The sequence below is a fragment of the Homo sapiens genome, chromosome 1 (genome assembly GCF_000001405.40).
Source record: "Homo sapiens chromosome 1, GRCh38.p14 Primary Assembly".
Lineage (NCBI taxonomy): Eukaryota > Metazoa > Chordata > Mammalia > Primates > Hominidae > Homo > Homo sapiens.
Genome location: NC_000001.11, coordinates 99,410,067 through 99,482,155, shown reverse-complemented (window position 1 = coordinate 99,482,155; position 72,089 = coordinate 99,410,067). Strand labels below are relative to the sequence as shown.

Here is a 72,089-nt window from a genome sequence, read left to right as displayed (position 1 = left end):
ATATATATAAGAGAACCATATTCTCTTCCTTCACACATTACCTTGAGATTGTAATTTTTTATTGTGATTATCTGTAGCTTGTCTTCTTTTCCTCATAAAGCATAGAATCCATGAGGTCAAGGACTGTACTGACTTTTTTTTCCCTGAGATCTAATCAAGTGCCCATCATATAGAAGGTCTTCAATACACATTCATCATTGTGGTTGAATAACATATGTCATATAATCCTACACAGTTTCTGGGTAAAACATATCTCTATATAATTACCACTACAACACTTTGAAGATCTAAAATAAAAATTAACCATAATTTTGCTGTTTGTTTCTGTCTCAGGCTAATTTAGCATTTCACATTTATAACTATTCTGGTCCAGTAGCTCCTAAAATTTAACCACAGATATTTTATTAAGTATACACATACTGATGGAAGTAAAATTATTCTGTTCTGTGTTAAATGTAATAATTTACTTCTATTTTTACTCTTTCTTATGTCTGTTTTCAAACCTGAAGTGTTTGATTTCCTTCTGCAAAAATTTGCTTATCTTACCTGAGAGGCACATACCACCACAAGGGGGCAGAGATAGACAAATATTCAGTTCTTTGGACTGCATTCTCTATCCTGAGACTATTCTTTGACAGAATACATTTGAGCCATTATTTTTTCCATGAGTCTCTTTTTTCATTTGCCTTTCAATTTGAAATCTATAAGTACTATTATCCTCTTCATACAGTGTATACCTTTTAAAAGATGAAGAGACCTCCACTATATAAATTGTAGGCATTATATAACTTAACTCTTTAGTACATTAAGTAATTTTAGTTATAAGAATGCTATGTTAGATGTTGCAGTAAATTGTTCACTGGTAATTTCATAGCTAGTTTCTACTGTCTTATCTTTAGCCTACACACACATACACACATGTACACACACATATACATAGATACGTTGGTGGGGGAAAAAAGAGATTTTATTTTATTTTTGCATAATCATTCAGGGAATATTTAGGCATTTATGTCATAGAAACTAGAAATTAAACATTTGGAAAGAACAGGATTTTTTAGTATAGTTTTATTATTCTATCCTTTGTGCACTAAATATATATTCATCTTTACTTTGAGTAAGAAAAACACATGCTGAGCTATATGTATCTATCTTAACATAGTTCTCATAAACAGCTTGGGTAGGACTTTATGTCAGCAATCTAATTACATAACTCACCTTGTTTTATTGGTTATTCTGAAATTTAGTTCTCTGTAAATATAGAGCCCATCCAATTTAGAGTTGAATTTTAAGAATGTTAACTTTAACGATAATGAGATAATTTATGTGTGAACAGATGCCTTGGTTAGAAGGAAGTTTAGAGGAGAAAGAGAGCTTTTTATTATAGAAAAACCAATAGCAGAAAGAATGTGACTTTGATTCAGATTGGGAATCACCAAAGATTGGTAACCACATGAGAATTTCACAGACAAATCATCTAAACTTGATGCCGGGCATTCAAGGTCATCCATAGTCTGGGCCCACACATCCTCGCTGGCCCTTTTCTCATATCTCTACCCATCCTGCATTCCATTCACCTGGACCACTTGCCTTTTGGGGAACAAGTCATACTTTTCCATGTTTCTATGTCTTGGCCCTTGCCTGCTTTCCTAATCTGGAATTACACCTCTCCACGTCACCTCCGAGTTTTCCCCCAGGTAATGCAAATAACTGAGCATATTTGTCATACTCTAATTTATTGAGCTCATGGAAAGATATTGCTAATAGACCACAATATTTTCTCCAGTCTCACTAAATGTAGCCTCAGTGTCCTTCTCAGTACAGCTTCTCAGAATAATTCAGATACCTATACCAATTAATTACTGATAGTTTATGAGATATTTGCCATCTTGCTGACTTAGCCCAAATTTGTGTCTAGATAAGTAAGACCAGGATTGGGTGGCTTTGGAGAATGTAATTTCAGCTTGAATATGAAGATGCTTGTAGAACAGTGTTCCTTCCTCTGAACATGGCTACAGAAGAACAAATCAGTTAGTCTGAAGGTAAGAAAATAAAACAACTTAAAATGTCATATAATTTTATTCATCTAAGTCCAACTGAGCTATTATATTAATCCCTAAGCACCATAGAAGAAGGGTCATGTTTATTTTGTTTATCGCCATATCCCCAGTATTTAGCCAAGGGTCTGGTATATATCAGGTACTCAATAATATTTGCTGATTGAATGAACTAATAGTGAATAATGGCAAATATTATATTTCATGCCACACCATCTTCTCCATTAAATGGGGTAGATTTGCACTCTAAGCTGGCGACTGCTCTGGAGAAAGGGTTCCCAGATAAGTAAAAGGGAAAGATTTTTTGAAGGTCAGTACATGACCTTTTGGAGGTACAACAGAAAGATACCAGCAGTAAAAGTTGGGAAACCTGTGAGTGCTTTGTCTACTCTGCTGCACTTCAAAGTATCAAAGAATCATATAATTTAAATAGTTTGGAACAAAGAGAGATTTATTCTGAGTCAATATGGATTCTATTAAATTGGACCTAAAGTATCAGACATTGGCACTATTCTGAGACCCAATCTTTGGGAAGATTTAGTTCACTCTTAAATTTTTGACGGGAAATATTTGAAAATCTTCCAAGGATATTGAATGTGATTTACATTTCTAAAGGTCGGTTAAGTCCCAGGTTAATTCCTCTTATACACTGGTTTCCTAAACTGAGAATAGAAGACTGAAAACTGAAAATTTTATTATTCATATGACCACAGGAAGTATGAACAATTTTTAGTTTAAAAACGTGAGTTGTAGAAGCAGATGGCCTCTGGACCATCTGTCTCATTTTAAAAAATTCAACTTTTATTTTAGATACAGGGGGTACATGTGCAGGTTTGTTATGTTGGTTTATTGCACTCAAGTAGTGAGCATAGTACCCAATAGGTAGTTTTTCAACCCATGCCTCCCTCTGTCTCTCCCCTCTTTAGTAGTCTATAGTGTTTGTTATTCCCATGTTTATGTTCATGTGTGCTCAATGTTTAGCTCCCACTTGTACGTGAGAACATGTAGTATTTGGTTTTCCGTTCCTGCATTAGTTCGCTTAGGATTATGGCCTTTAGCTCCATCCATGGTGCTGCAGAGGAAATGATTTCATTCCTTTTTATGGCTGCATAATATTCCATGGTGTACATGTACCACATTTTCTTTATCCAATCCACCATTGTTGGACACCTAGGTTGATTCTATGTCTTTGCTATTATAAATAGTGCATTGATGAACATAAGAGTGCATGTGTCTTTTTGGCATAATGATCTATTTTCCTTTGGGTATATCTCAGTAATGAGATTGCTGGGTCGAATGGTAGCTCTGTTTTAAGTTCTTTGAGAAATCTCTAAACTGCTTTCCACAATGGCTGAACTAATTTACAATCCCACCAATGGTATAAACATTCCCTTTTCTCTACAAGCTCACTAGCATCTGTTGTTTTTTGACTTCTTGATAATAGACATTTCGACTGGTATGAGATGGTAGCTCATTGTGGTTTTGATTTACACTTCTCTGGCGATTAGTGAGAATGAGCATTTTTTCATACGTTTGTTGGCCACTTGTATATCTTCTTTTGAGTAGTGTCTGTTCATGTCCTTCACTCATTTTTGAAAAATGGGGTTATTTGTTTTTTGTTTAAGTTCCTATAGATTCTGGATCTTAGACTGTTGTTAGATGCATAGTTTGCAAATATTTTCTCCCATTCTGTAGGTTGTCTGTTTACTCTATTGATAGTTTATTTTGCTGTTCAGAATCTCTTAAGTTTAATTGGATTCCACTTGTCAATTTTTGTTTTTATTGCTATTGCTTTTGGTAACTTAGCCAAAAATTATTTGCCAAGACTGATGTTCAGAAGGGTATTTCCTAGGTTTTCTTCTAGGATTTTTATAGTTTGGTGTCTTACACTTAAAACTTTAACCATCTGTAGTTAATTTTTGTATATAGTAAAAGTTAAATGTCCAGTTTCATTCTTCTACATATGACTAGCCAGTTATTTCATCACTATTGAATAATGAGGACTTTTCCCATTGCTTGTTTTTGTTTGCCTTATTAAAGATCAGATGGTTGTAAGTGTATGGCTTTATTTCTAAGTTTTCTATTGTGTTCCACTGGTTTATGTGTCTGTTTTTGTACCAATACCATGCTATTCTGGTTATTATATCATTATAGTGTAGTTTGAAGTCAAGTAGTGTGATGTCTCTGGCTTTGTACATTTTGCTTAGGATTGCTTTGGCTATTGGGGCTTTTTTTTTTGGTTCCATATAGATTTTAGAATAGTTTTTTCTAATTCTATCAGGAATGACATTGGTAATTTGATAAGAATAGTGTTAAATCACTAAATCTCTCTCCAGTGTTGTTTTGTGCAGTATTACCATTTTAATGACATTGATGAGCATGGAATGCTTTTCCATTTATTTGTATCATCTCTGATTTCTTTCAGCAGTGTTTTGTAGTTCTCCTTATAGAGATCTTTCACTTCCTTGGTTAGCTGTATTCCTAGGTATTTCATTTTCTTTGTGGTTATTGTAAATGTGATCATGTTTTTGATTTGACTTTGAACCTGGACATTATTGGTGTATAGATATGTTACATAGATTTTGTACTCTGAAATTGTACTAAAATAATTTACCAGTTCATGTAGCCTTTTGGCAGAATCTTTGGGGTTTTCTAGATATAGAATAATACCATCAATGAAGAGAGATAGTTGACTTTTTCTTTTCCTATTGAATGCCTTTTATTTCTTTCTCTTGCCGATTGCTCTGGCTAGAACTTCCTGTCTCATTTGTTGATACATTAAGGAAAATGTAACTAAATGTTCAGAGAAAAGTAATAGCGTATATTAGCAAATTCCTTAGATTTTGTCTCTTCCAGAGCTGTCAAACAGAACTTTTGCCATGATGACAATATTCTGTATTTGTTTTATCCAATATAATAGCCACTGGCCACACATGGCCACAGGGCACTTGAAATGTGGCTAGTACAATGGAGGAACTGAATTTTTAAATATTACTTAAAATAAATAATTAAAATTTATATTTAAATAGCCACATGTGTCTAGTGGCTACTGTATTAGAGTGCACATCTAGAAGAATATATACTTAATTAAAACTAAAATAATTTTAGAAGTAAAATTAAAAAAAATTAGAATTATAATTTTTGAGATGAGCCATTGATAATGTCAACAAGTAAGACATCAGACTGAAAACAGAAAAAGAAACTGAAGAATTGTAGTATGGGAATTTTAAAAAGCAGCAAGCTTAGCACTTACCATGTGTTAGACCCTATGCTAGACCCATTCACATTTATCATCTCAGTGAATGCTCATAACAACTCTGCAAGTAAATATTTTATCTCCACTTTATAGGCAAGAAGTCAGATATTACAATTTCCTCAGTGAAAAAACTTAAACCCATCTGGTTTCAAAATCCAGACTGTAAAATTTGAGTGAGCAGAAGAAAAATATCCAGATACAATTATGAATGTGCATCTTATGAAGTGAGGTCAGGCCTGGAATGAGTGTCACATCCAAATATTGCTCACGAATTTCTTAAAGTCCTCATTGCTGAGTCTAGGCTTGGTTTCTGATGATGTAACAGTCCTGAAGCTAAAGGTGGGGTCAGGTGGTCCAAATTGGGTAGAAGAAGGTGAGGCTGGGGACCAGCCAACTGAAAGAGAGCACTGATGTTCTGGGTGACCATCGCTCTTGTAGAACATTGCCTCTCAGGTACCTGAGCAACAATTGCTAGCCTTGCTGTTTCCATTAGAGGTGCTGACTTATGACAGCATTCTCAGCTATAATTTTATGGTTGAGTACTTTGACGTTATTTTTCTCTCCAATAATGCTCTGTGACCTGATTTTCTCCTCATTTGTCAGATAGCTTATGTGATGTGGCTTTCACTTGGTAACTGCAATTCAGGGGCATTTCCCTGCAATAATGTGTCAAGAAACAGCTTCTATAACACCAGAAATCATGCTTCCTTATGTTGAGGAGAGTGGAGATGTGCCTCCGTGTGTTGACTGTGTCATTCAATCTAATGCTTCTGGATGCATATGTCTCGCTGAGCACCTAAATAACTTGTATTCTATATCCTTAGAATAAAAGGATATCAGCATTTTTTCCTGCTGGTCTTTGGAGTTTGTGCCGCAAAAGAATGATACTTCGCTACCTCAACTATTAAATGAAGGAGTCTGCTTAAAGAAGGCTGAATATCTTGGTTTAAGAACTTAGCTTTCCCAATGATTGAAATGAATTAGATAGGAATGATGGCCTGGGTATCTATCTTGGGCAAGTCTTGTGTCTTGCTATCCTGGGATTCTTTTACAACTAGAAATACAACACCAGAATTCTTTGATAAAGATTCAAATTCTGAGATGAAGCAACCTGATCCAGGCAGTTTAGGAATGGGGCTAAGGCTCATTTAAAATGGGGCCATGAGCGGTCAGAAGTATCTGTGAAAGCCAAATATGAGTCTGTTGCAAGATGGAGAATACTTTAACAGATTAACGGTCCATGGAATTAGTGGTCTAGGAGGCAGCATCCTAGCCAGGAATAGGATATGAAAAGGATTTCTGAAGTGCAGATAAAATGGTCCCTCAATCTTCAGGGCCAAAGCAGGAGGGGAGCTGGAGAAGGAACACAGAATCAGAAACAAGATTGTTACAAGGTGGTTAGGGAGCAAATTGCTTCAATTGCAGCCCGCTTACATTTGAGCAAATGTGCTTCCTGGAGCCAGGGGCTTGTTCTTAAAAGAGCCAGTTCCATAGGACAGGTAACTTGCTGAAGTCCAGATCGACTTCAGCGCCGGGAGGTATAAATACATTTTGCAAAATCCAAATATTCAAGTTGAAAGAGAGCCCAGTTCCTAGGAAGCGGTGTTTTTTATTTGATATTCTTAAGTATCAACCATATATTAGACAATATGTAGCCTTAGAGAGTCGCATGAAATTTCTGTAAGCACAGCACAATTGCTGGATGTCTCCTGCAAAAATAAGAAGAAATCCAGCCGAAAACCTTTTTCTCTTCCTCTTTCCCCTTTATAAAGAAGGCTAATAGATCTCTCATTTTTCAAAATGTACCTCAGCTTTGGAATGGAGAAGTGGAAATGTTTTTTCTATTCGAAAGGAAGGTTATCTAAACACTGTAGTGTGTGATTCTATTAGAGCTTGCTTGATTTAAACTCTGAGTGTACCTAAAACTCTCAATTCTACTTCACATGTGGTAAAAGGTCAAATACAGTCTTGTTCTACCTTGCAATCAATCATTTACACTCCCTGTCCACCTTATAGGGGAAGACAGACTATTATTAGCCTGTGGAAAAGGCATACTGGGATTCATGTCATATGGAGAGAATATTTATTTTTCTCTTATTTTGCCAAGCCGATGGTGGTGGTGTCTGCAGTACACAGCTGACATGGAGCTAAAGCTAGATGTGGTCATATGATAGGCAGGACAAAAAGCAGAAAGGCTGCTCTTCTGCTGGCCATAAATATCAGGTCAGATTTCTCTTTCTCCTTCTCTATAAAATTCTCTATTCATTTATGCAGGCCTGTCAACACATGCAAAGACATGTAAAACACATTAATAGGATTGTGAGTTAATTCAAATCCAGTCATTCTTTCAATATACATATATGTTGGGCACATTATATGAGCTAGTTCTGCCCACATGAATTGTCTCTAGACATTCATTTGTTTTTTTTTTCCTGCTGTATTTTTCTGTTCCTTCTTAGTTTAAGCAGATAACTTTTGTTTTTTGCTTCAAAGACGTTTGCAGAATGGAAAGTAGAAACTTTTTGAAAGCAACCTTTCTGCTTTTCCAAAAGACTGTACTCACTGCAAATGGAGAAGCAAGAATAGGAGTGTCATCTTCAGGGTCACCAAGGAAGGTTGGAGAGGCTTCAGACTGGGGTGGGGGCAGAGGCTGCTGGGCCCACAAGTAGAATAGCCCTGCCCTGTTTCCTTGGCAGCATCTTTGGGCAATGGCAAACTAGAAGTACATCCAGAGAGGCTGCTCTCAAGCCATGGAATTCCCACTCCCAGTGAACATTCCCAGACCCCAAGCATAGTACAGAGCTGATAGGTGCTAGAAAAGACCATATGAGAATGGAAAATGGGCTTCTCTGAAGTAACCAGTGAGAACCACGAACAGGATGGACCTCTGTAGTGCAGTGCTTTAGGACAGAATAAGACATACCACTCAGATTTTTCATGGCACTAAGCAAATGGGAGAGGTAGAGCCCAGTAATCACTGGGATTAAAACTCTCTCCAGATTGGTGGGATTTAGATTTAAACTGATTAAGCAGGGATTAGATTTAAGTTAATTTAGAAAAAAACCCAACAACATGACAGTGCCTTATTTCTTACACATCTGGATTGGTGGATTAAGTTTACCTGCTGTCATTATAGCAAGGAACACAAATATTAAACAAGTTATTACCATTGTGAATTGACCTATGAAGGAATAATTGTGGATACTTTGGAAGCAGAGCTGTGGGGCCTAATTAAAAGTATATTTATGGTTAGGATGGATGGGGAGGAAATTATTCCCTGAATGAATAACATTTTAGCTGTTATCTATAGGATAAATTAAAGTTAGTTAGCTTAGTTAAAATTAAAGGGTGATCCAGGCAATGAACAATGTGTGGAAATGTCCTGAGGTGGATAAGAGCTTAGGCCAATCAGTGTGGCCAAAGACATGAAAGTGAGGGGATAAATGGCTGGTGCAGAGGCAAAGAGGAGACAGGGTTCAGGTCACGCCGGGCCTACCAGCTCACATTAAACAATGATCATAAGTGATGGAGAAAACCATAAAAGAATTTTAAGTAGGGAGTGAAATAAAAGATTTGAGATTTCCTAAGATTAACTTTGCTTGCAGGTTAGAGAATAAATTAGACAAGTGACAAAGAGGATTGGGAGGACCAGCTAGTAGGTCTTATGATTTTAACTGAACAAGCTTGTGGCAGGAAGGATGGTGAGAAGTTTATAATGAAGAGATTTTGGACAATTGCATCAGTGGACCCTGATGACTAATGTTGTGGTGAGGAATGTGAGATAGAGAGGGAAAAGTGAGGACGATTTATAAACCTCTAGCGTAAGAAATAAGATAGACGAAACGAAATTATGGATCAAGAAAAACTAGTTGAAAAACATATTTTGGGTTTGGTTTGGACCACAATGAGCTTGATCTGCTTGGGAGATATTTAAGCTTTTACATGCATGTTGTAAGATCTATACTATTGGACATAATAATAATTCATTTTTATACTAAAGGTACTTGTAATGAATACTGTGATACTAATAATTTAAAGGTGGATGATTTTATTTCATTAGATATATTAAAAAGACATTTTAAAAAGGAATTAAAATGGACATGAACTGGTATTTTTGACAAAGTTAACAACTTTGACCTAGAAACTGGCCAAAGGTAAATGTTGACATAAATAAAATTTCTTCTGATTTCCAGATGAAAACAAGAAGCTGATGGTAGACACATTCTGAACTGGCTAACACAACACTCTGAAACTGGAGGATATCAACTGATAAGATATGAAGTTCTCCCTTAGTTTCAAATACACTGGGTTCATAAATTATTGACATAAACAATAGATGTCCCATCAAGCTACCATGAAGATAGCTAGGTCTGCACAACTCCTCAAGTGTCGACCCCTCCAAGCACATCCTCCACCTGGAACTGTGAACTGAATGGATAAATGTGTTGGTCAGAAAGGTCTTTACATCTTTGAATTGTAACGATCATGACTAGTTGCTGAGTTTGCCACCTCCCTGCCTCCCTGCCCTCTACCTTCCAAGAATTATCATTACAAAAATAGCCATTTGGCTTATGGCATAAGCTTTATCACAAAGCTTGACCCAGATTGAAGAATCCAGGCAATTTCTAGCCAGCCTTTTATTTCCTTCATGCACAGGATCATGGTAGAGGCTTAGCATTTATCAAACTACAGCTTTTCCCCAAAGGAAAGGGAAATGGGAATAGACTAGCTGCTTCAGTGAGCAAAACAGGTGGATAACAAATAAGAGATTATTGGCAGTTTATCAGGGTCTCTTTGCTAAAACTCCTTGTCAAATGGCTAAGGAAAGACATTGAGAGAAGGCATGTGTGGGTGCCTTGAGAGCCTGTGAGATCTGTGCTCTTGAAGCATTTTGTACTTTTCTTAATGATGCTTATCTTACTCTACCTTATAGTATAATTAAAAGGCAAGTTTTCTTCTTCTGAGGTGGTAAGTATAAACTTCAAATAGCAGACAGAAAGGAGTTAAGGGGTTCTATGTGCCTATCCCAGCCAGCCGCATTTTGTCATGGTCTGATTGCAAGGCTGGTTGCAACAGTTGGGAAGCATTTGGCCAGTGGGACAGTTTGAAATGGAAACAAGAAAAGAGTGTAGAGAAGGAAGTGTATTGTTCCCAGCAGTATGGTCTTCTTTGTGGCCTTGTGCCTGGCAACTCTTCTTTCCAATATAACACCAATGGAGCAAAAGGCCTTAAGTTGGGGGTAATGGGTAGTAAAGTTCAGTCATGCGGCAGTTCAGATCTGTCAGGATGCAAATGTGTAACAAGCTTTGTGATCCAGAAAGTGATGGAGAGACTAGACTGCTTCATAATTATTGTCAGGAATGTTCTGGATGAACAATGTGGTGGTCACAATGGGAGCCATAAGGTTAGATAACTTGGCTGGGTATATCTACTCAGTGGGTGGTTGTGAGGATGGACTGAGACAATACGTCCAGAATGGTTGGTTCACTGTAAATACTCAATAAGTGTTAGCTGTTACCATGATAAGTCAGGCTCATTACCAGGGCCAGAGATGAGATATGACCAGCAAGATAATTTAAACTAGCTGTATGTAGGACAGTAATCACATTTATTATGCTCAGGCACTTTGCTAGGCATTTTACGTATCTCCCTTCACTCCTATTTCAAGTGTATGCAGCATTATCAACATTTCCACGTGCTGGAGGGAGAAATTACACACTCAGAGAACTTAAAAATGATTTGCTCAAGGACACACAGCTTGTCAATGCTGGAGCCAGATTTAGAAGTCTGTCTGATTATGTGCTTCTTCCAAGGGCTAGTTTTTTACAGTACTAAGAGATCTGTGTTAGAGAGAAATGGGTCAGAAGGAGGTCTGAACTTTGGAACATAAGGAGAGAGAGATATAAAAATATAAGTGCAGGGCCCCCCCCTCCCCGCAGTGGCCCCAGGACACCGTGTGCAAGCTTCCATGGCCCATTCCATACTGTGTTATACTTATGGATTTATTTGGATGGCCTTGTCTACACTGTATACATCTCAAGAGTAAGGAGATAACTTTCTATCCCCAGTGCCTTGTACAGTGCCTGGCACTTAGTAGGTGCTCATATATGTTGAATGAGCTAATTTATTAAACCAAGCCCATAATCGTATGGTATAGCATGCAAACAAAACACAAGTTGAATTAATGGCATTGCAGCAGAGATCTTTGTACAACAAAGTAGCCTGTACTATAAAAAAAATTCGGTTTGGGCCAACCAGTTAAACAGAGTGATATACACAGTAACTTGAATGCAGATCCATTTATGCTCATCTTTGTATTCCCCAAATTCTCAGAACAATTTCACATTGTAGACATTCACAATTTTTAAAATTGATTTATAAAACTAAGTTAACCGTTTAAAATAATGTATGATATTCATATCTTGGTAGGAATTAATATTTCCATAGCGGTTGAAATTTAACATCTTCAAATCTTAATATATGAAATGTATATGCCATTTGTCATTTCAAGGTTCAAGTTCACCTCAAAACCAAATCTAGCCTCTGGATAAAAAGTGAAAAATGAAAAAAAATTCTAGGCCAAATGTTTAGATATTGGAGGAATATTTTGCATGATGCAGAAACAGCCTAAAGTATAATATTTTATTTTTAAACCTCAAGCTCAGTCCTACCATGAACATTACATCTACCTTTGCAAATGGGCAAAACCAGCTACCCAGCATTCCTCTGATAACCTCAATTAGTTTAGATTTGAAAATACAAATTGAAACAAGAAAGAAAGCACTTGAGATGCTGGGAAATGGTATTGATAATACTAAGACTCTGGTGCTTTTATTGTGCTGGTAAAAAATAAAAATAGGGTCAAGCAATTGAAAGCTCAATGAGATGAAAACAACCAGGAGCAGGAAGGAGCAGACAGGGGTGAGGGAAGCTCGGAGATTAGTATCAACTTCCATCTAATTTAGGATTTGGATTAAAAAGCAAAGAAGCTCAAACCTGCTTAAATCATGCTGCCATCTGTGGTTCTGATGTGGCATTTGGAAGAGTAAAAACATGCTGGAAAATTACCAAGACAAAGAAAAATTCTGGAATCTCAGTACAGGATTTTCCTTTGTGGCTAAAAGGCTGAGTTGCTTTGGAAACATTTGGATTCCTTTTCTGCCTCATCTGTGCTGCAAGGGATCTCTTTTTAAGCATACATTTTGCATTCTATATCAGAAGGAACCTCTGTGGATTAATCAGACATCATTTTCCAGGCTTGTCGAGAAGTTACATCATTAAGGAATATAAATACTGGTAGTCATTGATTATCTAACAAGGGAAATTTAAAAAGTCTTGTTTAAGTGGCATATTATTTAATGAGCTGTCAAGTGTTCTCTTTAGCCCCAGTTTCCATGGAAATTATTTAATTCCAAGAAAGAGTTCAAAGCATTGAGATAGACTGCATGTTTTCAAAGCATCTAAGCAGAGAAGCAAAGCAAGAAGGATCTGCATCTTTGAATGGAACAACATTTTTTGTGTTACATGCACATCTGCATTTACACCTTAAAAAAGGTTTCCAGAAAGCTGGATAAAAATGAAAGGCAATTTTAATTGAAAGACTAATTTTGTATTTTCTATATACATGATTCTATTATGAATCAAAGTGGACATATTTTTTAGACATCAAAGGGAGATTATGTGGGCCGGGTGCAGTGGCTCACGCCTGTAATCCCAGTACCTTAGGAAACCAAGGCCGGCGGATCACGAGGTCGGGAAATGGAGACCATCCTGGCTAACATGGTGAAAGCCCGCCTCTACTAAAAAAAAAAAAAAAAAAAAAATTATATATATATATATATATGTACAAAAAAAATTAGCTGGGCATGGTGGCGGGCACCTGTAGTCCCAGCTACTAGGGAGGCTGAGGCAGGAGAATGGCGCGAACCCAGGAGGCGGAGCTTGCAGTGAGCGGAGATCGCACCACTGCACTCCAGCCTGGGTGACAGAGTGACACTCCGTCTCAAAAAAAAAAAAAAAGAAAAAAGAAAAAGGAAATTATATGATGCAAAAATATAATGTAATACTATTTTCTGTGAACTCCCTGGATTATAAGAAGAGTTTCTTTCAATTCAAAGGAGTTAAAAAAAATTCTTTTTGGACCAGGGTAGTGGCTGCAGGTATGGTTTAGAATGTGACGGATATCAAGGAAAGTATAATGCCCTCAACTCACAAACAGCTTAATACCTTTCGTGTGTCACCTGCAATCAATGTTTACTATATTCAATATCACCCCATTTAATTACCATCTCTCAGTGGCAGCAGTGCTGAGCCTCATGGTGAGGGAAACTAACTTGGACTTTAGAGCCAGAAGTGCTGGGTTCCACAACTGACATTGTTTCTCATTAGTTAGGAGGTTGTTGGTAAGTTACTGAATATCTCCAAACGTCAGTTTTCTCATTTGTAGAACGAGAACAGCATTAGCTACCACAAAGTTGTAAAAATTAAATAAGATACTTAGCAATGCTAGTTCCATTCACTGTTTTTCCATCAGTTCCAGAGTTTTCATTATATGTTCTAGACTTTTCATTATATGAGCCAAGAAATTACCTTTTTTGCTTTAGCTAGTTTGAATTGGTTCCTAACACTTCCAACTGGAAGGTTTTTGATTAACACTTCCAAAGATGTAGATCAACTTGGGGTTGGGGTAAAATTTAAATTTGGGGTAAGATCATTTTTTATTTGCAACCTATTAATGTAGATGTTCCATGCATTGTGTTATTTCTTTAATGCATTTAGGGCAAAATAATCTAGGCTATTATCTTATTTTTGTATTGGAGTTACAATCTAAGAAGCACAATAGGGTCTTGCATCATGAGGATAGAAACAGTACAGAAAATTTTATTTGAAGCATGTACAAAATAATTCTGCATCTACACCAGAAGAAAGCACCATAGCTGTGTGGGCGTGGCATGAATTAGAATATGACGACTGTGTAATTGCATCATGAACTTGTTAAACAATGCTGGCAGTCCATATTGGAGGCTTCGCTCCCAGACTGGAAGGGGTAGACAGAGGTAAAGAGGGTAGATCACAGTAGAATGGGGACAACGAATTAACAGAATTTGTTATCCTATGGGTCCTATAATGCAAATTAATAATGTGGAAAGACTTAAATTTATTCTTGTGAGATAGTGACCTCTTGAAGGATAGAAGACAACTGGAGAAACATCCTGTAATCTTAAATGTCCACAGAGTGCATGAGGGGAGAGAAAAGACCGCCATGACTCACAGAGTCCTGAGTCTGGTTTAGCCTCTTCAAAACTTGTGTGATCTTGAGCCCACTGATAATGTAGGGTCATGGCACTGCTACCTGACATCAGTGTGGGAAATGCAGAATGGATCATTATTTTATTGTCTTTAAAAGACAATGAACAAAGTTGGAAGTAAAGTTCTAATATACGTAAAAGTCTGCTCCTATCATGGTCACCAGGAATCTTCCTGGGCTAAACCCCCATGGTCATCTCATTCCTCAGTCTTTATTTGACATGTTATCGCTCTCTTTGAAACACTCCACTTAATGGCCCGGATGCTGCACTCGCTAGATGTTTGCTTTCCTTTACTGGATACTCCTTTTCAGTCTCTTTGCTGGTTCTTCCTCATCTTTTCAAAACCTAAAAACTAGAGATGCCTGAAGGCTGAGTCCTCTTTTCTTTTTAATCTAATGTGTCTACTCAAGGGCAATTCTGCTCAGATCAATGGCTTTCTATAGTGTCTGTATACCAATGACACCCCAATTGATATCTCTTTGTGGAATTTCCCCCTGAAACTGGGGGTCCTTGTTTCCAGCTGCCTACCTGACATCTCCCCTAAGATGTCTAATAGGCCCCTCAAGCTTACCATGTTCAAAGCTGAGCTCCTGATATTTTCCCGCAAGCCTGTTCTTCCTGAAAATTTCTTGCTAGTTAATGTCCTCTTAAATTTTTAGCTGCTCAGTCCAAAATGTTGGTGTCATCATTGACTCCTGCCTTTCTCTCCTGTATTGAATTAAATCAATCCTACCAATTCTTTGAAATGTATCCAGAATTTGACCACTTGTCACGACATTCATTGCTCCCATCCTACCCCAAACCACCATCATCACTCACCTTGGATTACTAAAATGGCTTTCTGGCTGCCATTGAGATCCTGCTTTTGTCCTTCCTAACACCCACACCACATAGCCAGAATGGTCTGATGTAAGTCAGGTCTTGTCTCTTCTTGGCTCAAAACTCACCAATGGCTCCCAACTCAGAGTAGAAGCTGGTGTCCTTGACTTTAATGATCTGACCCAGTTACCTCTCAAAAATCATCTCCTTTCTAGTTGCCATGTTGTTCATCCTACTCCAGCTGCACTGGCCTCCTCACTATTCCTCTGATAGGGCAGGCATATTTCTGCCTCGGGACCTTTGTATGTTCTGTTTCTGCTGCCTGGAATGTTCTTTTCTCAGATATTCACAGGGGAGATCCTTCAACAACCTCAGATTTTTACTAAAAGTGGCCCCATTGAGGTCTTCCCTGGCCACTCTAAAATTTCATTACCTTACACAGTCCTTCATAGCCCCTTTCTCTTATGCAGGTACTTTTTTTCCTTAAAGATAACTAATTTTTAATTCCAAAAGAATTCTAGGCGCCAGCAGGATATTGGAGAAATAAGGTCCTTTGTAATAGATATTCCAATTGGTGGATTTGCTGGTGTAAAGGCACGATCACCTTCTGATGACTTGGCCATGTACTAATAGCCCTGTCCACCATCTGCTGGGGGGCGGGAGGAGGGGTCTTTAGACCGAGAAACCTGGCCCGTGGCACGTAGAGGGCTTGGCTGTCGTGTTAGTGTGCTGAGGCTGCTGCACAAATGTACCACAAACTGGGTGGCTTAAACAACAGAAATTTATTGTCTCATGCTTTAGGGGGCTAGAAATGTAAGGTCAGGGTGTTGGCAAGTTGATTCCTTCTGAGGGCTGAGGAAGAATCTAGCTTCTGGTGGTTTGCTGGTAACCTTTGGCATTCTTCAGCTTGTAGAAGCGTCACCCATCTCTGCCTTCATCTTCACATGGCATTCTCCCTGTGTATGTGTTTCCAAATATCTCCTTTTCATAAGGCCATGAGTCATATTGGATTAGGGACTCACTCCACTGTAGTATGACCTCATTTTAACTAGTTACATCTGCAACCACCAAGTTTTCAAATAAGGTCACATTCTGAGGTACTGGGGGTTAGGACTGCAACATATGAATTTTGGGAGGGACACAATTTAACCCATGACAGCTGCTGCCTTCACATCTCCACAGGGATGTCCAAGTGTTCCTGCAGGGGAACAAACGAAGAACAGCAGGAGGAGCTGTATGGAGCATAGAGATTGACTTAGCATTAGGAAGAATTTACATACTGGCTCCTTTGAGGGGAGGGGAGCACCCATTACAGCAAAAGAGCAGACACCAGATGACCATCTGGCAAGAATTTTGTGGAGCAGATTCATATCAGGAGGAGAGCTGTAAAATCCCTTTTAGCTCTGGAATCTGAAGTGACACCAGCTAGCAGGAATGCCTGGGTTTACCTGCAAGCCAAGCTAGTCTTCAAAGTATCTTGGCTCAAGATTATTGGGCTCATGGCCTCATTTTGTGGCTCAGTTGTCCTTGTGCCATCGGGCTTGACAACTTTGGTCCTTCGGGCTGACCTGCCGGATTCCCCAAAAAGGGCTCTGGAGAGCCCTAAGAAGCTGTGTGCTCCTGCATATTTTGCAAATATCAGGCACAGGATTTTAAACTGTGGGAAGATGCCAGGAAGCAGTCAAAAAATCTCCATGTGAATTCTTATTTGTGGGAGGAGTGGCTGCCACCTGACCTACCTTCATATACTGGTGGTGCATTAATAGGGGCTTTATTGATGGGGCTTGGGAGGCTGCGACTGAGCCCAGCATGCAGATTGTGAGGGCCTGGTGCAGCTGCCAGGAGACAGGGATGAGAGTACCAGCCTCAGTGGGCTCTGCTGCTTGGGGCATTTTGTCCCTTCTTTGTTCTTAGAGGCAAGTGTACAGGGAGAGGGCTCAGCACTTCAAAAACTGCTGCATGACCTCAGAGATTCCCACAGACTCCCTGGACTTTTTGTCATAGTCAGTCCAGTCTTTCTCCTGCAGAATGTCACCAAAGACTGTCTTTGACTTCGTGCCCTCAGCAAAAAACCCAGCCTAGGGCTGGAAATCAAATGGTTTGAAGCCCTGGCACTCAAACTCTATTATAGTTTTGAACTTCTCTCTGTCTTTGGCATTGTAAGATTTGATGCTGCCACTCAAAATCTCAGTGGAATTTCCTGTGTGCACAGCTTGCACTTCTGGACCATGAAGGAGCTGCCATGGCCCCACTTTAGTGCCACACTGTCCATCAGTTGGATGTAGTGCCACTTCTCTGAAATCTCGCTACCATTGCCACATTTCATTTTCAGGTACCACTGCAGTTACTTATTTATGCTTTATCCTTTGCGTGTAACACTAATATCTACATATTTTATTTTTATCTTGTTCATTATCTGCTATATTCTAAACTCCACAGGGAAAACAGTTTTTTCTCCTCTGTTTTGTCTGTTCCCTTTACTGCTATATCCCTAGCACTTAGAAAAGTACTGGGCACATGCTTGGTGCTCAGTACATTTTTATAAATGAATACTGGCCATGATTTGGAGGCTTCTGTCTGCTACACGTGAGCCCTGTAGTTGCTGGGTGTCACGGTGACTGGGAGGTGGAAACTTGTTGGGCAGTGGTATGAGCAGCCAGGTTGGTGGTGGGGACCCTTGAGAAGTTTGGGGCATCATCTATTCATCAACCGGCATAGAAGTACTGGTGTAAATTGGCCAAAAATCAGCTCTGGGGGCTTCAACAATTCCTGAGTTTTCCTACCTCTGCACCTTTGCTTAGGCCGTGCCTTTTATATGCCTCTTCTCCATAGGTTCCTAATAAAATTTCACTTACGTTCAAGATGTAGTTTACAATCCATTTACCTTCTTATATCACCCAAATCAGAATACACTTAAAGTTTTCTCCCAGCTTTATTAAGGCATATTTGACAAAGATTGTTTACATTTATGGTGTACAACATGATGTTTTGATAAATGTATACATTGTGAAAAGATTAAATGAAGCTAATTAACATATCCATCACTTCACATACTTAACATTTTTTTGTGGTGAGAACATTTGAGATCTAATCTCTTAGCAACTTTCACGTGTGCAATATGTTATTAACTGTAGTCAATATGTTGTACAATAGGTTTCCAGGACTTATTTATCCTGTGTAACCAAAACTTTGTACCCTTTGTACCTACCAGAACATGCTATATTTATCAAGGGAGACAATATTCATTCAGCTGTTAATTTGATAATTAATTAGTGTATTCACCAAACAAATATTTTCCTAGTGTTTGGAATATGCCAAGCACTAGACTATATGCATTCTACTTCTGAAGGTTTTTTTCTTAACTGTTCAAAGGAAAAAAAAAATCAAAGCAAAATGGAAGCCTCTAACTCGTCCTGCCTTGTTATCTTCCAGGAGCAGGACTAGGTCCACTTTATGATATACACTCCCTGGAACAGGGGAAATTTTAGGGAGAAAAAAACACAAATAACTAGAACCATTTTTTTCCATGTCATTTGGACAGAATAAAAACACCTTTTGGGGAGGTAAATTTAAATCATTTAGCTTCCAAAGTACAAACTGTGAGAAACTGAATAAGAATTATTTCATATTCTCTTAGTATTTTATTTGTTATTAATTTGTGTACATCCCAGTCCACAATAATTTAAAAGAACTTGAGAAAACATTTGAAATACAGATGATACAGAAGTGAAAGGCAAAAATAGAACAAGAAAACAGATTGAATAGGAGGTTAAAATTTGAAAAAAAAAATTAAAAATACAGGACATACAGGTGAACAAAATTGTTATAACTGAACACTAACTTTGGGATTGAATTGCCTAGTAGCCACAGTGAAAAAGTTTCTTTTCACAATTTTATACCTACAGGGAACTAATGATATCTGAGGAAAGGTCAGTGCAAATAAGTTCCCCACAGAATAATTCATCTTTCTTTTTCTTTTTTCTCAGGAGGAAATATATACTTTCTTTTTGGGAGAAGTTTCCCCGGCTATTAAATATATAAAAAAAGTTGAATACTTTGAAAATAAAACTGCAACAATTACTGTTAACTCTTAAGCTATTTATATTAAACTATTTAAGTCTTTGGTTGATTTCTATTAGCCTATAAGCATTTAGGCAACACATTTTTACTGGGTTTTGGTTATAAAATATGAATAGATATTTTAGCAATCCAATATGCAGTTCCTCATTATTTGATGTTATACAGTCACATTTATACAGTTTTCATGGTTGTGATGGCTAATTTTAGGTGTTGACTTTACCGAGTTATGGGATAATTAGAGGGCTGGTAAAGCATTCCTTCTGGGCATGTCTATAAGTTTCCAGAGGAATTTGACGCGTGAGTTGGTGAACTGAGTGGGGAAGACCCATCCTCATGTGGACAAGCACCATCCAGTTAGCTGGGGGCCCAGATAGAACAAAAAGTCAGAAAACCTCTCCCTTTTCCTCCTGTCCTTGGACATTAGAACTAGCTTCTTTGACCTTCAGCTGCTGAGACTTGCACCAGTGGTCCCCCTGGTTCCCAGGCTCTTCAGCCTCAGGCATGAGAGTTACACCATCAGCTTCTTGGTCTGGAGGCCTTTGGACTTGTACTGAGCTCTTCTACCAGTCTCTGTGGGTCTCCAGCTTGCAGGTGGTCTATCCTCAGCCTCCATAATCTCATGAGTTAATTATGCTAATAAATTCCCTCTCATATATTTACCTATCTCTGTGTCCTATTAGTTCTGTTTCTGTGGAGAACCCTGACCAATACAGATTTTAAGATCAAGAGTGAGGACTCTTGGCAGCATCCACATGCTGGCGCATGAGTGCATGAGCTATGGAGGCATGCCTGCCTCCCTCTAGATTTCAAAGGATGCTGCAGAGACCTGCCATGGGGCAGAACCACTGCAGAGAGTTCCACCAGAGGGCAATGCCTAGTGGAACCATTGGGGTAGGTGCCCAGAATTGTAGAGCAACCAGCGTGCAACACCAGCCTGGGAGGGCTGCAGGCTTGAGACTCCAACCCATGATAACTGCTGCATGAGCTGAGCCCAGCAAAACCTGGGGGAGGGGCTGGCCAAGGCCTTGGGGAACCAACCCTCCACCCCAGTGTTCTTAGAAGTCAGGACAGGGAATCAAAGGAGATTATTCTCAAGCCTTAGAATTTAGTGTTGTTTTTCCCATTGGGTTTTGTACTTACTTGGAACCTGTTTCCCCTTTCTTCTTTGCTGTTGCTCTCTTTTGGAATGGGAATCCTGTGCCTGTCCTGCCATTTTGGGATGTATCATTGCTGAAGTGAACTTAAGTCACCTGACTGAGGTAGTGTTTGTCAGTTTTCTCTGTTGTAAAGTTATTCTCGTGTTCTCCATTTCCATTTCCTTTTTTCCATATAGACTTCTCTTTGAAAGGAAGTCAATATGTGAAGCCCACACTGAAGGAGTGGGGAGTTATGATGCACCTCCCTGACAGCACAGTATTTACACAAACTATTTGGAATACTTTTATGTGGGATGTTTGTCCCTTCCCTCCCATTTATTTATGTATTCAATCAATTGTTTATTGATATCAATTTGAACTCATGGATATTTACTTTATACTTCAGGTTATAATCCAATACTACTCTACTTGTTTTGTTGCTCAAATTTTTTCACCTTTGGCCACTGGGAGCACTTTCAGTTGACTCTTGTGTCCCTTTGACATACTCCCATCATTGTGTGTGTGTGTGTGTGTTCTTCACACTTTCTTACTTTTTGACACAATAATGTACTCCAGGCTCATGTTGTATATTTCCTGCCCCAGTTCTAGAGTCAACCATTTCTCTAAGGAACACTGTTCCTTTTGTTAGAATAGTATTAAAAACCCAAATCACAATGATAGGTGTGTTTTTTGCTACTGGATATCATTGCTTCTAAGCCTTCTCAGCAGACAGAACAAGGATATATGTGTATATACGAACTCATATATATATATATCTATAAATGCTTATGTAACCATCTGATCTCTGTAAAGCTACCGTGAGTACTGATATCTTCAACTGTAATCCACTATCACATAAACCATTCTAGCCTCTTCTTTTTATTATTTTTTGTTTGTTTTTAAAATTTATTTTTAGTTCATTTTTTGTTTATTACATTTATCAGTTTCTGTTCTTCCACTTCGAAAAGTATTCTTGCTTACTTCCAAACTCCCACCCCAACAGTGAGAAAACTGGGTTGCCCCCGACCTTATATCCACTTATTTAATTGTTCAGTGCCATTATGCATATATAGCAGTATTAGAATTGTTAACCAATACTCCTCTGTGAAACAAATGTATTAGAGTACTGTACTTCAGAATAGTTTCTTTTCCCATTAGTCTTAGACTCCACTAATTTTCAAAGTTTCTTTGATCAATAACTCACCCCCACCTTTTCCTTCAGTGAGGTTGTTTCATCCATTTGCAATACAGTTAGATTGTCTTGTCATGTTCTGTATTTCATCCTGTAATCCCCCAACCTCCTAAACAATTTTTAAAAATTTACATACATTCATGTTCACTCTTTGTGTTGTAAAGTTCTATGAGTTTCCACAAATGCATGGTGTCATGTGTCCATCATTATAGTATGAAACAAAATAGTTTTATGGTGTAAAAATTCCACTCTACCTCACTTATTTAATTCTTCCTACCTCATGCTCCTCCCCTGTTCCTCCCCCTTATAGTCTGGCAATCACTTTTTAAAAATATTTTCTATAGATTTTTAAAATGACTTAAGCTGCTATAAATATTTACATACATCCTAAATATCTAGGAGTGTGATTGCCAGATATTATAGTAAGATTACATTTAGCTTTGTAGGAAACTGACACACTGTCTTCCAAAACGGATGCACTATTTTTTATTACCACCAGCAAAGAGTGAGAGTTCCTGTCGCTCTGCATCCTTGACAGTAATCTGTATTGTCATTTCTTTTAGGATTTTAGCCATTGTAATAGGTGTGCAGGGGTATGCGTGGTTTCTGACTAGAATTCCAATGTAATTCTTATTCTTCTATGGGTAAGGTATTTGTCCTCTCTTCTAGGTTCTTTCAAGATTTTCTCTTTGTCTTTGGTTTTCTGAAGTTTGAATATGATATATCTAGTTATACTGAAGTTTTGTTTGTTGCTTTAGTATTTATACTGGTTGGTGTTTTTTGAGCTTCCCAGATCTGTGGTTTGGTGTCTATCACTAATTTTGGAAAGTTCTCAGACATTACTTTACACATTTCATTTGCTCTCTTCTTTCTTCTTCTGGTATTCCAATCCATTTGCTACACCTTTTGAGATCTTCCACAGTTTTTGGATATTCTGTTATGGATTCTTCATTCTTTTTAATTTTGTTCTGTTTTACCTTTGCCTTTCGGTTTGGGAAGTTTCTATTATCATGTCTTCAAGCTTATTGATGCTCTTCTTGGCTGTGGTTAGTCTCCTGATAAGCCCATCAAAAACATTCTTCATTTCTGTCGTAATTTTTAAAGATTCTAGCATTTTCTTTTGGTTCCTTTCTAGAATTTTCATCTTTTTACTTACATTGTCCATTTTTACTTAAAAACATTAATCAAAATTTTTAATGTACAATACAGTATTGTTAACTGCTAATTTTAATGTACAATACAGTATTGTTAACAGCAGGCATGATGTGCCCACCTGTTCTTGCACGTTGTTTAATTTTGCCATTGGAGCCCTTAACATTAAATCATAGTTATTTTAAATTCCCTATCTGGTAATTCCAAAATCTATGTTATATCTGAGTCTGGTTCTGATGCTTGCTTTGTCTATTCAGACTGTGTTTTTTCCTAGAATGCTTTGTATTATTTTGTTGAGGATAGATATAATATATTGAGTGGTAGGAGCTGAGGTAAATACTACACTTTAACTTTGAGGTTATGTAAATCTGGCCAGAACTTGTGCCAAGTTTAATGTCTGTTACAGTTGTAGGTGCCAGAGGCTTTAAATTCCTTTATTATCCTTATTTTTGTTTGTTTTGTTGACTTTGGGCTTCCCTAAGTACCTCTTCTGAGGGAAAATCTGAATCTTGCAGTTGTTTCAGTTTTAATCTACTGTTATTATACTGGAGGCCTATTGCAGTGGTAGTAAGGTATGAGAGAGGGAACATATTCTATAATCTGATGATTAAATTTCAGTTTTTGGTGGGCCTGAGTTCCTGGGTGGTGACTGTGTTTCTTAGCCTTTTTACTTCCCTTAGGTGAGACAGTAATGCCAGAGGGGGCTGGAGTAGGAGAAATGCCTTGCTGCAAATGGGCAAATATATTTGTAAATAAATAAATAGCTATTATTTGAAACATGTTAAATTCTTACTAAAGATGAATAAATTCCCTAGCCAATACTGAACTATTTGAAGCTCCTCAACTGTTGTTGGCCCCTGTTTTTCAACCTTTTCCCTGTTCTTAATAAAGGACAGAAGGGAGAGGGCAAATTTTGGCACTACTCAGGGTTTGTTTGGTTTGGTGTTGACTCCTCTTCCTTGGTTGAGAAGTTCTGGTACAATAAAAAGATCAAGAGAATGCTTTGTGTAGGTCCTAATATTATCCTAGATTAAATCTGAAGATAGGATATGTCAACTGATATGCCCCAAACCACATGGTTAATCTATGATGTCGTGAACTCCAATCCAAGTTTTACAATTCCAGATGGGACGATCAGCCATCTTGGCTTGCAGGGGACTGAGGGTTTTCCTGGGACATAGCTAATCAAACCAGGAAGGCCCCAGGCAAAACAGGAAATGCCAGTCACCCTCATGGGGAATTAAAAACCCTTACTTAAAACCAATTTAAAAAGATAATATAAGATGATTAATTTTCCCCTTTGCACTTATTATTTGTGTGCTGATAATAAAACTTGCTTAGAGCATTCCTATAGATGTAACATGGCAGATTACAGGAGGAACAGTTTGCTGGCAAACAGTTTATACATTACTTCATTACTCATATCAGCGTCATCTGAGATTTCTATCTGTCTGACTAAACTAAATAATAAAACAGACAGAAGCTTCTCTTTTCATGGGAACTGCATAAGTGCTAAGCCTATCTGCCTACTGGCAACCTACGCTTGGGTGGGAGTTTGATGGCAGCTCTGAGTAAATCTTTCTCTACTTGAGATTTTAGCACCAGAATCAGGAGTGGGAGGAAACAGGATGGGGCTGAAGGGAAAGATCTTTGCATAGCCAGACTTGGGAACAGCTCATCCTGTCTCTACTGTAACCTCCACTGCAACTGGATTGTGTTTTCCTGAATGTAGTAATGGATTGAGGTCACTGACATGTTCTAGCACCAAAGACTACTTAATCATCAAAAAGCTTATATTCCCAGGCACCTCAAGAGGGGTCTGGGAGTGGTATTAAGGGTAGAGCTTCTGGCTATCCTAAGCTGGTTATGTGAGCCAGGTGCTCTGATATGGGACACCATCATCACCACAATTGTGGACCTGTGTGCCCCAGTTCTTACAACTGGGATTAAAGCCTCAATCCCACTACCCCAGTTACAGTTATTGTAATCACCTTGTCTCTTATTTTCCTCCAACCTGGGACTGAGGCATAGTGTTTTTCCAGGCAGTTCCCTCTTCAAAGGACAAAAATCTTGCCAGCGACCCCCACAAAATTGCTTAGGACCCTGTGTACAAGGACTGATACTACCTATCACTTGTAGACTGCCGCTTGAAATTCACCATCTCTTTGAGACCTCGTGGTCACAGACAATCTGCTTTAAATCTAGTTGGAGATGAGTCTATCTCGTAGGCACTATTTTGTATCCAGCCTGCTGAAATTGCAATGTTTTTTTGAAACTTCCCTCCCACTCTCCTGGTCAGAAGGTCCGGTTTGTGTCAGGCTAAATCCGGATGGGTGCTATATGGGTGAATGCACTGTCTGGGAAACTAGAGCACGGAAGAATGAAGTGGTGTCCTGGAATGTTGTCAAAGGTTGGTTACTTGGGCATCAATCCAAGGGCTTTAATGGAGAATCAGACCCAACAGATGGAAGCAAAATGGGAGCCAGGGAATCAGGGAATGGTGGTAATAGGACTAGTGGAACTGCCAAATGAGAGACAACTAGGAGGAATTGTGGAAGGGTTGGTGAGCAGACGGGCACTGCAGATTTATCCTGGGATGGCTCAGACTCATGAGGCATGTGGAATTTAGTTAAAGGGGATGTAATGAAATGACCACTGACCTGACCTAATAGGCATATCTATTGCCATATCCTGCACTTTTGTGGCAAATAGTCCTACTGTGAGGGAAGAGCAACATCTCCCCAGTAATTATAAAATTGTGATTCAAATATTCTCTTTGTAACCTGCCAATACTCTGATATTTGTTTCATCTAAATAGAGTTCTGTTATTGACCTTTACCTATGCTTATTTCAAATCTTTAGGGAATACCTATTTAGATGAATTTTTCCTCTAAGGCTAGATTCTGAGTAATTACTTAATGATCATGCAACTAACATGAGAAATACTCTAAAATAATAATTCTCATGTTAGAAAAAAAGAAATCGAGACTGCCTTAGGCAAGAACCCCTAATATTTCATGGTTTTACTTTCTGATGTTATGAATAACCATGGAAATTTTTGCTTGAATATTTTCCATGTTTGGAAAAGGAGTTTCCAACTTCTTAGGAGGTAAAGTAGCACCTCTGCTTCATAGCCATTAGACTTTGGGGGAGGTATTTGTTGATAAGAAAATTTTTTACTGAAAGATCATATATCTTGTGGCAACCTCTGTTCAGCTGGAAATATTACAAGGGTGTGTCCCTGGGGTGTGTGTTTGTGGGGGAGAAAGTTTGGCTGAAGGCTTTTCCCCAGCGAGCCATCATTTCAGGGACTAATCTCTACCACTTCGGAGAGAATATTCTGCTTATGTGGTCCCTGTTATTTTGAAAAAATGCCTCCGGGAGTCTCTGCTGCACCAGAGGAAGGAAGCTCTGATACGACACCTTCATTTATTGTTTCGAACTTTGCTAAAAAGTACCAAAGCACGGCTGGGCGCGTTGGCTCACGCCTGTAACCCCAGCACTTTGGTAGGCTGAGGCGGGCAGATCACGAGGTCAGGAGTTTGAGATCAGCCTGGCTAACATGGTGAAACCTGGTCTCTGCTAAAGATAACAAAAAATTAGCTGAGTGTGGTGGTGCGTGCCTGTAATCCCAGCTACTCAGGAGGCTGAGGCAGGAGAATTGCTTGAACCCAGGAGGCAGAGGTTGCAGTGAGTCGAGATTACGCCACTGCACTCCAGCCTGGGTGACAGGGCGAGACTCTGTCCCAAACAAACAACAAAAACAACAACAACAACAACAACAACAAAAATTACCAAAGCACAGCTTTTCAAAGCTCTCTCATTCAGGAACCCATTTCATTGAAATTAAAAAATGTTCTGAGATGCAGTTAATGTGTGTTTGCCCTTGTAGGACCAACATAAATCTAAGTCTTTTATGTGAAGAGATTCAGGTCCTTATAACTCACTTGGGGAATATGACAAATGGGATGGTGTGTGTGAATGTTGTTTTGATGGCTTAAGGGTGATGATCATATCTGGACACTTCTGAGAACTGTTGTTATGGCTCAATACCTTGCCTCCCTTCCTGTCATTTTTATCTATTTTTATAAACAAATAAAATAATTATTAAGAAAAAGGAACTTAATGAAACCTTTCGTCTTAAAATACATTATCCCATAACTAAGAGTTAATAGAATGAATCTAATCAGTCAGTTTGAAAGAGAGCTAACATCCCCTATAAAGATTATGCTATTGGACACTTACATGGTGTTTACTTTGAGACTGGTGCTGGTTTGAGCACTTTACATATGTTTACTCATCTAATTTTTATAACAGTCATTGAAGTAGTTGCTCTTATTATTCTAATTTCACAGATGAGGGAACTGAGGCTTGGAGGAGTTAAGCAAGGTTGGTGGTTGCACACACACAGCTGACACCAACTCACGGAGTCTTACTCTATAACCCTTTTAGGCAGTGTTAGAGGAACAAAATTGTTATTTGATCACAATGAGCTCAGGCCTTGATACAGTTTTCTGGTTTGTGTAAATCAACTCTGCATTTTCTCTGCACATTTAAAGTCAGACGATCAACCTTGGACAGGTTGTCTGTTAAAAGCCACACCAATGGGAATCATTAAAACAAATGACATTTAGGAGGATTACATTTACTGACTAAATATGCTTGGGCCTTAATAGCGCCAGTTTTGTTTAGTTCCCATCAACTTCTTGATCACGTGGATGTGCTTTTGTCAACCATTTTTGCACTTATTTTCCTCAGTGACTCTGATGACCTCTTCTCTTCGTTAATCAGCTTCTCATATTCTCATGACCTTACCAGAGTGCTGATGCTTGCAGCTGCAATAACAGAATGTGCTTCTAAATTATAATTCTCCCAACCCTGGACTCTGAATCTTCTCTTTTTCCTGTCAACAGTTGGTCCCCTCTACAAAGGCCCTGCTGTTTATTCTTCACTGGCACATGCCCTCTGCCACCTGAAATCTGTTGCTGGCCTTCTCACACTCTCTTTTCTTCTTTTAACTTCAAGGTCTTTCTAATTTGTCCTTTCTGCCTGTCCTTTGTTATTACTTATCACATCTCTCCTGGTCACCTTCACCCCTTCTTTGTTTGGGCCTCCTTCTTTATTTCTGGGTATCTCTTTCTTTCTATCAGACTCTGACCTTCTTCATGTATTATATTTAAGAACTAATCTTCCACCTTTTCTTTTGTTAAAGTAATTCTTAACCTTTTTTTAAAATCCCATTCACTAAAATAAGCTCATGAGTATTAATGTTTACATTAGGCCTTCCCTTCTCTGTCCCTTCTCTTCAAAATACCCAGCCTACTTAGAAGGGAGACATTTCCAATATAATAAAAACAATAGCTAACATTATCTGTGCCAGATGTAGAAGTCCACAATAGTCTTTACGACTTTGTCACAAGCATCATTATTATCTTCACATTACAGATGAGAAAGCTGAGGACCAGAGAGGGAAAGTAACTTCCTCAAGTCACACAAGATAGTTAAGTGGTGGAGCTAGGTTCTGAATGTGGATATGGTGATTCCAAAGTCTGTGATCTTAACCCCTGCACTTTACTGCTCTTTAAAGAGAGTAATCTGACTACATAGCCTCTGTCATTTCATTGCAATAAATATTTGAGTCTCTGCATCACTTAAGTAGATTGATCAGTATTGCCAAGTATGGAATTCTCTGCTTCTAAAAAATGAAGAGGCCTCTCAGCCAGTTTAGTTTATGATAGTTTATGTGCAATATAGTAACTTGTCCTTTATTTTGAAGGAAATGTCCCAATGTGCCTGAGACCAGTGAACTCCAAAGAACTTCATGGGTATAGCAGGCTCTAATATCCTTATAATGTTTATTTCCCTCACTCTGGGGAGTATGTTTCTTATTAAGACATCTAGAGTACTTGCCACTTTTTACTCATTGGGTCCAATTTACATGATGTCATCAATAGAGTATATTCATGTGATTTTCTGCAGAGTGTACAGATTGTTCATGCCCCTTCATATTGTGATAGAGGACATAGTTCTGCCTCAATAACGTTAATATTTACTTTATTTACTTGTCCACATCAAGTGAATGCAAAGTGCTTCTGATCTCCTTTCCTAATGGATATTGACTAGAACACATTTACTAAATCAATAGGCACGTGTGACATCCCTGGGACTTCATTCACATGCTTTAGTAAAAACACCAGATCTGGTACAGAAGCTGTAACTGGGACTAGTGCTGGTTATGTTTGTGTTAGTCCACTGTCATCTATCAGGATCCACCTGGTTTTTCCAAAAGCCAAACTAATGAATTAAATGTGTATAAACAGGGACCACCATTTCTCAGTCCTTTAAGCCTTTAACTATGGCAGTAGCCCATTCTCCTCAGATTTTTTTTGTATTCACTACCTCAACTAAATGGCTTCTGATATCAAACACTCAGAGAGTCTCTCTGTATTTTAATGGAAAATTGCTTAAGTATTAAATTAATATTTAAAGACTGAGCAAAAGATGTGATATTAATCCATTCTTTAAACAAATTGTTTTTCTATACCTATTAAAGCCTAGTGAAGAATTTTAAGAATTAACCATACTTAGAGGTGAGAGATCAATGAAAAACATAAGAAGATATAAAGAGAGATCAGGCAAATGAAAATATGGTGAAGAGCTTTAAAAGTCAAGAGGAAGTCTGCAAGCAGCATCCAGGAGTTGCTGGAGGGCCTTGATAAGGAAATATATTACCATTACTACTACGATTATAGTAATGTTTAACATTAATGAGCGCTTATTATGGGCTAGGCACTTTATTTACATTTTCTCAATCTTTACTTAATCCGATAAATTGAATTCCATTGCAGATCTCATTTTACAGCCAAGAATACTGAAGTTAAGAAATGTTAAGTAACTTACTCTAATTTAAATCTGGTTACTGGTGCTAATGTGGTTCAAATGCTCTAAATTGAGAGCTATTACCCCATGCTCACCACATCTCTATTGGTAGTAGTGATGTGTTCTGCTGGAGACTGTAGCAGTCTAAGTCTGTGGTGACTGGAGTGGGAGGGTAGGTCATTAAACGGGGGAGGAAGAAAGATGCAGGAATACATGTTAATACAGCCCCTTGAATGCCGGGGGTATTAGGCAATCAGCCTCCACCTGAAGATTATAAATGAGGAGTGAATAATTTTAGCGTTGAACCTGCTGAAGAAGATAAGGGCATAAGAGGAATTTGGTTACTAGAATTCCCATGTCCTACAAAGGGTTGTCAACATAACAATACTTTGTACACTTTGTAGATATGATGCAAAGAAATAAAAGGCATTTATGAGGATAGCCTCTTGAGAAGGCAGAGAAGGCTTATTACCATCTCTTTTTTCTGTTAGATATATTATAATCCCTCTGTTCCTTGCCCAAGCTACAAATTAATCATCTAATAGGGTTTTAACTTAACGTTTACTTGTTCAACAACAATGTACCATTTTTCTTTTGAAATAGGGATGGTTGAGGTGGTGTTTAAATGCAAACACACTGGTTAAAAATGTGGTTTTCACATAATATCAACATATACTACTGTTTGCTTTTTTAAAAGTAATTTTAAGAAGGCTACATTAAATAACAATGGAAATTAAATATATTACCCACAAACACCATACAATACATTGCTTAATATTTTACTTCCTCCCAGTTCTTGTTAATATGTACATTATTTCTACGTAATTATAATCAAAGCAGAAATATAATTTTGTTTTCTTTTTTCCATCATCCTATGAGCAATTTTCCATATAGCTATTTAGTTTTTTAAATTAACATTTTAATGGCTGTATTAACTCCATAGAGTTACTGTAGCAAAATGCATTTAACCATTTTCATATTGAACATTTAGTTTTTTCTAATTTAAAAAAATTTTTTAATTTTGGTGGGTATGTAGTAGGTGTATATATTTATAGGGTACATGAGATATTTTGATACAGGCATGCAATGCGTAATAGTCACATCAGGGTAAATGGGGTATCCATTACCTCAAGCATTTAGCCTTTGTGTTAGAAATAATCCAATTATACTCTTTTAGTTATTTAAAAATGTATAGTTAAATAAATTATTATTGACTGTAGTCACCCTGTTGTGCTACCAAATACTAGTTCTTATTCATTCTAACTATTTTTTGTACCCAATAACCACCCCACTTCCTCCCCACCCACTAATACCCTTCCTAGCCTCTGGGAACGATCCTTCCACTCTTTATCTTCATGAGTTCAATTGTTTTAATTTTTAGCTCCCACAAATAAGTGAGAACATGTGAGGTTTGTCTTTCTGTGCCTGGTTTATTTAACTTAACATAATGGTCTCCAGTTCCATCTATGTTGTGACAAATGACTGGCTCTCATTCTTTTTATGGCTGAATAGCACTCCATTGTGTATAGGTACCATATTTTCTTTCTCCATTCTTCTGTTGATGGACACTTAAGTTGCTTCCAAATCTTGGCAATTGTGAACAGTGCTGCAGTGAACCTGGGAGTGCAGTTATCTCTTCATTATACTGATTTCTTTTCTTTGGGGGTATATATCTAGCAGTGGGATTGCTGGATCATATAGTAGCTTTATTTTTAATTTTTTGAGGAACCTTCCAACTGTTCTCCATAGTGGTTGTACTAATGTACATTCCCATTAATAGTGTCCAAGGGTTCCCTTTTCTCCACATTCTCATCAGCATTTGTTATTGCCAGTCTTTTGGATATAAGCCATTTTAACTGAGGTGAGATGATATCTCATTTTAGTTTTGATTTCCATTTCTCTGATGATCGATGATGTTGAGCATCTTTTCCTATGCCTGTTTGTCATTTGTAGGTCTTCTTTTGAGATATGTCTATTCAGATTTTTTGCCCATTTTTTAAGTTGGATTATTAGATTTTTTTCCATAGAGTTTGAGCTCCTTATATATTCTGGTTATTAATCCCTTGTCATATGGGTAGATTGCAAATATTTTCTCCCAGTCTTTACTTTGTTGATTGTATCCTTTGCTGTGAAGATTTTTTTTTCTTTCTTTTCTTTTTTTTTTTGAGACGGAGTCTCACTCTGCTGCCCAGGCTGGAGTGCAGTGGCGTGATCTCGGCTCGCTGCAAGCTCCACCCCCCGGGTTCACGCCATTCTCCTGCCTCAGCCTCCCGAGCAGCTGGGACTTACAGGCACCCGCCACCACGCCCAGCTATTTTTTTTTTTTTTTGTATTTTTAGTAGAGACGGGGTTTCACCGTGTTAGCCAGGATGGTCTCGATCTCCTGACCTCGTGATCCGCCCGCCTCGGCCTCCCAAAAGTGCTGGGATTACAGGCGTGAGCCACTGCACCCCGCCCTGCTGTGAAGATGTTTTTTAACTTGATGTGATCCAGTTTGTCTATTTTTGCTTTGGTGGCTTCTGCTTGTGGGGTATTACTCAAGAAATCATTGCTCACTCCAGTGTCCCAAAGAGTTTCCCCAATGTTTTCTTATAGTAGTTTCATAGTTTGAAGTCTTAGATTTAAGTCTTTAATCCATTTTAATTTGATTTTCATATATGGTGAGAGATAGAGGTCTAGTTTTATTCTATTGCATATAGTTATACAGTTTTCTCAGCACCATTGATTGAAGAGACTATTTCCCCAAATGCATGTTCTTGGTATCTTTGTCAAAAATGAGCTCACTGTAGATGTATGGATTTGTTTTTGTGTTCTCTATTCTGTTACATTGGTCTATGGGGCTGTTTTTATGCCAGTACCATGTTGTTTTGGTTACTATAGTGCTATGGTATAATTTGAAGTCAGGTAACGTGATTCCTCCAATTTTATTCTTTTTGCTCAGCATAGAATTGGCTATCTGAGTCTTTCATGGTTTCATATAAATTTTAGGATTGCTTTTTCTATTTATGTGGAGAATGTCATTGGTGTTTTGATAGGGATTGCATTAAATCTGTAGATTGCTTTGGATATTATGGACATTTTAACAATATTGATTCTTCCAATCCATGAACATGGAACATCTTTCCATTTTTTGTGTCCTCTTCAATTTCTTTTATCAATGTTTTTATACTTTTCATTGTAGATATCTTTCATCTCTGGCTAAGTTAATTCCTAGGCATTTTTTAAATTTGTAGCTATTGTAAATGGGATTACTTTCTTGATTTATTTTTCACACTGTCTACTGATGGCATATAGAAATGCTACTGATTTTTGTATGTCGATTTAGTATACTGCAACTTTACTGAATTTGTTTATTAGTTCCAACAGTTTTTTGGTGACGTCTTCGGGTTTTCACAAATATAAGATCATTGTGTCTAGTTTTTTACTGGCATAAATAATGAACTACAAACAAATGGAACTTGAAGTCTCAATGCCCCGAGTTTGAGTCCTGACTTTGCTATTTACAAGGCATGGAATACTGAGTCAGGTACTTAGGTTCAGTAGCCAACAGTATAATGTACTCACAGATATCTGTTATGTTAGAAACCATGCTTGGTGCTGGGTACATAGTGGAGCACAAGAAAGATGTGGTTCTCTCTCTGCACAAGTACATAGGTAATAGGTTAGTATGGTCTATAGTGATCATAACAATAACATCTATCTCACATCATTATTGTGAGAAGTAAAAGAAATAACAATTAAACTGCTTAGCATAGTGCCTCATATAGTGTTTATATTACTTTTATTACTATAAACATTATTATCACTATAGTGCTCTTATTACTATATTATTTATGCTTAATACTTTCTTCAAAACTACTGGTTTTCAAATATTATGAATCTACTGGTTGCTTTTATTATGCATAATTTAGCATTTCTTGAAGCTGCCTTAAGGTAGATTGGTTTAAAAGCCCAGTATGGTGCACTTTAAATGACAGCTCTGAAGGAGACCACTGTTTTCATTTATTGAGTCCCATCTATGCACTGTCAGGCACTGTGCCAGGCACTAGGGGTCCAGGAGTACAGGCTGACCTCCATCCTTACCCAGCCACAAGCTAGGTGTTTCTTCAAGAAAACAAACACAATTACAATGGTCTCTGTTGTGTTTTACATAAAGCTACATCATCAATTTTCAGTGTTTCTATTCACAGGATATGCAAACCCTGACCTTGTACAGAAAAACCTAAAATCTGTTGTACTGGGACATCAGACTTTTAATAAAACAAATATACTCATTTTCTGAAGTTTACTTAAGTCTGCCTCACTTAATTATTATGATCATCTTGATGATGATGACTCCCTTGGGTCACTCTGTATAGTTATCATGTTGGTTTTAACTCCTACATTATGAGTCAGCATTGCCACTATTTAAAACCCCTGGAAAATTCAGCCTTTTAATGTAGCCAAGGTGACATTTAAATAGAACAATTTTATTACAGTATAAATTTTGTTCATTGGCTTTATTTCCTAATATGAAACTATATTCCAAAAATTAGTTACTAGGAGCCTGTGCAATTAATTTTTGCTTATGAATTTAATAACTTTTAAAAATTAAATCTGAACACAGATATCTGTGTAGTTTAGTGGAGATGCTTAAGCAGTGGGCTTGTACCATAAGCCATAGTCTGCATGGGAAAGTGGTCAAATGTAGTCTGATCCATGTGCCATTTGAGGAAAATAATGTATCTGTACCATTTGTCTTTTACCTCTCAGCCCATAGTTGTTTTGTGCATATTTATAGTGTTACAGTGTAATGTTTTGATATAATATGAACCCGGGAAACCATCATCACAGTCAAGATAATGAACATTTCCATCACTCTCAAATGTTTCCTTATATCCTTTTATAATCCTTCCTCCCCAATCTCCTTGCCTTTATCTTCATCTTCAAGCAACAACTGATGTGCTTTTTTTCATTCTAGATAAGTGTTTTGCTTTTAGAATTTTATATAAATTGAATCATATAATATGTACTCTCATTGCTTGGCATCTTTCACTCTGCAGTTATTTTGAGATGCATCCATATTGCACGTGTATCAATAGTCTATTCTTTAGATTCTTTTGATTCTTGAGTTTTAGTCCATTATATGAATATACTGAAATTTGTTTATCCATTACCTATTGATGGAGGTTTGATTTGTTTCCAGTTTCTGGTTATTGTACGTAAAGTTGCTCTGAACATCATGCATAAGCCTGTGTACTTTCATTTCTCTTGGGTAAACATCTCGGAGAGGAAGGACTAGGTCATGTGGTAGGTGAGCTTTTAAAATATATTCGAGCTTTTAAAATAACGAGGAACTGTTTCCTAAAGTGGGTGTACCACTTTACATTCCCACCAGCAGTATATTTTCATATTGAGGTTCAAATATTTGGCCCCTGCTTTAGAAAATTCTAGATATCTGAAATGAGAAATTTAGACTCTGTTAGGAAATCTCTATCCGTTAAATGCACATTTATCTTACCAGACTAAAGCTTGCTGAAAAAAAAGTGAGGATATTCCTGTACCCCCAACACAACATGAGAAAGATTTTCTTGATGTCTTAATTTTTGGGCTTATGTGAATTGATCTGTATAAGGACATTTATGGAATATCTAACTATGCTTTCTTTTTTAACTTATTGAGAGATGAAAGAAGTGGATTTCCTCACATTTCTTTTCTTTGATGCTTCCTCAGGCATTCCTAAAGGGTATTCAACAGAGGAGGAGCATCAAAGTTGGCAATTAGTGTTTTGATCAAGCCAGCATGCCACATTTCATTATTCAGCTTGCATCAGATACGTTAACCTTTGAAAGGATTTTTTTTTCTACTTGAAGACCAAAGGATTTTCTTTCATATATAGTAATCTTACTCAACCAATAAGGTATTTTGTTGATGACTTTTTGTAAAGACCAATGAATAAGACACTTGACAAAGGTCAACAATAGTTGAGTGTCCAGGAAAACTCTTGGAACACTTCGATTCTGTGCTTCTCATCAAGCTTTCTCCAGCGCCTAGAACAGTGCTTGACATACAGTAGGACTTCAGAAGCTAGTTACTGAAGGAATACTATAAATATATGAGAGTCCTTGTATCATATTCTTGTCTTCTGTCCCTAAAACAAAGATATATCTTTGTTTTTAAAAAATAGAGCACCTTTCATTTCCATGTTTGCCGAAAACATTTGTTTTAAAATACTAAGAATAGAGAGAACTTAATTTATTGACATGGAGCTATATGACAATACTGTTTGAGCTTGTTGCATGAACACTGGATCTCATTTTTGATATGGTCAGAAATAATGTATTCCCTTTTCCTCCATTAAAAAAAAATAACAGACAAGCGAAAAATGATCACCCAAGTTTCTTTCTGAATGTTCAGTGAGCACACTGGGAATGACCGCAAGAAACACTTCAGAGAAAAACAATTGTGAGGGTTGTCATTTCTGGTAATACTGTGAGATAAAGACTGTAATGGAAATCTAAGCCCAAAGGACAACAAATTTAATTTTCTCTGTTGTTTTTATAAGCCTTGAATGTAATAATAGTTTTAGTTAGGTTCCCCCACCCCCTTCCTCTAAGTTTTAAATAGACTACAAAGAGAGGAAAGCCTATTATTTGGTCATCTTAATGTGTCCAGTACTTTTGTTTATGCTAAATATTACAGTAGATGCCAAGAAGAACATCTGCTCTTAAAAATTGCCAACATTCCTAAGATTGTAGAGCAGTAAAGTACAGTAGAATTTTCACTCAACAGTGAACCACCCACACAGTTTTTTTCAAGCATATGTCTTATAATAAAAATTCTCAGAATATAATTGTTCATGAGAGCTTCTAAAATAAAACAAATTGACATTATATATTTGTGAATTACTGTGTTTTGAGATTCTACACCATAATTTCATAAATTAAACTCTTGTCCAAAATATTATCAGATTATATAGGAACAATATTTCAAACTCTTTCTCTAGCAAAAATTCCCATGGTAATTACATAAGTTTTAACAGTTCAGCCAAGTTTCTTTACTTTCTCATATCTCTTGAAAAATGGTGTAACTCTACTTGTATAGGTAGCTATATATGTAAAATGATAAGATGATTTTCCTCTTCTATCTCTGTCTTTTATATTTTCTAGAATGCTAGTGCATACAACTGAAAAGGAAGTAAAACTGAAAAGGAGTATGATTTCTGTATAAATGCTTTTTTTGAAGAGATAGTATTCGAAATAATTTTTAGAAAGATTTTTTTTAGCTTGATAAGTTTATTTAAATAGTCATGGGCAAAGACTTCATGACTAAAACACGAAAAGCAATGGCAACAAAAGCCAAAATTGACAAATCAGATCGAATTAAACTAAAGAGCTTCTGCGTAGCCAAAGAAACTATCATCAGAGTGAACAGGCAACCTACAGAATGGGAGAATATTTTTGCAATCTACCCATCTGACAAAGGGCTAATATCCGGAATCTACAAAGAATTTAAATTTACAAGAAAAAAAAACCTCCAAAAAGTGGGAGAAGGATATGAACAGACACCTCTCAAAAGAAGACATTTATGTGGCCAAAAAATATGGAAAAAAGCTCATCATCATTGGTCATTAGAGAAATGCAAATCAAAACCACAATGAGATACCATCTCATACCAGTTAGAATGGCAATCATTAAAAAGTTAGGAAACAACAGATGCTGGAGAGGATGTGGAGAAATAGGAATGCTTTTACACTGTTGGTGGGAGTGTAAATTTGTTCAACCATTGTGAAAGACAGTGTGGCGATTTCTCAAGGATCTAGAACCAGAAATACCATTTGACCCAGCAATCCCATTAGCGAGTATACACTCAAAGGATTATAAATCATTCTACTGTAAAGACACATGCACACATGTTTATAGCAGCGCTGTTCACAATAGCAAAGACTTGGAACCAACCCAAATGCCCCTCAATGATAAAGAAAATATTGCACATACACCATGGAATACTATGTGGCCATAAAAAAGGATGAGTTCATGTCCTTTGCAAGGACATGGATGAAGCTGGAAACCATAATTCTCAGCAAACTAACACAGGAACAGAATCCCAGCACTTCGGCAGGCCGAGTAAGGCGGGTTGCTTGAGCTCAGAAGTTTGAGACCAGCCTGGGAAACTTGATAAAACCCCATCTCTACAAAAGATACAAAAATTAGCAGGGCATGGTAGCATGCACCTGTAGTCCCAGCTAATTGGGAGGCTGAAGTGGAAGGATGGCTTGAGCCTGGGAGGTTGAGGCTGCAGTGAGCCGTGATTGTGCCACTGAGAGTCTTGCTCTGTCACCCAGGCCGAAGTTGTACTTCGGCCTGGGTGACAGAGCAAGACCCAGTTTCAAAAATAAATAAATAAAGAAGAAAGAAAAAAGAAAAGAAAACAGAAAAACAAATCAAAAGAACAACAAAAAATGTATAAAAGTCTATAGATCCCTAGGGGCACATGGTTCTGTCTTTTGTTCCGCTTACTATGACTCAAAGATAGTTCTTGGATTTCTAATCCAGCTATGTTTCTGTTTTTTTCCTAACAACAAGGTTGAATGCATAAAATATTCTTGAAAATATATTTTAAGATTTCAAACACAATTAGAATATTTGACTAAATGAAATCTCTCTTTCTCTTCTTAAGTTGATTGATGTCAATATTTATATTTATTTGTTTTCCTGGTCTTTAAACTACCCACACTAGTATTTCTTATAAATCAGTTATGAATAACTTTATTAGTCACTTTAGCATCAACTATTTATGAATAAGTAAGAGAGTATCTAGCATGAAAAGTCATAAAGTTATAATTTAAATGGTAAAATGTGTGCTTTGGTTTGCCATCTTGAATTAAAATGGCTGTTCGTAAAAGTTTTCAAATGGGCAATAACAGTTTTCTGTTATTGTTCACAAATTTTGGTAAAAATGAAAGTGGTGTGGTGGCTCATGCCTATAATCCCAGCACTATGGGAGGCCGAGGCAGGTGGATCATCCGAGGTCAGGAATTCGAGACCAGCCTGGCCAACATGATGAAACCTCATCTCTACTAAAAATACAAAATAAATTAGCCGGACATGGTGGCATGCTTCTGTAATCCCAGCTACTTGGGAGGCTGAGGCAGGAGAATTGCTTGAACCCAGGATGGGGAGGTTGCGCTGAGCCGAGATCACACCACTGCACTCCAGCCTGGGGTGACAGACAGAGACTCTGTCTAAAAAAAAAAAAAAAAAAAAAATGGAAAAGAAAAGAAAAGACAAGAGGATCAACCTTTCAAAAACACTACTTAAACTTCTCATAACTGTCAGCCAAGCATGCTATTGTGGGGTACTGGAATTCTCTGGTTATTGAACTAATCATGTTCTTAACGCATCTCGTTAGGAATAGCATCCAGCTGTGGCAAGAGAGAACATTAACTGTAACTTGAAGACTGAGTCCAAGGTGAGCATAAGAAGAAAGCTATAGGCATCTGTAGCAACATGGCTATAAAGTCCAGCCTCATTGAAGTCCAGATTGCCTCAGTTTCCAGGACTATGCTTCTTTAATACTGTCTGCCTGCAGTCTCCTCTCCCTTCAATCCCCTTCTCACACCTACCTTGTCTTGACATCAATCCTTACCTGTTTTCTGGCTCCTGACAACCTGCTTCAGAGTCCAGTTCTGTCTTTGACAGTGCTGCCTGGAATCTCTGCCCAACGCAGAAACCAAAACAACAATAATTGAGAAATTCCTACACTAATAAAAAAAACTTAGCCTGTTTTTGTGGAAAATTAGATTAACATTAAAGAGTACAAGCTTCAGAGAAAAACATATTTAAGCTAAATTCCTCTCTCAGTTATTGATTAGCACTGTAGTTGTCATCTGGAAAGTGGGGGCAATCATAGTAATCTTATAGGGTTATCATAATAAGTAAAGAAGGTAATTCATATAAAGTGTCCAGTGCTATACCTGCATAAGGAAGATAATAAAATATGTCTTATTTTATAACCATGTGCATGCCACAGGTCCTTTAACTAAGAGTCCATTTCACAACCAAAGGCAATAGGCAGTGCACAATTTCTTTTAAGACTATGTGCTTGGGGCCCTTCTTTAAGTTTTAACATCCCTTTATCATGAGATGTCTTCAACACATTCATACCTTTAACCAGGCAGTCAAAGGTCAAAGTCATTCTAGTACATATAATAAAAATGGACTCAGGACCCCTAGCACGCACTGCACACAGTGTGAAAGACTGTGGCTGACACAGTTCCAAGACTCTCTTAGAAGTAACTTCTCTGAACCATCTTTTCTTTCCTGGAGGGAGAGCCCCAGTTAGCTCCTCTGAACTGGCCTGCCCACTTCCCACATAAAAGATGCAATACATCAGAGTAAAAATTGTTGTAAAAACCCACATGAGTCATTCTCAGGAAGCCAGAACTATTTTAAAAGGAAGACTGATGTAGCATTTTAGAATATGGAGGTTTGGATCCTGGCTTTGGCGTTTCTAGCTATGTGACACCAGGCACATGACTTACTCTGTCTGTGCCTCAGCTTTCTACATTGCATAATGGGAAATAATATTGTTAGTGAGGATTAAACAAATTACCATTTGTGAACACTTAGAACGGTGTCTGGCATCTAGTGATCACTAGATGAATATTAACTATTATTATACTTCTGAGGCCAGCAGAAACAGTTTATTACGATTTTTTTTAGAAGACCTGACTCTCCACTTTCATTTCTTGTTTCCTGTAAGCTTTGAAAACATTAGGAAGTACATTGACTATCTGCAGAGGTAATGAGCCACTTGAAAAGTTCTCGGTGCTTTCCAAGGAGATTAATATTATGTGGTATTTCACTTGGAGCAATTACGTTGGAGGGAAGTTTTCTCATTTCAGGGCTTAAGAGCAGTATGTTCCCATATTTAACAAGGAAAGTGTTCAAAGCTGCTTTTGTGAACTGTTGGAAATCTGAAGTTTAGAGGGGAGAGTAGCTGTCGTTAAACTAAGTACGTCTGATCAGGGACCATTTTGGTGTGATCTTTTTGAGATCTTGTTAAATGAGCATCCAAAAAATATTTAATTTAGTTTAATTATTATCACCAAATCTAACAATTTTTTGCGAGTTTGTCAGCCATAAGTGACAGAGTTTGTTCTGTGGAGATGTTCTGACCTATAATAACAACAATGTCCCATTGTTGGAATCTACTGGACCTGCAATGTTGCATTTGGGGCTTAGGATCCCTTTAAAAATAGAAGAAAGCAGAATATAGTGAAACTCCATTTTTAGGTATTTATGGTAAGTAAATCTTAGGAGGGACTTGTTTCAAAATGGTCACCCTAAGTTTAATTAGTTTGCCACCAGCCACTCTTCTGGAGATCCTTGCTGAAGAACTCTCATCCATGTTGAAGCAAAATGATCCAACACAGGCCGGGTGCAGTGGTTCACGCCTGTAATCCCAGCACTTTGGGAGGCCGAGGTGGGCAGATCATGAGGTCAGGAGTTTGAGACCAGCCTGGCCAACATGGTGAAAGCCCATCTCCACTAAAAATACAAAAATTAGCCGGGCGTGGTGGCGGGCACCTGTAGTCCCAGCTACTTGGGAGGCTGAGACAGGAGAATGGCATGAACCTGGGAGGTGGAGCTTGCAGTGAGCCGAGATCACACCACTGCACTCCACCCTGAGCAACAGAGCGAGACTCCGTCTCAACAAAACAAAAACAAAAACAAAAAACGATCCAACACAAGCCTGGGCCACGACTGCCTTGTCCTTTGGCCAAGACTAATGGCATAGTAAGTTTTCTCCTATGTCACCTACATCAAAGGTCAGAATGTGTGAAGAAATTAAAAACTGCAGATATAATTTAAATATTCATTCCCCAAATTTTAAAGCTTGAACTTGGTGAAAAAAAACCATCTTATGTTCTATACATTATATAATGATGACCATACAATAAACAAGCATAATCTACAAACTATAGGGCAGATATTAATCACTGAATATCTAAACTTTCCAAATAAAATATATTAAAAAATATTAATGAGAAAACAGAGCTTTCCTACAGGAATGTTCTTTGTGAACTTTTTGTTGCAGTAAAACATACATGTAAAAAAGTATGCAAATTATAAGTGTATAGCTCTAAATTTTACAAAGTCAATTTTCCTATGTAACCACCACCCAGATCAAGATGTAGCAAGTTGTTTCCTGCTCTTCCTAGTCAGAACCCCCTCCCCAAATGCGGTGGACAGAGTTCTAAAGATGGTCCTCCAAGATTCTCATTCCCTGATTATCTTACCCAGCACTAATCTAGGCATTGTAGTGAAGAGAGCTTGCAGATGTCAGTTGACCTTAAGATAAGGAGATTATTTAGGAGAGTCTGTAGAGCATCGTCTCTGCTTGATGACAGAGAGAAGCCAGAGATTTGAAGTGAGAGGGGAATTCAAAGTATCTTTGCTGCTTTTGAAGATGGAGGTGGCCTTTAAGAACTGAGAGCTTATACGCAGCAAGCAACTGAATTTAGCCATTTACTTGAATGAGCTTGGGAAGTCTATTCTTCCCCAGAGCCTCCAGATAAGAGCTCAGCCTAGCCAACCCCTTGATTTAGGCCCTGTGAGACCCTCATTGGTGACCTCAGCTAAGACTGTGAAGACTTCTGACCTATAGTACTGTGAGCTCACAATGATTTAATCTCAGAAAGAAGTGAGGGACATATTATTAGAAACTGGAGGAAAGAGGATCCTTGTTAAGCAGAGGCAGGGAGTTTAGCAGAATTGATTCTTGCAGCTATGTGGAAAGCAGAACTTGTAAACAACAAGCTTGGATATTTAACAAAGATTTCCAAATATTGAAGATGTGGCCTAGTTTTTTCTTATAGCTTATAGTAAAATAAGAGAAGTGAGATATAATTTGAGAAAAGAATTACACAAAAGAGAACCAGAACTTGATGATTTGGAATATTCTTAATCTATCCAGGTGGTGAAAGAGGCTAAAATTCACAAATGACTGCCAAAAGCATGACATAGAGAAAAGGCTGAGAGTGTGGCTATACAACTTCTTGTGGAAATCTTTGAAAGATCAAAGATTATTCAGTTGCACGAGATTAAGGGTGCAGCTCACAGATTTCAAGTTTAAGAGTCTTGAATGGTGTGATCCCTTGGCCATCTCAGCAGAAGCCAAATATAGAGAAGGGATTAGCTCAGAAAGATCTGTTGGTGAGACTTTAGTCTAATGGAGTGAACCCTCATGAAATTCATGCAAAATCCACAAGATTCTAGAGAAAATGATGTTGGCAGACACACTGCAAGCTAGACTGAAAGGAACAGAAAGTGTATAAAATAAAAGATGACTGTCAAGCCCCATAAACCTACTTATCTGCAAACACAAGCTACATTTCATGCATAAAGGAAAGATGAATCAGAGGGTGGAACCAAGAGCTAGGAGAGCAGAGCCTGGAGCCCACAGGCTGGGGATGGGGACTCAGTGTGAAGCCCGCAGCCCGGAGGACAGAGCTAAGAGACATAGGGGATTATTCAAGGCCTTCAATCTGGTAGCCACTGCCTGGATGCTGGTTTTTAAACCTGTTTCGCACTCATGACTTCTTTTTATTTTCCATTTCTTCCTATATATTCATCTGTCAAACATTACCAGTCTCAATTACTGTAGCTTATGGTCAATCTTGATATCTGGTAGATTGTCAGTCCTCCAACTTTGTTCTTCCTTCTATAGAATTGTCTAAGCTGTTCTCAGTCTTTTGCATTTCTGTTTAAATTTTAGAATTAGTTTGTCAATTTCCATGAAAAAAATTGCAAGATTTTGATTGGGATTTCATTGAATTTATGTGTATAGTTGAGGAGAAGTGACACCTTAACAATACTGAATCTTCCAATCCATAAACTTGGTATATTTCCTGATATATTCAGATTTTCTTTAACTTTCCTCAGTGAGGTTTGTAGCTTTCAGTTTAGAGTTCTTGTATAGATTTTGCTCAATTGATCTCTAAATATTTAAAGGTTTTGATGCTACTGAAAATAATGTTGTTTTTAAAAATTTTAGTTTCTAATTGTTCATTGCTAGTATATAGAAATTAATTTTTAAATGTTGATTTTGTGACTTGTGAAAGTTATTTAGTAATTATAATAATTTGTTGGAGACCCTTTGGATTTTTAGTGTACAAAATATCTGTAAATAATAATAGATTTTCTTCTTCCTTTTCAATTATTATTTGTTTATTTCTTTTTATTGCCTTAGTAGTTTGGCTAGGATTTCTGGTAGAATGTTATATAGTAATGGTGAGAATGGACATCTTTATAGATGGAAAGCATTTATATTTCAACATAGTACAATGTTAAATGTACATATATATTATATACACATATGTTATAGATTATTTATCATTGACATTCTTACCAAATTTAGAAAGTTTCTTTCTATTTGTAGTTTGTTCAGAGAATTTTATTATGAGTGGGGTTTATTTATCAAGTATATTCTCTGTATCTATTAAGTTGATTATATGCTTTTTCCTCCTTATTCTATTAAATTTAATATAAATAATGTCAACAAAAATCCTTTGCTTTTAAAATGTTAATCCAGTCTTGAATCCTTGGAATAAACTCCATCTATTGTTATGGATTGTGTTATTCAAAGAACTTGTCCATTTTCATAAAATTATTGAATTTATTGACAAATTTCTTCATAATATCCCCTTATCAGCTTTTTAATGTCTGTGGGATCTATAGCCAAGTCCCTATTTTCATTTCTGCTATTAGAAATTATATTTTCTCTCTTTTTTCTTTGACCAATCTTGCCAGGGTTTATTAGGTTTTTCAAGAAACTCATCTTTGGCGTTGCTTTTTTTTCCTTTTATATGTTAATTCTCTATTTTATTTATTTTGGCTCTTATGATATTATTTCTTTTCATTTAATATTCTGTTCTTTTATTAGCTTATTGTGAAGAATACTTAGTTCATTAATTTTAATACTTTTTTTGTTTTGAGATGGAGTCACGCTCTGTGGCTCAAACTGGAGTGCAATGGTGTGATCTTGGCTCACTGCAACCTCCGCCTTCTGGGTTCAAGTGATTCTCTTCCCTCAGCCTCCCGAGTAGCTGGTATTTCAGGTACATGCCACCACACCCGGCTAATTTTTAATACTTTTATTTTTTTCTATTCATTTAGCCTATAAACATCTTTTCAAGTATAACTTTAGCTGCATTTTACAATAGTATTTTAATTTGCATTTAGTTCAAAATAGTTTCTACTTTCTATTTTAATATTTCTTTGATTGTGAGTTATGTAGAAATATATTGCTTGATATCCAAAAACACGGTTTAGTTGTCACTTTGAAACTCTCTAATTTTATTTATGCTCTGTTATATTTTTGACAACTGTTTCAATATTTGTTACATAAATATCTTAAATATTATACTATTGACAAAAAGAATCAGCACTCAAAGTCATTAGTCTATATTTTGTTCATGATGCGTTCATTCCACATTTATTGAGCATGTGCTAGATACAAGTACTGTGCATGCTAGTGACTACGTGAGGGATTCAAAGGAAATGTATGGACCCTGCCCTTGCCCTAGAGGAACTCACAACCTACTGAAGTGACAATCCCAGGAAAGGCAGTGTTCATTGGTTCTCGTTAGCTTTGTTCTTTTCCACTATAGCCACCAAATTAAAACGTTAATGATAAAACCTCACAAGCTTTGAGTGAAGTGAAAATTCTCATGTACAACTAAATGTTGAGTGCCTTATGGTTGGTCTATAATTCTCACAGATAATACCGTAGAAGGGATAAGCTTAAACGTGCAAGAATTTTTTTTTCTGTAACTGAAACTTATTTGTATTTGAAGCCCCCATTTAGCTGCAGTGACAAAAATCTTATCAATGGGAGGCCTCTCCATCAGAAAGTCAGAAACACTGACTGAAGCAGAGTCATCAGTGGGCTGCAGATTCTCCAAGGCTCCTCTGCACAGCCTCTGCCCTGGAAGTAGTGGGAGGGCATTCCCAAACAGTCTCTCCTTCCCCTGGAGTGGGGAAGGAGGGTACATGAGTCTCATTCTAATTCCTCCTCTCTTAGTCTTGATTTTGTTTTTCTTTTTTGCCTTAGATGACGACACTCCTTCTAGCCCAGGATTTTTGCTTCAGAGGCACCTGCCACAACTCATTTTTGCAGATGAAGAGTTTGAGGCTTCAGGTTAGGTGACTGGTTTTTGAAAACCACAGGGAGAAGGAGCACAGCAAGAACGTGGCCCATAGTAAATGTCTAACAAACATTTAGCTGTCAGTCCCAGTGCTCCCCAGCTGGTGTTATTTTTCTTATGTGAGCAGGTTAATTCAGAGTATTATTTCAGGGAACAAATACTTGAATACCTGTATGTCCAAGGTGCCAGGGTTACAGGGAATTAGCTAGATAAAGTCTCTGGCCTTACTGGGCTTCCATTACATAGAAGGGCAAGTAAGAGACAATAGATTAAAAAAAAAAAAAAAGAAAGAAAAGAGAAAAACAAGGTAATTTCAACCACAACTGGTGCCATATTTAAGGTAACCTATGTCATCCTCCATGCCAGAACACTTTCCCTCTAGGGTGCCCCAGGACTCTCTTTGGCCTCTGCCATTGGACATCACAGGAAGCAACTATGGTAGCTGGCTCTTCCCTCTCTTCTTGCAAAACCTGACATGCCATTTATTTCTTTGTCTGACATACCTTTCTTTTCTCTTGTCCTGGAACCATTTACCAGGCACAGGCTCCAGCACCCCACCCAGCAGCCTCTAATTACTTTCTGTTATCAATTTCCTACTTGATTTCTGATGTTGAAAGAACATACTATATAATTTTCATTTTTAGAAATGTGGTTTGTTTTATGGCCAGCATATGGCTTATTTTGGTAAATATTCCTTGTAAACTTGAGAAGAATGTGTATTTTGAAGTAGTTAGGTATTTTTTATGTATAATGTATAACAGTGAGGGTGCTTTTGTACTTAGTGGTGTTCAAATATTTGCAAATACCTCCACTGATTATTTTTCTTCTATCATTTTCTTTTTTTTTTTTTTTTTTGAGATGGAGTCTCACTCTGTCGCCCAGGCTGGAGTGCAGTAGCGCAATCTTGGCTCACTGCAACCTCTGTCTCCTAGGTTCAAGTGATTCTCCTGCCTCAGTCTCCTGGGTAGCTGTTATTACAGGCGCGTGCCGCCAAGCTCAGCTAATTTTTGAATTTTTAATAGAGATGAGATTTCACCATGTTGGCCAGGCTGGTCTTGAACTCCTGACCTCAAGTGATCCACCCACCTCGGCCTCCCAAAGTGCTGCAATTACAGGCATGAGCCACCACCCTTGGCCTCCTCTATCATTTTCTAAGTTGAGTTAAATCCAAATATTTTCTTGGATTTTCATATTTCTCCTCTTAGTTTTTCCAATTTTGGCTCTATTTTTAGTGCATGTTATTAAGAGCATACACACATAGAACTGCCATACCTTTCTGTTGAATTATTAGTCTACTGTATCTGGTATCAGTTTGCTATATCACATTTCTTTTACTGAGTTTTATGTGAAGTGTGTGTGTGTATAATATTCTTTTAATGTTTCCTGTGTCCTCATTTTAAAAGCGTGTCTCTTGTAAGATAACCAAACTATAGATATACACACACACACACACACACACACACACACACACGATTTTCTTGGTATTTTTTCCACTTAATAAATAAAAGGAAAAGTTTCTTGAGGAAGGCACTCTACTGAATTTTTTTTTTTTTGAGATGGAATGTTGCTCTGTCGCCCAGGCTGGAGTGCAGTGGCACAATCTTGGCTCACTACAAGCTCCATCTCCCGGGTTCATGCCATTCTCCTGCCTCAGCCTCCCAAGTAGCTGGGACTACAGGTGCCAGCCACCATGCCCAGCTAATTTTTTGTATTTTTAGTAGAGACGAGGTTTCACTGTGTTAGCCAGGATGGTCTCGATCTCCTGACCTCGTGATCCGCCTGCCTCGGCCTCCCAAAGTGCTGGGATTACGCGTGTGAGCCACCACTCCCGGCCCACTCTACTGATTTTTAAAATAATCCATGTGGCTTCCTATCACCTACTTAACTGCCCTGTACTCTTAGCCACCATGCTGACCCTGCCAGTTTGGGAAGTGTAGGTGGGACAGGAAGGGCTGGGGAAGAATCTGAAGATGGAAATGGAAAAAAAGATAACAGGTGAAGAGAGGATGGAAGGAAAGGGTGCCATTAGGTTTTTAAAAGAATTTTTACCTCTACACTCTCTCCTGTCCTTTTGCAACTTCAGTTACATGTATTTGGCCTTTTTGTGAATTCTTTACATTTCTTACCCTCTCCATTATTTTTCCATCTTTTTTGTTTCACACTCCCTCTCGGTTTGTTCTTCTGAACTGTTTTGTAGTTCACTAATTTTCTCTTCTGTTATGTGTAATTTATTATTAAGCCCATTCATTGGATTCTTAATTTTATTACTGTATTTCCAGTTTTCTCCAAAGCCATATCATCTTCCAAAGTACAGATCTTCTCCTTCTTTACTTTAGGCTTTTCTTGATGTTGATTTTCATGTAGCTCACCCAAGGGACATTCATAGCAATAGCATAGACCTTAAAAGACAATACATAACCAATACTTAACAGAAAAATATTTTATATCTCAATTCTGTAGGGGTTTCTTTTCTTAATTAAGAAGATGACTATGCCTAAATGGTGTCAGAATATCAGAGCAGGTTGTCCAATTTGGTCAAATTTACTTAGGAACAAAAAAAGAAAAACGTCAAAGGATTTAAGCTTTTCTGTTTAGTGAATATTAATACTTTCTAAGTCTTCTGTAGCTATCACATTATTTTCTCCTTGGGCATAGATAGATACTAATTGCTTTATTTGTACAAAGTTTCATTTTCTAACTTTTACAAGAAATGCTTCTACTCTGAGTCCTCCCACCGTCCAAAGGCCTGAAAGTTCAAGCAGATGTTGATTCTCTGGTATTAATGACCTCTTTAAAGGTGTGTGTCTGACTGAAGCTGGGCCAAGCAGAGCTCTTTCCTGGGATTTTATAATTTTGGATTGGAGAGATAGGCTACAGGCTCCCTTTGATAATAGATATTGGAAACTCTGGCACTGATGGATGGAAATGCGCCCTATCCTGAAGAAGAAGCTAGTTCTTAGCAGATGCTAATGAAACCAAGAAACAGAAACAGAAGAGTCACTTGAGGGCTCTCCATCAGCCCTTTGGTTATCAGAGTTAAAAAATTCCTCTTTGCCTAATTCGGATTTTTGTCAGACGCAGCCAAAAGAGTTCTGACTAAGGTGTCCTCTTTGTATTGCTGAGGTCTGAAAATTACGGGGTGGATTTTATAGTTTGATCACTATGGCTTAATCCAAAGGTATTTACAAATTTCAAAGGCATTTTTAAATTTCATATCTATTCCTACAATAGAAGCAGCTTGGTATATTGAGGGAATACCATTGACGAGGTTTGAAGACCCAGAAAACTACTTTTTCTCTCAGAACCTCCAATTTCTCACCTATGAAATGGGGATGAATACTTTCCTATGACACAATGTGTGGCAAGGATTAATTGAATTAATACAACTGAAGAAATCCTGAAAGAAAAGCAAGGCGAATATTATCTCAATTTGTGTGAAGAGAAAACTCAGCTTCAGAGAATTCAGTCAATCAAATGTCCACAGTACTGTGCACATTGTCGGCACCGGCCTTAGTTGTACATTATGAGCATCTCTATGAGTTCCCTAAGCCATGGTAGACACTTGGCTCCTGTGAAGAGGCACAGGAGGGAAGTGAGAGAGAAGTTAACATCCTCTGAGGCAAACGTCAAGCCTCCTAGTCCTTCAGGAAGATAAATCTAAGGCATGTACCACACGGTTTCTCAGAGGGTCCCCACCAAGATTTGAACCCCAGTGGTCCTAAGTGGTAACTGACTAAATAAGGCACACTTTATTGCCTTTCCATATGTCACTCTCCCTACTCTCTTCTGCTTCCCACATTTTTCTCTCAAATAAACTACTTTCACTCAAAATGACATTGTCTCAGCCTCTGCTTTCAGGGGATGCCAGAATAAGATATAATTATGCAAATCAACAAAAATGAGAAAAAGCATTGACAACACTCATATTTATCAATCTTGAGTACTCATTGGTCTCAAAAATAAGACTGAACCCCCAGGAAACTTAGGATTTTATTTGCATAAGCCACAGTAATTAAGAAATTCAATTTGGTTTTGAAGTGGAGATTGACATACAGAAACACAACCCCATACACACATTCTCACACAGTCTGTGGGAAGTGTTTCCAGAGCAGTCTTGTTTGTGGTATTTGTTGTGTGGTCCTAGTGGGGAAGAAGTAAAGAGTGTTTGTTCACCTCAGACAAATTTATAAACTAACTGAATAGATGGCTGACCAAGAGATGGACTTTGTTTACAAGTCTGTTTATAAGTAGAATGATGTTCTAACTTTTATTAAATAACAGACAGTTAAGCAGCAGTAAAAATAAGTATACCAGAATTAAACAAAGAAAGAGGTTCACATCTCACCTTAAAATGGTCAGCTCTTTTCCCCCTAAACCTCAAAAAATCCTCTGTCTCCTCTCACCATCTTGTTTTAGAGTTGACTACCAACTATTGCAGGAAATTGAACTGTTTTTGACCTACGTTTGTGATGAGTCTGGCATAATGTAATTCTGATTGTGCTGTCAAAGAAAACCACATATTTCCCCCCCCACAAAAAAAAATTATGTGTAATGCAAACGTGATTATCATTGTTGGTGTGGAAGGGTACAATTAAAATTATGAATGAATATTTTTCCCTTTACATTTGCTTTTCCTCTTTGACCTTTCCTCCTTTCAAGCAGCTGGGCAGTTTCATGGAGAAAACACAGAGCAGAAAGTAGAAAAAAAATAAACAAGTCTTTTTCTGAATGTTGCTCCTTTGAGAACTACGTTTAAGTCTATTTACAAATAAAATGATTTTCTAATTTTTATTAAGTAATAGCAAACAGTGAAATACTATGAAGGATAGTTATAATAGAATTAAACATGGGAGGAAGTCCAGAGCTGGTTGTAAAGAAGCCAACTGTATTTTTTTCCCACTAAGTCCCAAATTAAATGTAACATATCCACTTGCCTTCCTTAGAGAAACAAAAATTACTCATAATTTTGATGAAAGATGTAGAAGAAAATACTGTATGAGAAAGAACAACCCTCCTACCCCACATACCCTGGAGAGAAGGTTTGTTGGGCCTGTGAGATGAAAAAGAGTCAGGAGAAGTGTTAAGAATGTGGATATCAGTAGTTCAGGGTGGAAAGTCCTTTATCTTACTTCCATGATAGATACCTCCCCAGCCCAGAGGCAGGAAAACCAAAGCAAACCCAACCCAGATAGCCTGGGGTTGGGGGTACATCCCAAAAAAGAAAAGACACTCTCTCCTTTCCTAGTTAAGAATCTGAGCAATGGCAAGACCCCCCAAAACTGAATTGGCTGAGTGGTATATCTAAGCACACGAGACCTTAAAACAGACCAGCTAGGATTTCCATACTCTGTGGCAAGAAAAATGAACAATTCCTTTGCTCCGAACAGGAACACGGAAGTCATGGAGGTTGTTGCTGGACCTGAGGGGTCTTGTGACAGAAACCAAGCAAAGCTAGTGCAATACAAGAACCAATGACTGAGGCCCAAGGGCCTACTGGATATCTCTGTGGATTCCAGGGTTCATAGCTGCTGACAACAAGGCCACATCCCCTTCTGTGCCCCCAATACCTTGGCACTACGTAAGGTCCCTGGAGCTTATATACAACTCAGAGGAAAAATGGAGGGGCCACTAAGTTGGCTAACATGAAGTTTTTACCTCCCTGGAAAAGTTAGGACACAAAGTAGAAATTATGTTTAATTATAGAAAATAAGGGTTTTTTTTTATACTTGAATATGCATGAACACATGAGGCACACACTAATCATAATTTTGTTTTTAATAGAAATTTTGCTTTGTTAAATTCCGTATTTATTCTTCCTACTAAACTTAAAAGCAAAAAAACAAGCTCCTTACAAAGAACATTAATGTGACTTTTTAATTCTATTTAACAATTGTCAAATAAAAATAAACTTATGTTGAAGGTTTAAAAGAAAATGATGTCTGCTTGCCTTTCTTTGACTTTTGCCTCTGCTATGCTGTAATCATGAAAGTTCTGTTCTGTACACTTAGGCCTAAAACTCACTTATTATCTCCATGTTACTAAAAGCTTTTGGTTTGATTGTTTAGTGTCACGATGTAGAAAGATGGTTGCATTTTGCCTGACTCTCATGTACCATTTGACAGCCTCCTACTCAGAGAGGATTGGCAGACTGGGCTCAGTAGTTATTGTGCTGTACAAAGGGAATTATTACAAAGAAATATTCATACAACAGGAAAGGAAAAATGAAACTCACAGATTTTAGCACAACATGAATTGATTTACTTCAGACAATGAATATCTTCATGTTAAGGTTATGTAATTAAAATCTTTCTCTTTAAATTCTTTCAAATGTTCTTTAAAGAAGTGAATTTTCTTTCATTAGGAAAATTAGAAGAATCTCTGTACTCCCACATCTCTGTATGTATAACTACTACTTAAATTATGATAATTATGCCTAAGAAATGTCAGCCCTAATTTATCCCCATATGGGCCACCCCTCCTACCTCCATTTCCATGCATACATTCATTTTGTAAATTGCTTTTTTAGGTTTTCTAATGTAAATCAATGGCATTGAAGTCCAAAATTAATGGCTTCCCTGTATTCATCCCCTTTGCAAAGTGACCTTGCATATTCTTCCATCAAGAGGTAAGTCTATTGCCTGACTCCCCTAATCTGGGCTAAGCCTTGTGCCTTGTTTTGGTCAGTAGAATGTGATAGAAGTGCTAAGATGCCACTTTTGAGCTTAGGCTTTAGGCAGTCATGAATGCTTCTGCTTTTTCTCTTGAAACCATGCCACTGCCATGTGAATAAGCCTAGGCCAACTTGTGAAGGATAAGAGACTATGTGGAAGAAAGCCCTATTATTCCATGTAGAAGCCAGCCTAGAGTTAGATGATCCTTAAATGTGTGAGACAGTCCACCCAAGACCAGAAGAGCTGTCTTCTAGAGCCACGGCTCATTCGGATGCATGAATGGATCTAACAAGAATCCAAGAATTACCCTGATGACTCCTAATATGTGCTTTTGTTTGAAGCCATTTAGTATTGGGGCTTGTTTGTTATGCAGCAGAGCTAACTAATGCATTTAATAATTAGTATTTTCTTCAAACATTTCATTATACCCTAGGATTTCTTAAAAGCCCTTGGATATTTGGACACAGATGTATAATTTGTGTAATATTTTATAACATTGCATTGAGATTTTTCATGTGGACTGGGTGTGTGGGGTATTTCTTTCAGTATTTATTTAGGTTGTATTTATGTGGCATTTGTATTAGTCATCTTGGGATGCCATAATAAAATATTATAGGCTATTTGGGTAGTCATAGGTTGGCTTAAATAAAAAATACTTACTTCTCAGAATTCTGAAGTTTGGGAAGTACATGATCAAGGTACAGGCCGGTTTGGTTCCTGGGGAGGGCTCTCCTCCTGGCTTGCTGACAGCTGCCTTCTCACTATGTCCTCTTCATGTGGTGGAGAGAGAGAGGGAGAGAGGGAGAGGGAGAGAGAGAGAGGGAGGGAGAGAGGGAGAGAAGGAGAGAGGGAAGGAGAGAGAGAGCTCTCTGATATCTCTTCTTATAAGGACACTAACTCTACCAGATTAGGATCCCAACTTTATGACTGCATTTAACCTTAATTACCTTCTTAATCTGAATGCATTCACGTTAAAGATGAGAAATTCAACATATACATTTATACTTTTAGGGGGACACAATTCTGTCCATAACAGCATCTGAAGAGGTCATATGGTTCATTCTCAGAGTATGAGGTATCTATATCTAGATTTTCCTAACAAAGGGAATCAAAAACCTTATTTAAAATATTTCTGGGACTGGCGATTCAACCACCATCCTGGTAATAATATAGTTCCCTTATAATCAGTAAGTGCTTGCTTATATCTACTTATAAAAGTTCAATTTCTTGAAATTGAACACTTTCAATACAATTTCATACTTATATTCTCTTCTGTACAGTTAGGGAATAAGTGATTGGTATATTATTAAACTTTTATTGCTTAAAGGCAGAATGGTCATAGCATTATTTTCTCTCCTCATTGTGTTTATTGATATAGTTTATGATTATGATTTTTCAGGACTATATCTAAAACTGCCAGTAATACCAATTAAGGTATCCTAAGATTGTTTCTTTTAGACAGCATTTGAAAGTTTCTTAAATTTGTTAACTGATTACATAAAGCACACTGTTCCATTGCACCCACAAGGATAATATTCAGGACTACCTAAACATGTTTCTCCACAGGAGGAAAAGGCACACACAAGGCACTCATTTTAAGATAACCAAAATATATTAATTTTTTAGTTGATGTAACTAATGTTTATATTAGTATGGATGCTGATCTGTCTCATTCATCTTTGTATATGGCTTTAGTCACTTTCTACTGAGTACATTGTACTGATTTCTGCCAGCTTATTTTTCTGTTATCCTTGAATCAATGAAGTTGATTCACTTATTCAATGTATTATATACTATTTTAAGTTCTGGGAAACCAAATCTGGGTAACCAAATGAAGAACAGCCACTATTCCTAGGAATCTTACTGTCTACTGGGGAAGAAGGCAGCACACAAATGAATATAAAATATACTGTCTGGTAGTATCACAACGTGTTATGAGGAAAAATAAATCAAGATAAGTGAATGGAAAGCGGAGGGGGACCATTTTAGACAAAGGGGTCAGGGATAGTATCTCTAAGGATATGAGATTTGAGTGGACATCTAACCAAAGTTAGGGAACAAGTCATACATGTATCTGGTGGAAGAAAATTCCAGGTGGAAGAAACAGCAAATGTCAAGGCCTGAAACAGTGACAACTTTGTTTTAAAATGTGTAGCTCAAATAGTATTTTCTGTTCCTTCAATCATTCTACTTAAGGTTTTTGTTTTGTTTTATTTGGAAGTAAGATTTCAAAATATAGCAAGAGAAAGCTTTATTTAAAGAGACTCAAGAATGTTCTCCCTGGAGATTTCTAAGATTAGGTTGCTTAAATATTTGAAATAATTTTTATGGCTTTGCCAAACCCATCATATTGTCCCAGCTGATGTTAAATTGGGATTTGTAAGCCTCTTGGTCATTCTCTGCCTCTATGCCTATCATTAATTTATTAAGAGTATTTATTGGCACATAAAACACGTCAGGGACTGTATTAAAGGCTGAAGATATCTGATTGACAGGTAAACCATGGTCCTTGCTGCTATAAAATTGCTTATTCCTACTAGAGATCAGCTGTAATAATTATAAAGATATAAGTTCTGGACTTAGACTTCAAGTGTCTGGTGCTGCCATTTACTAAATTTAGATGTTATACAATTTATGCTTCTTTATGCTTCAAATTTCCAGTTTGCAAAATGGGGATTCATTTACTCCACAAAGATTTAGTGGTACATTACTAGGTGCCAGACACTGTTATAGGTGCTAGACACTGTTATAGGTGCTTTGGGATACAATAGTCAACAAAACAGACAAAATTAACATAATACCTAATGAGAATGTTTTAAGACTTACCTAAGATGATATCTATAGTTCCCAGAATACAGTAACTACTAGATAAATGCTAGATACACACTTCTTATATTTGCAAAACTAGTGCTGGTAAATATAAAGCCCTGATAAAGGAGGGTTGAATTGAATTTTGTTATTTTATGGAGCAGGATACAACCTGTGTTACAGATTGAAAATACAAAGATGGTGATAAATTTATAGATATTAAAGTGAAAATAGATTAATGAAGGGAAAAACGTCTGAATGTGTGAGGTCTGTTCCTAACTTTTGGAGTTGACATTGAGCAGCGGCCACGGCATTTCTCTTCAGTTCTGTGGCAAAACTGCAAGTTGCCTTCCCAGTATTCATAGCCTCCCTTCCCTTTTTTTTTTGTTGTTTATTTTGCACAGGTTGTCATACTTTGTCTAAAACAAAAGGATTATACTGCCCAGCATTCTTCACTGTCAGGATGGCCAATGGGATGAAATGAGAATTTACTTGGTGAGATTCCTAAAAATGGAATTTAAAAGAGGAAGGAACTCAGCTTGCATATGCCTTTCACCCTTCAGTGTTCACCTCTTCCCTGCTCTAGGACACGAACACAATGCAGGTTGTAAAGCAGCCATGTTATGAGAATGAGCTAACAAGCAAAAGCAAACATGAGGACAATGAAATAGAAGACTGGAATGAGCCTCGTTCCCCAATGGCATCGTAGAGTTGCTAAATTAGCCCTAGATTTCCTGATCAGAACCTCTTGTTATGTATGCAAAAGATACCCAAATTTGTTTAAGCCACTGTTACATTTTTTGGGAGGTGAGGGGTAGTTTCTGTTATTCATAGCTGAATGCATCCTTCAACCAATATAAAGTTTTTGGATATCACTGTCTACCAAATGTTTTCATGGACCATCAGTGGTGACTCTTGCATTTTTAGGTGTCTAGGTGATTGCCCACATTACAAGCCCTGGTTTACCAACCAATAAAATGTGTGGCGGTTCAACCTCATAATTCAGTCCTGTCACGCCTTATAGACCTTTTCCCCATCAATTTTATGTATCTCATCCTAAATTAACTTGAAGACACAGGTGTAAGATAAATATGAGGGGCTGGCGAAATCTCTTCTTGTAGAGTGTGGAAAAACTTCTCCTAAGGAATGCTCAGTATATTGACGGATGCTCAGTGGTGCCCCAGGGATACACAGAGTTGAAGTTTCTGATGTCATTCACCTCAAAACCAGCTTTCTGCCACTGCTTTAGTGGCATCTGTGTGTCATTTAAATGTAGAATTGCGGCTTTTTCACACCTGCTTTTCCCATTTTCAAGAAGTCTTGGTTATAAAACTAGAGAATCAGCTGGCCCTTCCATATGTAAGTGAAAGTTTTCATCTTTTACTAATTAGAAGATAACCTAGATTCATTACTTTTTTATTCATCTTTCTTTTTAGTTATTAAAAATTGATCTTTTTATTTATAGCTGCATGAAAAATTCTTTTGCAGTTTCTTCAAAGGTTTTCTCTCCCCCATTTCTTTATCTTTCTTTCATTCCTAAAATGTAACTTGAGATGTGCACGTGGAAAAATCTGTTTGGTTGGAAATAAAATGTGGAAGGGAAAAACCAGCTATCAATGGCACAGCCATATTTTATATTTGGACTCTACCAAGCCATCATAGATCAGGAATATACCACTTCATTTAAATTGGCTTTTTGTCTACAGGTACCATACTTAAGTATCCATCACCTCTGGAGAGGTTGTCAGAAATGAGGCTGCATCATAAATTGTCCTAATGGCTCTTAGGTCCTGTGCCTCAGTGTGCTAGCCAGCCTTGGCCCCTTTGATTTCTGTGTCAGAGTAGCATCCCTTAGGCATTTCTTATTACTTGCAGGGCTGAAGTCAGCACTTTCCTAGAGTGGGGAGCTCAGGCTTCTTTCCTGGGAGTTGCATGAAAAACTTAAATAGTTATGGCTGAGAATTTGTGCATGCTACATTTCTCCAGGTCAGCTGAAAATTAGCAATGAGCCCTGAAATTTCTCTTCAGACTAATCAGTAAGGTATTTTTTTTCCAGAGCTGAATGCATATGTACACTATGAATGTCTGACTTATCCTATCCTATTTATTCATGGGTGTCTATTTAAGAAGTATGTTTTAGTAGAAATGTCATGGTTTTGGAGACAAAAGACTCTGAGCCCTGCCAGTACTTGACAAATGTAACTTCAAACAAGTAGCCTAAGTTCCAGGAGCCTGTTCTTCGTCTGTGGATGGAGTTAACAAGGCCTGTCCTATCTTACCTCATATGATTGTTGTGAGGCTTCACAGTGAGGCAATGTGTGGGGGTGATTTGTACACTATAAAGCACTGTAAACACGTATTTATAAGATCTCTCCACTGTACCAGATCTTATCACTTCTCTTCATAGGCATGGCTCATGGATTGGAAGTAACTTTACTTCCATGCCAAGTCCCTGTAAATACTATCCATCCCTACCAAGGTAAATCTCAACCCAAACTTGACCGCTTTGCTAGGTTCAAACCCAGACTTCTTTGTTCACTAATTATGGAATCTTGTATTATTTACTCAACCTTACCATGACTGTCACATAATCTAGAGCTGGGATATTGATTGTACCCACACTTAAGGCTGATTTAAGGATTACATGAGATGAGCTCTATAAAGTAGTTATTATGGTGCCTGATATACAGTAAATAATGAATGGTAGGTATTATTAATGTATTAGTGTAGGTACAAGTAGATTATGGGATTCTAAGAAGATGGTTGCTAACATCTTTTTTCTTCTTTTTTATTTTTTAAAATTAATTTTTTATTTCAATAGGTTTTTGGGGAACAAGTGGTGTTTGATTACATTAATAAGTTCTTCAGTCATGATTTCTGAGATTTTGGTGCACCATCACCCAAGCAGTGTGCACTGTACCCAATGTGTAGTCTTTTGTCCCTCATCTGCCTCCCACCCTTTCCCCTGAGTTGCCAAAGTCCATTGTATCATTCTTATGTCTTTGCATCCTCATAACTTAGCTCCCACTTATGAGTGTGAACATATGATGTTTGTTTTTTCATTCCTGAGTTACTTCACTTAGAATAATAGTCTCCAATTCCATCCAGGTTGCTGGATGTCAAAAGCCATTATTTTTTTCCTTTTTGGGGCTGAGTCATATTTTATGTTCCATGGTGTGTGTGTGTGTGTGTGTGTGTGTGTATATATATATATATATATGTATATATGTGTGTGTGTGTGTATACACACCACATTTTCTTCAGACACTTGTTGATTGATGGGGATTTGGGCTGGTTCCATATTTTTGCAATTGCAAATTATGCTGCTATAAACATGCTTGTGCGAGTATCTTTTTCATGTAATAATGACTTCTTTTCCTCTGGGTAGTTACCTAGTAGTGGGATTGCTGGAGCAAATGGTAGATCTACTTTTAGTTCTTTAAGGAATGTCTGCATTGTTTTCCATAGTGGTTGTACTAGTTTACATTTACACCAACAGTGTAAAAGTATTCCCTTTTTGCCACATCCATGCTAACATTTATGATTTTTTGATTGTGGCCATTCTTGCAGGAGTGAGGTGGCATTGCATTGTGGTTTTGATTTGCATTTCCCCACTATCGGTTAGTGATGTTGAGCATTTTTCCATATGCTTGTTGACCATTTGTATATCTTTTTTGACAATTGTCTATTCATGTCCTTAGCCCACTTTTTGATGGGATTGTTTGTTTTTTCTTGCTGATTTGAGTTCTTTGTAGATTCTGGATATTAGTCCTTTGTCAGATATATAGATTGTGATGATTTTCTCCCACTCTGTGGGTTGTCTGTTAATTCTGCTGATTATTTCTTTTGCTGTGCAGATGGTTTTTAGTTTAATTAAGTCCCATGTGTTTATCTTGGTTTTTGTTGCATTTGCTTTTGGGTGTGTGGTCATGAAGTCTTTGCCTAAGCCAATTCTAGAAGGGTTTTCTGATGTTGTCTTCTAGAATTTTTATGGTTTCAGGTCTTAGATTTAAGTATTTGATCCATCTTGAATTGATTTTTGTATAAGGTGAGAGATGATGATCCAGTTTCCTACGTGTGTGGCTTGCCAATTATCTCTGCACCATTTGTTGTTTTCCCCACTGTATGTTCTTGTTTGCTTTGTTGAAGATCAGTTGGCTCTATTTGGCTTTATTTCAGGGTCTTCTATTCTGTTCCATTGGTCTATGTGCCTGTTTTTATACCAGTACCATGCTGTTTTGGTGACTATGGCCTTATAGTATAGTTTGAAGTTGGGTAATGTGATGCCTCCAGATTTGTTCTTCTTGCTTAGTCTTGCTTTGGCTATGTGGATTCTTTTTTGGTTCCATATGAATTTTAGGATTTTTTTTCTGGTTCTGTGAAGAATGATGGCAGTATTTTAATGGGAATTGCATTGAATTTGTAGATTACTTTTGGCAGTATGTTCATTTTCACAATATTGATTCTACCCATCTATGAATATGAGGTGTGTTTCCATTTGTTTATGTCGTCTATGATTCTTCCAGCAGTGTTTCATAGTTTTCTTTGTAGAGCTCTTTCACCTCCTTAGTTAGGTACATTCCTAAGTATTTTGTTTTATTTTTTGCAGCTATTGTCAAAGCAGTTGAGTTTTTATTTGATCATCAGCTTGGTCACTGTTAGTATATAGCAGAACTACAGATTTGTGTACATTAATTTTGTATCCTAAAACTTTGCTGAATTCTTTTATCAGTTCTAGGAGCTTTTTGGAGGAGCCTTTAGGGTTTTCTAGATATACAATCATATCATCAACAAACAGTAACAGTTTGACTTCTTCCTTACTGATTTGGATGCCCTTAATTTCTTTCTCTTTTCTGATTAGTCTGGGTAGGACTTCCAGTACTATGTTGAATAGAAGTGGTGAGAGTGGGCATCCTTGTTTTGTTCCAGTTCTCAGGGAATGCTTTCAACTTTTCCCTGTCAGTATAATGTTGGCTGTGGGTTTGTCACAGATGGCTTTTATTACCTTAAGGTATGTCCCTAGTACATACCATGCTGATTTTCCTGAGGGTTTTCATCATAAAGGGATGCTAGATTTTGTCAAATGCTTTTTCTGCATCTATTGAGGTGATCATATGATTTTTGTTTTTAATTCTGTTTACGTGATGTATCACATTTATTGACTTGTGTATGTTAAACCATCCCTGCATCCCTGTTATGAAATCCACTTGATCATGGTGGATTATCTTTTTGATATACTGTTGGATTTGGTTAGCTAGTATTTTGTTTAGAATTTTTATATTTATGTTTATTAGGGATATTGATCTATAGTTTTCTTTTTTGGTTATGTCCTTCACTGGTTTTGGTATTAAAGTGATACTGGCTTCATAGAATGATTTAAGGAGGATTTCCTCTTTCTCTATCCTGTGGAATAGTGTCAATAGTGTTGGTAGCAATTCTTCTTTGAATGTCTGATAGAATTCAGCTGTAAATCTGTCTGGTCCTGGACTTTTTTTTGGTGACAATTTTTAAATTACTGTTTCAATCTCACTGCTTGTTATTGGTCTATTCAGAGTTTCTCTATCTTCATGGCTTAATCTAGGAGGTTTGTATATTTCCAGGAATTTATTGACCTTCCCTAGGTTTTCTAATTTATGTGCATAAAGTTGTTCATATTGGCCTTGAATAATCTCCTGTATTTCTGTGGTATGAGTAATAATATCTCCCATTTTGTTTCTAATTGAGCTTATTTGGATCTTCTCTCATCTTGGTTTATCTTGCTAATGGTCTACCAGTTTTATTTATCTTTTCAAAGAACCAGCATTTTGTTCATCTTTTGTATTTTTTTTGTTTCAATTTCATTTAGTTCTGCTCTGATCTTTGTTATTTCTTTTCTTCTGCTGAGTTTGGGTTTGGATTGTTCTAGTTCCTCCAGTTCCATGAGGTGTGACCTTAGATTGTTTATTTGTGCTCTTTCAGAATTTTTGATGTAGTGATTTAACGCTATGAACTTTCGTCTTAGCACCATTTTCACTGTATCCCAGAGGTTTTTATAGGTTGTGTCACTATTATTGTTCAGTTTAAATAATTTTTAATTTCCATCTTGACTTCATTATTGACCCAACAATCATTCAAGAGCAGATTATTTAATTTTCATGTATTTGCATGGTTTTGAGGGATCCTTTTGGAGTTGATTTGCAATTTTATGGCACTGTGATCTGAGAGAGTACTTGATATAATTTTGATTTTCTTAAATTTACTGAGACTTGTTTTGTGGCCTATCATATGGTCTATCTTCGAGAATATTCCATATGCTGATGAATAGAATGTATGTTCTGCAGTTGTTGGGTAGAATGTTCTGTAAATATCTGTTAAGTTCATTTGTTGTAGGGTATAGCTTAAGTCCACTGTTTCTTTGTTGACTTTCTGTCTTGATGACCTGTCTAGTACTGTCAGTGGAGTATTAAAGTCCCCCACTATTATTGTGTTGCCATCTATCTCATTTCTTAGGTCTAGTAGTAATTGTTTTATAAGTTTGGGAGCTCCAGTGTTAGGTGCATATATATTTAGGATTGTGATATTAATATTTTCTTGTTGGCCTAGTCCTTTTATCATTATATCATTTCCTTCTTTGCCTTTTTTAACTGCTGATGCCTTGAAGGTTTTTTTAATATGATGTAAGAATAGCTACTCCTGCTCACTTTTGGTGCTATTTGCATGGAATATCGTTTTCCAACTCTTTTTCTTAAGTTTATGTGAGTCCTTGTGGGTTAGATAAGTCTCCTGAAGACAGCAGGAACCCGGTTGGTAGATTCTTATCCATTCTACCATTCTGTATCTTTTAAGTGCAGCATTTAGGTCATTTACATTCAATGTTAGTATTGGGATGTGAGGTACTATTCTATTCATTGTCTATTTGTTGCTTGAATACCTTTTTTTAAAATTTATTTATTGTGTTTTTGTTTTATAGGTCCTGTGAGATTTATGCTTTAAGGAGTTTCTATTTTGGTGTATTTTGAGGATTTATTTCAAGATTTAGAGCTCCTTTTAGCAGTTCTTGTAGTGCTAGCTTGGTAGTGGCGAATTCTCTCAACATTTGTTTGTCTGGAATAGACAGTGTCTTTCCTTCGTTTATGAAGCCTAGTTTCACTGGATACAAAATTCTTCGCTGATAATAGTTTTGTTTAAGGCGGCTAAAAATAGGATCCCAATCCCTTCTAGCTCGTAGGGTTTCTGCTGAGAAATCTGCTGTTGCTCTGATAGGTTTTCCTTCATAGGTTACCTGATGGTTTTGCCTCACAGTTCTTAAGATTCTTTCCTTCATCTTGACTTTAGATAACCTGATGACTAAGTGCCTAGGTGATGATCTTTTTGTGATGAGTCTCCCAGGTGTTCTTTGAGCTTCATGTGTTTGGATGTCTAGATCTCTAGAAAGGCTGGGGAAGTTTTCCTCGATTACTCTCTCAAATATGTTTTCCAGACTTTTAGATTTCTCTTCTTCCCCAGGAACACTAATTATTAGATCTGGTCACTTAACATAGTCCTAAACTTTTTGGAGGCTTTGTTCATTTTTAAAAAATTCTTTTTACTTTATCTTTGACGGATTGGGTACATTTGAAAGCCTTGGCTTCAAGCTCTGAAGTTCTTTCTTCTGCTTATTCGATTCTATTGTTGAGACTTTCCAGTGCATTTTGCATTTCTTTAAGTGTGTCCTTGATTTCCAGAAGTCGTGATTGTTTTTTATTTATGCTATTTCACTGATGATTTTTCCTTTCATATCCTGAATCATGTTTTTGATTTCTTTAAGTCGGACTTCACCTTTCTTTGGTGCCTCCTTGATTAGCTTAATAATTAACCTTCTGAATTATTTTTCTAGCGTCAGACATTTTGTCTTGGTTTGGATCTGTTACTGGTGAGCTGGTGTGATCTTTCGGGGTTGTTAAAGAACCTTGTTTTGTCATATTACCAGAATTGTTTTCCTGGCCCCTTCTCATTTGGGTAGACTGTGTCAGAGAGAAGATCTGGGACTCAAGGGCAGTTGTTCAGATTCTTGTGTCTCACAAGGTGCTCCCTTGATGTGGTATTCTCCCACTTCCCCTAGGGATGAGCCTTCCTGAGAGCAAAACTGCAGTGATTGTTTTTGTTCTTCTGGGTCTAACCACCTAGCAGAGCTACCAGACTCTGGGCTGGCACTGGGGAGTGTCTGCAAAGAGTCCCGTGATGTGATCCATCTTCAGGTCTTTCAGCCGTGGATACCAGCACCAGCTCTGGTGGAGGTAGCAGGGGTGGGAAGTGGACTCTGTGAGGGTTCTTGGTTGTATTTTTATTTAGTGTGCCAGTTTTGTGTTGGTAGGCCTCTAGCCAGGAGGTGGTGCTTTCTGGAGTGCATCAGCTGTGGTACTATAGGGAGGATGCAAACTTGCCCTAGGGTTTCCTGGTTAAGTATTCAGGCTTCTCAGGTGGTGGGCAGGGCCTTAGAGCTCCCAAGACATTATGACCTTTGTCTTCAGCTACCAGGGTGGGTAGAGAGAGACCACTAGGTAGGGGCAGGGATAAGCATGTCTGCCTCAGACTCTCCTTGGGCAGGGCTTGCTATGACTGCTGTGGGGGATGGGGGTGTGGTTCCAAGGCCAATGGGGTTGTGTTCCCAGGGGGATTATGGCTGCCTCTGCTTCATCATACAGGTCATCAAGGAAGTGGGGGAAAGCTGGCAGTCACAGGCCTCACACTGCTCCCATGCAGCCCACTGTCCTAAAGCCCGGTCTCACTCCCGCTGTGCCCCCCAATAGCACTGAGTCTGTTTCCAGGCAGCTGGTGAACAGGGATGAGAACTTGCCCTGGACCACCAGCCTCCCTGCTGAGAAAGCAAGCAGAGTCTCAGTTATTTGGTCTTAGGGAGACTGCAGCATTGATCCAGTTCCTTTAAAGGCTCTGTGGATTCTCTTAGCTTTCCTGGTATCTTCCTGTGGTAATTCTTGGAGCAAAAGCTCATGATGTGAGTTTCCACATGCTTCTCTGTCTGTCCGAGCGGGAGCTGCCAGCTAGTTTTTCCTCCTATCCTCCATCTTCCCTATTACCTGTTGCTAACATCTTATTTTTGTTCCCTATAAATGACTAGCAGTTTGCCATAGGGCCTAGGGTACCTCTTTAAATTTTCTTTTTCTTTTTCTTTTTATCCCTGTCAGCCAGAGTAGGGTACCTTCTAAGTGCTCATACCAGTGATGGCAGCTAGGTAGGGTTGTGTGTGTGTGTGTGTGTGCATGTGTGTGTGTTTTACCTTTTTTGAGGATATTACAATTTGAATTTGGCCTCTTGACCTGTACCTTCTCTTTATTTCACATTCTGACAGAAATGAAGGTGATCAATTTTTATAGATACTGTAACTTTATTTTCTGCCAAATATCTGACAGTTTACATTTTTGATTTGAAAATTTATCTATATAGTCTTATAAAGGAGAAATAACATATTTAATTATATATTTATTTAACTTTAATTTTGGGGAAAAAAGATGAAATATATTATCTTCTGGTAAATCTTTTATATATGATGATAGTATTCGTGGATTTATGATTTGGATTAATTAAATTAATATCTTTAAACTTTCAGAAATATAGTTAAAAATACTCTTTCCTGTAAGGCAAATAAAAATCGTTCTCAGATTATGAAGCTCAACACCTAAAAAGCTTAGGGTGGAATATCAAGTAAGAGGTCTAAAAGAGAAAGACTCATTTCATAGGAGTCTATTTCTATGTCTGTGGAGATATCTGAATGCACTTGTTGAAGGCCTTTTTTTCTGCTAATCTGTTAATGGGGAAGGTATTGATGACCTGATGTGGATGGGCACAATGGAAATTTTAGGACAAAGAGGAAGAAGATTAATGAGGAAATAAATATATTTCATTGATAGACTTGCTCCTGCATGAGCTTGGAATGGGCTGACTTACAGGACAAAGCTCATATCTGTATAACTTGATTTTTGTTATATGTATAATCACTTACCTTGCCAGGATGTCTAGGGCATCAACAGGTGCCACACACAGGACCCTCCCTCTGCCAATGTATGTCATTCAACTGTCTCCTATTGATCACTGGAGAGCTAGGATAATTTATAAGAATACAGCCATGTGTTGGTGGCCTTCCTGACTCTCCTGTATCTTCAGCCTTTCCTTATTAATTTTAGCTTTATTTCCTTAAACTTGAAATATGTCCAAGGCTCTCTCACATATGTAAGTAAGCAATGACAAAAAACCAAAAAAGCCAAAAAGGCTTTCTTCATGCTTCAGGGAATTATCTTAATTATTTTTGTTTGTCCCTATTTCTTTTTTCCCTACTCACTCATTAATCTGGTTTCTCCCTCTGCTATGGTCCAGCACACACATTCTAGTAAGGCTACCCACTCCTAAGTCTTTAGGGACCTTTAGTATGGTGAATCCAATGGACAATGCTCAGATATCTTCATACTTCACTTTCCTGTGGCATTTAATACTCCTAAAAATTTGTTACCTTTCTATTTCTTTTGTAGAATTCTTTTCTTCCATCTACCTCTTAAATGTTGATATTCTGTGGTTTAATCCTTGGTTCTTTTTCCTTACTTTCTAAAGCTTTCTTGAGAGATCTAATAGATACCCTTCTATAATGCCAGTGACTCCTACAATGTCTCTATCCCAAGGTCCAAGCCTATGCTTCTTACTACCTATTAAGTTGCCCTCTATGGATATCTAATAGCTAAATTAAATATACTAGATCTAAAATGAAAAATATTTTTCTCCCTAAATTTGTTTCTTCTCAAAACTTTTAAAAAATATTGCTTAATAATAATACTATTCATTCAGTAACCCATGAAAATTCAGAATCTTACTGTTAAACTTCTGCCTGATCATCAACTGACTATCAGCTACTCCCTCTATTGCTGCACATATTCATTCCTGATCTCCTCCTATCTGTTTGTGTTGGGGATCCCCAAGACCACCCTCCATGTTCTTTGATTTGCTAGAATGACTTGCAGGACTCAGCATATAGTTGCACTCACAAATGAAATTTATTATAGCTAAAAGATACAAAGCAAAATCTACAAAGGGAAAAGGTACATGAAGTAAAGTCTGAGAGGAAGCCAGGTACAAGCTTCCAAGAGTCCTCTCTCTGTGGAGACACACAGGACATGATTAATGTTTTCAGCATTAATTTCAGACAACATATATGAAACGTTGTTTACCAGGCAAGCTCATTAGAGACCCAGTGCCCAATGTTTCTGCAGTTGATTGGTCATGCAGACACCCTCTGTCTTTTACTTACCAAAATTCCAAGTTCTCAGAAGGAAAGCAGGTGTTCCCTGAGCAACCACACTATTTGTATAAACAATTTAGGCAGAGCCATTTTAATAAGTTAGGGAATGTTGAGGATCTTGAAATCCAACTTCCCAGACACAAGCCAAAAGCTAATCTTATAAGTGGCTCTTTCTGAGGATAGCATTCTCAGGCTTGCTATGTAAACTCTCTTCTGTACACTACCATTTGTATTGAATGTCTTTGTAAGAAACATATCAGTTCTCTGGCTAAATGTTTTTAATCTTCATTGGCTATACTACAAATTCCAACTTCCCATTCAATGATGTGTCTCAAAGGTCTATAATGGAACCTAGGGCATGACAGACACTTGATATACTTCATAATTGATTTGAAAACATACAAATTCCTCATCATTTTGTCGTGTTCCGCATTTCCAATGTCATCTCTTATCTCTCCCCAAAGCATACATGGTGTTGCAGACTTTCCAAAGTCTGTTCTTCCCAAGTTTTCTCACACTTGTCAGCTGTTTGCAAGGGAAATTTCTTCTTTCTAGAGTACTCTTCCCTCCCTTAGCTACTAGGCCAAGTCAAGCCTCAGCTGAAGGGTTAGCTCCTACTCTTTCATCCCTTATGATGTGCTCCAGGTAGAGTTAGGTATGCTGTCTGCACATCTATGATATGGCCTTCTTCAGTTTAGAAGATTTAAGAACACATGTAATGAGGATGAATAGGTGTTTTCATGTGGTAGGTCAGCAGGTCACCTATACACATTGCCACAGGGTGGTATTCATTTATTTGCCTGGTGACCTCGCCACAGTGCAGAGTCAGACCCTGAGCTATATGTGCTCAGAATCCAGCCTCAACCACGACTCTGTTAATAAGAATGATTGGATGTAAAGATGCTAACTCACACTAAGAGACCTCACAGTGGCCATTCTGTCAACTTAAAATGAGAAATATCTGTGAAACTGACTTGACATTCACATTTGTCTGTTAAGTACCTTTGTTCTCTGTATTTAAGCTATAATGAAAACCAAATTATCAGGGAGATGCTTGATGAGCATGGAATCAGAACAAGTAGATTTATATCCATTGTGTAATTTCAATATTTTATGACATTAAGCTCCAATGACTGGACACAACTACCTCAGCAATAGGGATGTGCCTTCAGGCAGAGCTGATAATCCTGTAAACCTGATAAAACTCTTCTTCTGAGTAGTTCCTTTGTTAATTGGAGTAAAACTACTGACCTTTCCCCCTTTTTCCCTGTATATGACTCTCTTTTTCTCTGTATATTTAAGTGACTGAGGTACCCCCTGTCTAAGTGGCATATTCTTCCTGATTTTAGTGTATTTAAAACAGATAATAGTCTGAATTTTACTGGCCTGAAGTTCAGTCTATTTCTTTAAGCAGAGTTTCCAAATCTCTGTTCTGATAGATTGTGTTGATTTTTGGGGGCAAAAATATTTTTTCGTATTTTCTATTTTTTTTCTGTGCATTGTGAATACTTATTTATTTTACATTTTTGATTTATTAAAAAACCTGTTACATTCTACAGGTCAGGGACTATAAATTCCTAATTCTGGTGTCCCAATCCCTAAATCAGAATTGTATTACAGACAGATATGTTGCATAAATGAATGTGAGTTGACAATTTTCTTTGGTGGTAAAGCAATGTTAATTTTCATTGGTATTTTAAACTATCTTTAAGTAAAAGTGTTATTTTGCAGTCTGCAATGATTTTAACATTTTAGAAATTGTGATATTTTGTATGTTTTCTGCAATTCAGCTTCCTTTTCAGGAAGTGTTATTCTATCAGTCAATAATGTACTGATACAGAGAAAAAAAAAGTGGTTAAAAGCAAGGCTATTACCTTATAATTTATGTCATTACAATATTCACATGTTAAAATTATACAATAAACTTTGATAAATGATATTTAGCTTAGCAATAGTACAGCATTATTTGTTAAATTTCTTAAATTGGAAATAGCCAGACATGTATGATATCAATGGGACCCTAACTTTGAATTATTATGATTACCAAGGTTTCTGAAAGCCACGAATATTTTTCTGACAAAGGAAGCAGATCAATTATTCTAAATAAAAGCCATAATGTTTATCAATTTTAAATAGTTTATATGTGACAAGTTTATACCAGGATGGTCAGGTATTTACGCCTGTGTTTTATAGTCAGTTTATCTTGCAGTTTATACTGGAATGTTAGAGCTTGTCAGGTATTTATGAGGTTTTTCTTTGTGAGTTTTTTTTTGGAATCTTTTACAGTCATTGTAGGCATTTTACTGCAGGTGAAATACAATAGAAAGCTAACAAGCATCATATGCAATAGACTGTTGTCTACTTTATCTACAAAGTAATAGACTAAGTAAAAATGAAAATAGACAATTAAGAGATCTATTAGCTAAATTGGGGCATGATAAGAGAATGAATGAATGGCTTGCAAGATTAAATAAATGCATGTTAATACTGAATATACATGAAAGTAATCAGCATTGGATAAATTGTTGAGATGACCGAAAAGAGGGAGTGGGGATTAATATAAGACTTTACTTGATAAAATTCAACATCCCTTCATGTTAAAAAGTCTCAATAAACTAGGTATTAATGGAACATATCTCAAAATAATAAGAGCTATTTATGACAAACCAACAGCCAATATCATATTAAATGGGCAAAACCTGGAAGCATTCCCTTTGAAAACCGGTACAAGACAAAGATGCCCTCTCTCACTACTCCTATTCAACATAGTATTGGAAGTTCTGGCCCCGGCAATCAGGCAAGAGAAATAAATAAAAAGTATTCAGATAGGAAGAGGGGAAGTCAAGTTGTCTCTGTTTGCAGATGACATGATTTTATATTTAGAAAACCCCATCATCTCAGCCCCAAAACTTCTTGAACTGATAAGCAATTTTAGCAAAGTCTCGGGATACAAAAATCAATGTGCAAAAATGACAAGCATTCCTTTACACCAACAATAGGCAAGCAGAGAGCCAAATCATGAACTCCCATTCACAATCACTGCAAAGAGAATAAAATACCTAGGAATACAGCTAACAAGGGATGTGAAGGACCTCTTCAAAGAGAATGACAAACCACTATTCAAGGAAATAAGAGAGGACACAAACAAATGGAAAAACATTCCATGCTCATGGATAGGAAGAATTAATATCGTGAAAATGACCATACGGCCCAAAGTAATTTATAGATTCAATACTATTCCCATCAAACTACCATTGACATTCTTCACAGAATTAGAAAAAACTATTTTAAAGTTCATGTGGAATCAAAGAAGACCCCATATAGCCAAGACAATCCTAAGCAAAAAGAATAAAGCTGGAGGCATCATGCTACCTGACTTCAAACTATACTACAAAGCTACAGTAACAAAAACACCATGGTACTAATACCAAAACAGACATGTAGACCAATGGAGCAGAACAGAGACCTTAGAAATATCACCACACATCTATAACCATCTGATCTTCAACAAACCTGACAAAAACAAGCAATGGGGAAAGGATCTCCTATTCAGTAAATGGTTGTGGGAAAACTGGCTAGCCATAAAAAGAAAACTGAAACTGGACCCCTTCCTTACACCATATACAAAAATTAACTCAAGATGGATTGAAGACTTAAAATGTAAAACCCCGAACCATAAAAAACCTAGAAGAAAACCTAGGCAATACCATTCAGGACATAGGCATGGACAAAGACTTCATGACAAAATGCCAAAAGCAGTTTCAACAAAAGCCGAAATTGGCAAATGAGATCTAATTAAACTAAAGAGCTTCTTCACAGCAAAATAAACTATCATCAGAGTGAACAGGCAACCTATAGAATGGGAGAAAATTTTTGCAATCTACCCATCTGACAAAGGTGTAATATCCATAATTTACAAGGAACTTAAACAAATATACAAGAAGAAAATACACAACTCCATCAAAAAGTGGGCAAAGGATATGAACAGACACATCTCAAAAGAAGACATTTATGTGGCCAACGAACATATGAAAAAAAGCTCAACATCCCTGATCATCAGAGAAATGTAAATCAAAACCGCAATGAGATACCATGTCATGCCAGTCAGAATGGCAATTATTAAAAAGTCAGGAAATGATAGATGCTGGTGAGGCTGTGGAAAAATAGGAATGCTTTTACACTGTTGGTGGGAATGTAAATTAGTTCAACCATTGTGGGAGATAGTATGGTGATTTCTCAAGGATCTAACACCAGAAATACCATTTGACCCAGCAATCCCATTACTGGGTATATACCCAAGGGATTATAAATCATTCTACTATAAAGACACATGCACATGTATGTTTACTGCAGCACTATTTACAATAGCAAAGACATGGAACCAATCCAAATACTCATCAGTGATAGACTGGATAAATGAAATGTGGTACAAACACACCATGGAATACCATAGAGCCATAAAAAGGAATGAGATCATGTCCTTTGCAGGGGCATGGATGAAGCAGGAAGCCATCATTCTCCACAAACTAACACAGGAACAGAAAGCCAAACACTGCATGTTCTCACTCATAAGTTGGAGTTGAACAATGAGAATACGTGGACACAGGGTGGGGAACAACACACACCAGGACCTGTTGGGGATGGAGGGTGAGGTGAGGGAACTTAGAGGATGAGTCGATAGGTGTAGCATACCACCACCACTGCACATGTATACTTATGTAACAAACCTGTACATTCTGCACATGTATCCAGTTTTTTTTTTGGAAGAAATACAGGAAAAACATATATAAGACCTTATGTACCCATTAACTTGTCATTTACACACCAACATGGCACACGTATACATATCTAACAAACCTGCATGTTGTACACATGTACCCTAGAACTTAAAGTATAATAAAAAAAACTTTATGTAAACTTCCTTTTTACTTTATTTTCTTTTTCTCTGCCTGATTATATAGTGCTGGGATCTGTATTTCATCTATGAGTTCCAGAGAAAGGATCAATTGCCAAGCATGACAGTATGATAATATATCTAAATATAACTGTCAAATCTATAGAGAAATGGTGGGAGGGGTGTTTATTTCTCACCTGTCTAAGTTGAAATTAATGGTGTCTGCCTTTTTCCTACACAGTGAATAAAAAAATGTACTTTTCCAATCCTATTCCAGAGAAAGGATGAAGCACTTGCTACCTGTGTTGCAGGTCATTCCTCTTGCTGAATCTGGTGTTTATTTTCCATGGCAAAGGGTCTGAATTAAAGTTAATGACAAATG

General features: G+C 37.4%; 2 long non-coding RNA genes and 1 pseudogene across 2 annotated transcripts in view; 2 read left to right on the top strand and 1 right to left on the bottom strand.

Moving 5' to 3' along the window:
* Positions 1-9,736, top strand: part of LINC01708 (long intergenic non-protein coding RNA 1708) — a 15,385-nt gene extending 5,649 nt beyond the window's left edge. The window contains exons 2-3 of the long non-coding RNA NR_125951.2: positions 1,919-2,042; positions 9,507-9,736. This is a non-coding gene — a long non-coding RNA (long intergenic non-protein coding RNA 1708). The remainder of the gene's footprint in view (positions 1-1,918; positions 2,043-9,506) is intronic.
* Positions 9,737-17,368: 7,632 nt separating this feature from the next.
* LOC124904580 (CXXC motif containing zinc binding protein-like) lies at positions 17,369-17,766 on the bottom strand (annotated as a pseudogene).
* A 27,099-nt stretch (positions 17,767-44,865) lies between these two features.
* LOC107985093 (uncharacterized) lies at positions 44,866-56,986 on the top strand. The gene is made up of 3 exons (XR_001738163.2): positions 44,866-44,982; positions 52,598-52,696; positions 55,955-56,986. It is a non-coding gene; the product is annotated as an uncharacterized LOC107985093 (long non-coding RNA).
* Positions 56,987-72,089: the final 15,103 nt, after the last annotated feature.